This window comes from Ptychodera flava, chromosome 8 (genome assembly GCF_041260155.1).
Source record: "Ptychodera flava strain L36383 chromosome 8, AS_Pfla_20210202, whole genome shotgun sequence".
Classification (NCBI taxonomy): domain Eukaryota; kingdom Metazoa; phylum Hemichordata; class Enteropneusta; family Ptychoderidae; genus Ptychodera; species Ptychodera flava.
In genome coordinates this window covers 7,822,936-7,883,883 of record NC_091935.1, presented here as the reverse complement: position 1 = coordinate 7,883,883, position 60,948 = coordinate 7,822,936, and the positions used below count along the sequence as shown (strand labels likewise).

The window sequence follows — 60,948 nt, the reverse complement described above, 5'->3', positions numbered from 1 at the left end:
TTGAATAAAGACTAATAGGTAATTAAATAAACCAATAAAAATATTTGTGGTGGCTGCCAGAAATGACGTCATTGCCTTCTACTGCTGTTCCTTCTGTAGGCGGAACTGAAAGTTTATCTTATCAGTGCGCTTGAGGGGGAATTTACGGATGCAGAAGAACACAACTGAATTAGTTGTATAATTTGACAGAGTGGTAAAAATTCACAAACACGAATGTTTCTCTACTCCACATGCGTCAGAGACAATGTCATACATTTATGAGACAAGTGTGATATACAATGTAGTTTGCGGAAGTGATAAACCGTGGAAATATCTATGGAATGTTTTTCCTATTTTTATGCATTCAGTGTTTGCAAAATCAAGCTGACAAATCTTGTTGAGATATCCATGAGCGGGCTGTATAACAGTTATTGTCTATGTACTGTATAATTTGTCGTAACTTTGCTCTTGACACTCGGCAGTGTCGATTACTTTCTTGTTTTTAGTTTAAAGCGCCAACATGAATGAACTTGCAGGTTTATGGTGGCATGCCTAGGCGCGGTCCGTCTTGGACAGTGGTGAATTTTAATGTAGGAGAAGTAATTTCCGATGCGAGTTTCATATCGTTGCTCTCAGTAAAAGGACTTCCGTAAATGGTAAGATGTTTCCTCTACAACTCAGAAGTCAGTGAAGCAAACCAATCACGTTGGTCAAGCTGAAGACCGAATACAGTATATGAGGCGTAGGTGCCCAGTAACAGCATACGCCTGGCTGGTATTATATTTAGTCTCTTGGGACACGAGTAACAACCAATTTGAAATGTGAATTTATCGCCATCTCCGCTTCCCTTAAAGGTCAAATAAGCTTTACGATATCATAGAATGTCACATATTCATAAATGAGTCTTGCATCAAGAGGCTTACCTGCATTTAAAGGTAGGTAAAGTATTTCTAAAACCTCCCTGTGTTGTATCGATATCACACGAAGTATTACCAACCAAAATCGACTATTATTTGTAATTCGTAACAGGACCCGAGCTTGAAACATCATCCTTGATGCCAGCGAATAAGGTGTCAGCACAAATCAATTCGTTAAGATCCATTTCCTCCTATGAATGCCTTGGCATGTCTACCATCGCCTGTCTCAGCACAAAATGTACCAGCAGATCCATTAGCCACTTTAGTGAAAGCTAGATGTTGAATGAAGACCTAGTATCATTTAACGATTATTTCAACATGCGAGTAAACTAAGACATGTGTTGTGCAATATCAACAGTAGCATAAAATGTTACTTGGTTTTGACTTTGTTTTCTGTTGTCGGTCGACAGAAGTATTGGAACATGAAAAATTATTGTTGTAGATCTCTCAAATAACCATCAAGTTTGCATGAACATGTTGTACAATATATTTCACGTGCTTCCACTATGGAAAGGCAAGCGTACCCTGTTTCTATAAGGGAGCTACAGGAGCTAGATACTTGGGCATTGCAATGATCGAGGGGAGCACCTTCCCATCGCTATGAACAATGGTCACACAAGCCTATATCATTGGCTATTGATAACCCCTGTATGATAATAAAGTGGTGGAAAAAGCTGGTTTTCCGTAAAGAGTAGGCCCAACGATTGTTCAGTAGACAAAGGGATCATGAGAAAGGTATGATCTAAGGTCATTATTCTATGGAATTGCGCAAAAGGAGACGAACTGAGTGGTGACTGAGTGATCGCAACTTCACAACACTTTTACAGACATGTATACCGTGGAGTAGACTTTTATTATATGTTCATTGAATGCCACGATAATAGAGACACTCGTAAGGAAGTCATCCAACGGAATAGTCTCAGACTATCTTTAGTAATGCTGTGCACTGCATGCTTCTACAAGCCAGCTGCCGAAACGAAGCTCTGCTTATGGCGTTCCCATAGGCTTCGAGTATAGGGAGTAAAAATATTGCCATTCATTTCCTAGTCCATAACTTGTGTGGCGTCAATTTGAAACTCAGAGAGAAACAAACGTCTGTTTATTTCTGTGAAATCGAAACATTTACTAATTTTCTGAGGGGTTGAAACAGCGAAAATTGTACTGCGTATCTCAGGTATTCGGCTAACTCTATGTGCGGCCATGACCAAGTGCTTGCTGTTAAAATACAGAGGTCTCAAAGCTCAGCAGCTTTCGTCTGTAGTTGGAGATAAATTTAGGGAGCGTTCATTTATTATGGCCGGGGATAGGCAGCCAAAACCTTCCTATTCATCAGTCAGAATAAGTGGACCCCGTACCCACAAAATAATTGACGACCCCCCCCCTTTTAAAATGACAAAAATTTCATGACCCCCCTCCTTGAGTAAAGCTGCATTCACAAACACGTCGGGGGATGGGATAGAATAAAAAACATTCTCAGATTTTTTCAAATGCCCCATAACAACCTTACAATGCGTTTAAATCCCCCTTCTGACTTGCTATAGTTTTGAAATCCCCCTCAAAGGAATACATGCCTTTTGAGGAGGGTCTCTAGTTTTTGCGCAACTCTTAGAGGGCAAAATGTGGCTGATACTTTGCTTCATCCTAAAATATCTAATCATTATACATGTATATTTTTACCCATAAATAACAAGCCCTATCTGAACATTAATATGTCTGATAATTCATGCAAATGTACTTTGCTTGAAGTGGCAGGTAAGGTATGTGTACAAAAATTGATTTTTTGATTTCCCAGAAAATGTTAATCCATTTTACATGGAAGTTATGACAATACTGGGAATAATTTTTTTTCCAATTTAAAACTTGCTATATTTGTGCTTATATAGACGTTGGATAATTGACATATTTGTACTTGATTAGAGTGGGGTTGTTTCAAGTGCATAGATGTACAAGGAGTTTGATTTTGGAATTTCACCGAAAATGTTGATTCACTATACATTGGAATCCATGAGAAAGCTATTAATATTTTTTTACAATACTAAAACTAAATAAATCTATGCTTCTATAAGTGTTTGACCATTCAAATAGGGTGTTTGAAAGTTCATATATGGAAAACAATTATGATATTGGAATTTTCCTAAAAGTACTTTTGTACTTTTTGTCACTTATCTAGGTAAACTATAATATTAAACATTTTCCCTGACAAACTTGCTATATCTCCAATATGTAAGTAACAGGAATTGTTCATTGCCCCCAACAAGCTGGATTTACAAGAAGACAAGCCTGTATATGGTTGCCAAGGCAAGATATTCAAGTGACAGATAATTAAACTTTTGTCTGATTTACGGTTAAATGACTTCAGAGAATGTAATTGTGCAGCGAATTATCTTATTTCCCGTAGTCCCAGAATATTTTTGAACACTAAAACTGCTCTTTCACGGAATGGATACTTATGAAAATTAAGTGACCCTCTCTGTGCTGTTTGAAAAATACATGACCCCTCCCTTTGCAGATTTCAAATTCAAGGTGACCCCCCCCCCCGATTTTGCTGGCCTACCCCCAGCCGTAGCAACTGAACGCTCCCTTACGGCAGTTTTGCTATCCTAAAATTCCATTCACTCGTAAAAGATTTGCGCTCAAAGAAATATGATCCTTGATTTATATGCGTAACGATGTCAGACTTCCTACAGTACTTCCACCTGTTCCGCAAAAGTGATACTTTTGGAGATTTCTCGTTTCGTGCTACTCTACAAGTGATCGCGAAGCGAAGGGTCAATGGTAGGTCGGACGATGTGAACGTAGGTTTACCACTCATAATATAGATCACTTGCTGCTATCCTTTAATCTTATCTGTCTCCTCATTTGCGATTTACCTTTTCTGTGGAATATATTTACGGTAAACAAATGTTAGTGTGTGATTTACCTAAAGGTACGTTTTTCTTGTGTTGCTTTGGAATTTCAGTATTCAGTTAACGAAGAAGATGTACCACAGGGTATTGCAGGCATTATCCGTCTCTAAGTTATCAATATGATGAATGAATTTCATGTATGAAACTTTTTTATTATACAAACCATACCTGTGTCGCGTCTGTGCGAATTACTTTACTCTCGCTATCTCTGCACAGTATTTCGAAGAAAACAGTTTAAATCTTTCATTACCTTCCCTAATCCTCTTCAGTAATTTGTCCTACCGATCACCAACGCAGAGGCTTGTCGCCCAGGCCATATAACTCGTCAGCAGCTCATAAGGCAAGGGACGGAGCTTATGAACTGCTAACGGGTTATTTGGTCAGGGCGATAAGCACCCGCGTTGTTGATATCAGCTTTGTTCTCACTTGATGCATCAACAACCACGTTCTGGCACAGACCTTTTGAACGGTGTCGACAACGTTATTTTGATCAAAGCCGACGCAAAAACGTGTCAGAACAGTTGGCAACGGGTCTGCAGAGACGATGCTTATGAGCTGCTAACGGCTAATTTAGTCAGGGCGATGAGCACCCGCGTTGGTAATATACAGGTATATGCCTTTTTCTCACTGGCTCGACAACAACTGCGTTCTGATACAGGCCTTTTGAACGGTGTTGCACCCCTGAGAACAAGGCTAACGTCGCTGAAATATCACGTTTTTGATCGGCAAACTCTTAATCGGTACTTGCTTCCATACGCAGTTTCTTAGCTTTCGGGCGATTCGCAAGATACATTCATGCAAGATATGGCCAGCCACTGGACCCTTGACCGTGAAGTTGCTAGTAAACTAACGCTTTTGGATGTCACAAGAGCAAATGTTTTTGCACTCTGTGAGCAATTGAGTTATCGGGGTAGGCATAAAGGGGAATCGAGTTGATTTCGGCCGAAAATTGTTAGAAAAGGTAGGTTTTCATGCGCGGTCCAAATCGGGACTGCGGTCGCCGTGTTTTCCTATGAGAGTCAGCAGGGCTGTGATAGGAGGCCGTACAACGCCGGGAACACACAACATTGTGCGCAGGGCTTCTTTGATGCCAGTGAGTAGAGCGTTCAGGGACGAGAGAACGTTTAGACATTTGGTGGCAATCAGTAGTGTTGGGAGACTTGGGATAACCATGGCTGTACAAAAATAGCATCCATAGGATAACAGGGATTGGTTATTTACAACCTTATTTAAGAACTGGGAAGTAATAGGAAAAGACCAAACACTAAGGAATGTATTCATGATAAAACCGGCTGACACTAATGTGAGGAACGGAATTAGCGGAACGGAACAGAATAACGACACCAAATAAAAAAATAGTTTCTCTTTATTGGAGTCCATTAGTTTCGCCCACTTGATTTTGGAGCGGAACAGAATTGAATTTCGGATCTTAAACAGAAATTTGGATTTAAATAAAATATCATTATTTCTACAAGCAGGGCACCTTAATTTGTGAAGTTTTCAAGATGAAAATTGTGTCAAATACCACAGGAAACGAAGCTGTGACTTCAATTTGAAGCTACATATGAATTTAAATCTTACCCCGAGAATCGCGCCTAATCGAGGGCACTACCATAGTGTGGAGGAGGCGGTCAGCCCAAAAGAGGGCGTGTCTATGGCCAACATGTAATTATGCACTGTTTTGTACGATCGCAATAGCTCAACTTATAATTAGTTTTCAAACAATAATTGCACAATTAGGGGTGTAAATACAGCCTGCCTTCATAAACTGATCACAGAAGAATGGCGAAAATTGCAAACGACCGTAGTTTCAAGTTACCGCTATGATCGACTGTCGACTGTGTATGTATGAGTGATGTCCGTATGTATGTATGTATGTATGTATGTATGTATGTATGTATGTATGTATGTATGTATGTATGTATGTATGTATGTATGTATCTTTGACCAGATTGGTTTCAGCCCCACATCTGTTACCGAGCATGCTAAGGGGAGAACCATTTGATTTCTGAGGGAGGGGCTGGAGGATCGCGGGAAATATTTTCTGCGTCCCATGAAGATAGAGAATAAAAAATAATTTGCTGCATAAGCCCAAAGAGAGAAAAAAGTTACCAATCCCATAGATGAAGGTAAAATATGTGAGTTGTTTATCTCCATAAATGTAATAATCTCCACAAATGTAATATCAACCACAATTGTAATAAAATCAGCCACAAATGTAATAAAACAGTCAACCATTAATGTAACAACCCGCAACCACAAATGTAATAAACAAATTAACCATAAATGTAATAAAACTCAACCATAAATGTAATAAACTTGAACTTGTATACGTGATCACTCGAATAGGACGCGGTATCGCCCAAACTTCGTGTAATAACCCCTTTATCATACATGCACGCTTCGGTTATGACTGTTTTCCTACAGACGTTCTGAAATTAGTGACGAAATCAACTGAAATCATCCTTGCTTGCTCCTCGCTGTACTTACTGGTATAACAAGTTGGTTGCTAAGGAATGATGACAATGGTATCACTTCTTGATATTATTCCGCTATTGGGCCATTCCACTTCAAGGGAGGGTTTATGGAGCACTTTTAAAGCGAACAATTTAAATATTACGATGTCGACACAGGTTTTCACAATTTGAAGAAGATTTACCTTCACCTTAAAATGACGGTGGATGTAAAACATTGGCTAGAGTGTGTGAAATGAATGTGTTTTGGTGTTTTGAGACATAACCTCATCCCGGCGTGCAAGTTATGAGGCCGCCAAAATCGGGTCAAATACCCGCGTCAAGCCAGCGTTCGATTTCAAACTCGATCGAGTATGAACAGCTGAGAGCATAGAGCAAGCAGTTCTGCGACGTCTATGAATGCACAGTGGATATAATACCCGTACCAGTCAGTTTATCTCGAAGAATTATACATGTCCCCAGACGTCAAATATGCCGAATTTATTATCTTAGAAAGGAATTTGCGAGCGGATTAGGGAAAACATGAAGTGAGTACTCTGTAAGCTGTAGTGTCGTAACTCGTTAGTGATTTTATTGCTGGACGAATAAAACATTTCAAAGGTATTTACGTCGTCTGCTCGTATATTTCCGTTCCTGGCTTGCCTAAACAGAACTAAACTTCCCTTAACAACCTAAAACAAAGTTTGACTTTCCCTAAATCTTACATTGTATCTGAAAACCGCACCGGTGCCACCGGTGCCACCGGATACGATCATAACTGTGAATCTCACTGACTCGGGTACAAATCGGAAATATAACTTGTGCACCTTGTTTGTCGCGAGTATTTTCAGTGCGGTTGGATTTTTGTTGCTCATTTATGGCTGCAAACGATGTAATTCACCACCAAGATACTTAAGCTCCTTAACACTGAGGAAACTTTTCGTAAAGCAGTTCTATCATGATGCACTGTTAACCGGTATCTTAATCTTCAGCAGCGTAGACGACATGAAAACACTGCACCTTATGGGACCGGCCGTGAACGATGACAGGTGTCGGCAAATGATACAAATTTTCAGTGCGTTCGTTTGTATGTTTTTTGTGCGACTGTACTTGTACCGAAGTACAATGCCCATGAACTGACTGCAAACAAGAAAATTTTGACCATAATCACAATGACGTTTCGGATTGTCATTTGTCTTATTCGCTCAACTGTTTTACATATAGGCCTATATGAACATGTATATGAACATACCAACGAAGGTCATGCATACCAGCGACGGTCACGCATACGCGTAGCTGTAAGTAGTTCAGTTACAGTGAAAATATAATTCGTATTTTAACATGTTAAAATAAGGGTTCATATCAGTACCGTCTACACAATAAGAGAATGGCAATACAGGCATAGCATGTATGATAATATACTATACTGTACGTACATCGTTCAACGGCCCGCTAACTCCCCCGATGTTCCTACTCAAATCAATGCACTGTTATGCACTCACATCGAGGCATGTAAGAATTGATTAATTGTACCGTTCTTGCTCTACCACACTTCCTGAAGTGTGTTTTATTATGCAATAAAGTTCTTATTAGTAGTCATATTCACAATATTCATCACGGGGGAAAATTTAGAAAAACAGATGCATTACTTTTAGGGTTGAAAAAAAGGTGAAATTTTATTTAAATCCAAATTTCTGTTTTATATCCGAAATTCTATTCTGTTCCGCGCCAAAATTCAGTAAGTGAAAAAAACATGGACTCTAATTAAGAGACACTAATTTTTTATTTGGTGTGGCTATTCCGATGCGTTCCGTTTGGCAAATTTGTGTAAGCCGATAAAGCCCATCATCAAAACATTAGCGACACACTCATACATGCCAAACTACACAATCTTACAGAATCTACCGAACAAAATCAAACACAACAAACTGACCAAAATATAAATATTCTATCCTCCATACTCGATGAACAAAACACTAACAACATTTAAAACACAAACAGTGAAACAAAAAGCAAAGGAGAGCGAATATCAAAGTCACCGAGGAAGAGACCGCACGCTGGTGCTAAACGTCGGGTAAAAAAGGATCATGCTGTCATTTGATAGACAGAGGAGAATTATTTAATTTCATAATAATTAATAATTTCAAAAACCTACTACGTTGAAAGTTTGTCCTACTCAAAGAGCTTCAAAATAAGCCACCACAAGTGGTAGATCAGAAGAGAATTGAAAATATTTAAGAGTCAAAATATCTGTCCCCGAGGAGCATTCTACCTTATAATTAAGCACGACCCATGTTTGCTTGTATTTCTGTGGAGAGAAACCACCCAAGAATAGTTGGTTATTGCCTTGTTTCATTCAATCGTTGTGGAGTAAAAGAAAAAAATAAGTGGCCAAATGTTTCAGTCTCGTGTCATATTGAAACCTCAAACGATTTAGTTCATTTAAAGATGTCCCAGTAGCTGCTTTCGCTTTGGTGCAATGATTGTTTTTGTTTGCTTATGTTTTTGTTTGTTTGCCCCTCTCCAGATAAAGCAACTTTGTGTACCTGAGAAAGCATGGCAAGTCACTTTCAGAGATGGTTGTCGGGATTTTCGACGTATCGCAGCTACAATCTTGGGGTTCTTTGTGACGATGAAGAGATCAAGCAAACCTACCTGGAAGCTGGAAGACGAGGAAAGTTTCCATTCAACAGAAGCAAAGTCATGTTTTTAGGTGACGCTCGTGTCGGAAAGACAAGCCTCCGACGTGCGTTGACGGGAGAGTGGTTTCAGAAAAACGAAGCAAGCACTGAAGGAGTTGAAACGAGGATGTACGAAGCAGTGGAAGTAGATAAAGCATGGCGTACATGTACAGATAACAACCATATTGATTTTGAATTTGTGTCTGCGTGGTTTGCCGCCCTAATAAGTACCAGTAGCAATAGGCAAAGAGGAGAAAGCCCCGTTGGTAACGAATACTTTAGAGATGTCATGTACGCAATCAGGTTTATCTTTCAATTTCAGCTTTTTTGCATTGTACCACTATGTTATATCTTTAGCTATGGCTTTGCTCCATTCGAGTGGTTTCTGTTCCTAGGAGCGACCATCGCTGGGCTTGATTTTCTTACCGAGGCTTATCGCTTTGGCTCGGATGTTGCTATCTGGTATCTCATAGAAAATTACATCCGCTGTTACTTTACTGTTGACGCAGTTTTTCTATTTTTCAAGACGCTTGCTTCAAATAATAACACTGTTCTAAATTACTTCACCTATTTCATGTTCTTTCTTAGTATCGGGTTTGTCATGGGAATTCTTTGTGGTTGCGGCTTACGAAGTGGACTGGCATTTGGCATATGCTTGCTCCAGCCACCCGAGTGGTCTTCATCGAAAGACGAGACGTTCGAATTAGATTTTACAAAAGTACTGTCATCGTATAGCGCAACAGTAGAAATTTTCCTCAGCTATGTAATAGGACTGATTCTTGTACGATCCTGGACGCTCTTACTTGGACGATTACCATTAAAACCTAAAACTGATTTAACGTTTGTGACGTTAAGTGTACTTACAATGAGTGCCGTGCTCTCAATAACAATCTCTGAACCAAACGTTCCCATCTCTTTACTGGCTAGTATCGTGTTAGTTTTCGGAAAAAGTACAGGCACATTCATTGGAAGAGAAATCGATGCAAAGTTGAATATGGGGTATTTCACTTACAAATGTACTGGAACATTAATAGGTTTACTCATGGGTTATATCATGGGCTGGACATTTCGACTTCCAAGCAACTTCTCACCGGCCTCTCCGGTTTTCCTCATGTCAATTTTAACTCATCCCTTGGTTGAAATGTATGGGTTTTGGAAAGTAAATTCTCAATCATTACCGATTAAGAAAATCAGGGATGCTTTCAAGGCCTTGAGAGGAGGCTCAAAGAGTCTTCCGACGAGACTAAGCCTTTGGGATTTCGCAGGTGATGATCTGTATTACTGTACTCACCATGTGTTTCTCGCTAGCCATGCTATCTATCTTCTAGTGTTTAATCTCGAAGAGGCGGTGCGAAATAGAACTAGACAACTAAACCGGATTCTGTTTTGGTTACACTCGATTTCTATCCACGTAAAAGATAGAGATTCTGTCATATTCCTTGTTGGAACGCACAGAGACAGTGTTGGACTGTCAGATCAAGAAGATATAGATAGGTATCTACGTGAAAACCTCTACAATAACTTTTGTCGCTGTTTGGTAGTGAACTCCGATGCACGTCTGGTGTTCATGGTGGAAAATTCAGCACATAAGGACACTGAAATGCTCAAAATTAAAAAACGCATCAGTTCAAAAGCTCTGGAAGCTGACTATATAACGAGGGAGTTTCCTATTAAATACTTAAACTTCTACAAACAGATACTGAGTAAGAGGAAAGAGAGCATCATCTCATCCTATACTACTGTTGGAGATTTTGTGTCAAGAGAATGCGGAATTATGAATGATGACGATTTTCGAGAGCTTCTCAGTTTCTTCCACTGCGCTGGGGAGATAATATACCAACCAGATGACCCAGTACTCGAACAATACGTTGTCTTTGATCCGCAGCTCCTCGTTGACATTATGAAAGTATTGGTGAATATTCCAGCCCGTGATAAAAGATCGCAAGATGTTGCAGAATACTGGCTGAAGTTGGAACAAGAAGGAATTCTCCACAGTTCTCTTATCGAACACATAGTGAATCATTTCAGTGTGCCAAAGGATGCCATCATTCGATTGCTAACTGCCTATGACCTAATATGCCCCATAGATCAGCAGCCAACAGGAACCACGGATGAACTGTTCAGCGTACCTTGTCTAATGCCACGTTATTCAAGTATGATAAAGGAAGCTTCCGGTAATGCGATGGAAGATTGGTGGATATCCAGTGAAGATGATGAGACTTACTACTTTGACTTCGGCTATTTGCCACCCGACGCTGTCTTCACTCGACTTTTGGCACGGTGTTTGGAGGATCGACTGGACGATCAGTCAAGCACGCGACAGGTATTCTATGACGTTGGCCAGTTCGCTTTCGACTTAGACATACATGTCAAACTCGAACTTCTGAATCACTTACCTGAGCAGAATCTGATAAAAGTCACGGTGCAGAGATCAAGAGACACAGACTCAAAATTGCTCATAACAAGGCTGATAGAGCACGTACAAGCCATCCGACGGAGAGACTTTAAACATCTGGAGTACATATTTGGTGTGTTGTGTCCTGCAAGGTATCACAGAAATCACAGACTCCAAGAGAAACTCCATATAGTGAAATTGGCAAGTCAACTGGATTGCCGTTTGCGTAAAACTGAGCCTTTCAACTTTCTCTGTGAAGGACGATGTCACGTGGTGGAGGTTTTCAAGAGCAGTAATACCGTAAGTGACCATTAAAGGTATATTGTCACCTGTTCCAATTTTGCCACAGTTACCATGGAAAGAGAAATCTAACCAATAACAGATTTAAGCGGGTGGCCGCTTTTTACAAAACAGCGCCCTCACAAGGGCATTTTGAATACCAAGGAACGCCCCTTTGACCATATATGGCATATTTAGATTACAGGTGACTGTATAACTTTAACATACGCCACGTCTTTAAATGCCACCTTCTATACTACCTCATGAGATTTGGAAAAAATTCTCTTGAAACCTATCATGTGCCTGATAAAAATGCAAGTTTCACGGCTCCTTGGGTACTTAAACGTTCAGATCTTATTGGTTTTTAAATTATGATACACTAGGATAGGTATATATCAAAATCGTAAAATGTGTGAGGTTAGATAGGGTATTGATTTTGTCCCGTCTTTAGCCATTATGATGACATTTGTATTACATCTGTCATGAAATAAATAAACCGCAACAAAGGGCGATCAGTCACTCTTGACTGATTCGCTCAGAACGTGCAAAAAATATGCATAGAATGTGTATACTAATGTGGTGGAAAATTTGTGGCGACCCAATCATTTTTAGCCCAGTATTATTGATAAACGTTTTCAGCGATTTCATAAACATGTGTACGTCCCTCTCAACCAATGTATGGAAAATAGTGTTTATGTATCACCAAACAGTGTTAGAACAAATTACAATATTTATAAATTTATGATTCATTTATCTACACTTTTACGCACCGCGACGCTTCTTAGTAAGTCACACATGCATACAAACACATTATATATATATATATATATATATATATATATATATATATATATATATATATATATATATATATATATATATCGAACAGTTATCATTGCATGCCATTTTACTTGTTTGTAATACTCACCTAGGTTGAAAAATCAAGACAATACAGTAAAATAAATACTTCACTTATGGACACATCAAAGGCAGTCCATAATAACATTCTTATTATTTTAGGATTCTTCTTATTTTCATCCGTTTTCAGACTACGAGCAGGACACATCACACGGCTACCCAAATGATGCAACTGGACGGACGGATCACTGACATGCCACCAACGCTTCATAGGAAAATTTGTGATAAATTGAATGTACAAGGTGCGCTTGTTGGTGACTGGAGAGATATAGCATGTAAGACATTTGTAAACACGAATATGATCCTGTAATATGTTCGGCCCATTAAATAATCATGTTGAAAACGAACAGTACAACACAAAACACACTGGGCCGGTTTTCCAGTTTCCTTACTGTTTACGTTTTTCGGATAACGCTTATGTCTGTCATATGAATTAAGACAGCACTACATGCATGCATGCATGCATACATACATACATACATACATACATACATACATACATACATACATACATACATACATACATACATATTTGACGTGGCAATTTACTTGAAATATAGTTTTACATACATACAAACATGCATGCATGCATGCCTGTCTGCATTTATGGATAGATTCACATTTGTGTATATGTAGAGCTATATTTCAAGTAAATTGCCACATGAGATATATAACAGCTTTCCCTTTTTGCCATCTCTGCATTTTGTATGTTATTACCCAATGTATTTTCATAATCTATGCATAATACTGGTGCCATTTCTGCGAGCTCTACAAAGGTCTATGGAACTCAACTCAGTACCCTGCGAAAATCGTTTGTGATCCAGCCTTTCTGCCCTTATTATGATCTGGAATTGATCTGGAATAACGTTTCTCTTTCTTCACCCACTTACCTGATCCAGCTGAAATAGGCTGTTCGATTGAAGATGTTCAAGTGTTCTCCAATAGCGAAAATCCTTGTGGTGAAGTGTTGTACTACTGGTCGACATTATACCCTGTAACCATCAGTGAGTTTGTGCAAGTTCTTCAACGCCCGCCCTTGTCCAGAGCAGACATCGTTTCACTCATAGCGAACCATATCGTTTCATCGTAGGGGAACATTTGACTCATTGCCTCCAGGGGATCATTACTCAGTCGGTGACAACAGTCATAGTTTTTGCTGTATGAAAACTTTAAAGGATAAGTACTATTCGTTCATTTACTGTGTCAATCAGCTGACAAACAACACAAAAAGAAACAAGTGAGGCTTTGAATTTTTAACGTCAACCAACGAGCAACTGTCACAAACTGATCATGACCTGTAAGCAAAGCTGACACTAGTATAGATTATTCCAAAGTGAATCTTTTATTATTCCATAGGACATAAACTCGGATATGGGCATTTTTTTTTGTTTTTGCCCATGATTACAACTTCAAACTCAACCTAGTGCATTATCTGCACGAGCAATAATCGATAAAGATCACAGTACAAAACGTTTCATGTCACAACTCCGAACGATTTACGATCTATCTTCTCGGAGAAGAGGGGTATGTAAACAGGAAGAAGTTTTCGTTATCTGCAATGCTGTATTCATGTTTAATGGGATGTCAATGAAATCAAAACACACAAGATTTGATAATCTACTAAAGGTATAGATTGTGCCACTTTCAGTCGACAATTAATGGCAATATTCTCCCGGAAATGTAATGCCGTAGAAAATGCAGTCTCCGTTGATAAGCTGATATCTGTGTACATTTTGTCAAAAGATGTTAAAAAATTAAAACACCCTGTTAAGTTTGTTAGGGTTGTATGGAGTGATATAATATGAAAAAATCATAGTGTAGTATTAAGTATTGAACTTTCCGACTGATCCTTCACAGAAACAAATATTTTTTAAGAGAAAGAATGGTATAGTCATTGGAATCGAGTTATTTGTAATTTCTATACAAATGCAAGCTTGAGAAAGAACGTTATAGATCCAGATTGTTCAGAATTTATATGTTTATACTACTTCTAAAAATAAGAATCGTTTAAAATGTGAGAGAAACAGCATTATTCAAGAGCAGTTTGGCAAATTAACAAGATTTTTGCTATATCGTTGCCGTTTGCCAATACCTGACACATATAATTTTGTAATTTATGAAGTAATCCAGGAGGTAGATATATGATCTCGAATATTTGTCAGTTGCCTGCATTTATGAGTGTTAGCACGCTTTTCAATGCATTTCTCGCGGGTTTGAATTTTTCCCACGGTCTATATGAGAGGGATAACTTACATTAGGGGTTATTCCGTAACGTATTCAGAACATGTAGCATAATACATTTAGTCCATGTATTCTTTTTATCATTTTTAATTAAAGATAAACAAAACCAGCTTGCAGTCGATTATCGAATATTGCTTCAGTCTGAATCACAAGAGTTACGGAAGTGTGTCAATAAGATATTTCAGAAAAGAATGCTGATCGGAAGAAACGCCATTTTTGTAATTGACATTTAATTGCAGTCAAAACAAAGTTTACAAAACTGAGACTGTTGAAACAATGGGATTACTGTGATACAGCGTCTTCAATCACAACTTGAACAATATTATTCAAAAACAGATGACACCATCTCCATAAGATGCATTTTAGCTCTATATTGTCACACTTTATATCTTTAATATCCACACTAGGAATATTTCAAAGCAATTATAGATAGTAATGGGGTCTCCTCGCCAAACTACCGGTGAACGATCACACTGAGAACGTGTTGCATTGTTCATTACACAACAAGGAAAGTCGGTATACTGACATTTTACCCGATTCCCAAACCTTTGATCAAATTCAAAGTTCATCTGTATCAGTTGTCAAACACTTATAAAAACACAGGTTAAGCAAGTTTTCTATTGTAAAAAATATAGTTTTCTTATAGTTTTCTTATAGGCTCCACTTTATAGTGAGTGATTCAACCTTGTCGATGAGATTCCAAAATCAAATTTCATGCACATGATGAGATTCCAAAATCAAATTTCATGCACACGTATACACCTGTAACCATTCTACTCTAATGTAGGACAATTATGTAAGTTATTAAAGGTCTATATACACACAGATATTGCAGATATTGGGATATATATTGGGACAAATTATTCACAGTTTTCTTTTTCATAGACTCCCGTGTATTGTGTATAACCAATTCGGTGAAATTCCAAAAATCAAATTTCATGCACACGTATGCATTTGTTAACAAGAGCATTTATATCAAAAACTACAAATATTGTTACAGTAATTTTTATAATTAAAAAAAAATATTCACAGTCTTTTCATAGATTTCCATGTATAGTATATAAAATCTTTTTGTGAGCAAAAGACATTTGTGAAATTTCATGACACTTCAAAATGCGTTTTGGACAGGTGACCCACCTGTAATAACTGTCTCATACCTATGAGGGGGATCCAAAATTATAGCAAGGGGGATTTGAACGCATTGTTAGTTCGTTAGGGGGCATTTGAAAAACAAACCTTCGATTGGATTCGTCTGTCTATAGTAAATTTGTTCAATTTTGGCCAAGTCGTCCGGTTTAATTTTACTAATTGGTAGAGGTAAATAAATATGCAAATTAGCCACCAGGTAACACGTAAATGCTTAATGTCTTCCACTACTGTTACCTACTTATATCATCAGCATAGCAAATTCATCAACTTTGGTCATGTCCTTCCAGTCTTATAACCCTAACTTATAGTATATGAAAGTAGGTCAAAGGTAATTCAGGGTCGTCCTCTTTCAAAGGAAAATATGTTCAACACTCGTCATCGTCCAACAAAAAGCAGAAGTGCAGCCCTTGTAGTTGCTTGGATATGCAAAAAGTAAGTCAAAGGTCATCCCTTTTTTTTGGGGGGGGGGATCATTTGGTCTCACACTGGACAAGACAAAACAAAAACCAGAGTAGCAATTACAGTTGCTGAGATATGCAAAAGGTTGGTCAAAGTTTGGGAGCAAACCTTTGTTGCAAAATATTCAAGATGCAAAATAAACAAACACCCAACACCTGTAGTTAATGAGACAGGTGAAAGTAGGTCGAACATCATCCAAGGTCATTTACATTTGGACAAACGAGTCAGGTATAGTACTGATCAACATCAAACAAAAACAAAACCTAACACCTACAGCGCTTGTAGTTACTGAGTTATGTGATACTAGGTCATATGTCATTGAGGGTCATCTCCAAAATTTGGCAAGAAATTTTGATGCCATGCATACTGGTCCATTCGGTCAGTTGGATCTAATGAAGACGAATGTATTTATGGTTTTGCTAAGTTTTTCTAAAAAAAGCTGCCAAACCACTAGACCGATTTGAACACATTTACAAATTTCCTAGCACTACAATTGATAAGACCTGACTGAAATTTCCATTCACATGGTCTATCGGTTCTGTGGAAGAAGATTTGTATGGATTTAACTGAATAGTTTAAAAATCAATATGGCGGCCAAGGTCGCGTGACTGTAACTGACTTAGTAGAAGTGTTTAATATAAGAACATTTTTAAGTGGTTTAACTCTGTATTTTTGAGAATATGCCATTTTGCATCTTTTTGTAAATCTAATATGGCCTTCGTAATCAAATGAAATCCAAGCAAGCGAACAAAGTGTGAAATTTCAAAATTATGTGAGTAGTGGTTTCTTAGATTATGGGTGACAAAAATAATTACGGAAGAAGGAAGGTGGAAGAAGGATTGAAGAAGGAGAAGTACAGTTCATACGAAACCAATAGGGGCCAACGCCAAGTAGGCTTTGGCCCAAATGAATCATTAACTCCCGATATAATGCCTATATTTGAATGAAAATCTCACTCACACGATATCGTTCTGAAAAACTTTGAAGTCAGAAGAGCAGGAAATAAAAGTTCCTGGAGAACACGTTTCTCCTTTATTAAAATGTACAGTTGGGAGTTAAGTGCACTATTGCGGCGAAGAAGTGAAAAAGCTATGCAAATACAAATCTGATTAAAATCAGATGTAGAGTACGGCGACGTCTACTTACGCCGTATTCCCTTGCTCCCGCCTCTCACAACGATAACAAGAGAATGCCGAGTAAGTATAGACGTCGCCATACTCTACATCTGACTTTAATCAGATTGAGCCAATACACGCCTCGTGTTTATTTTACCCATGCTTCCTTGAAAGGTCAGCTAAGGTCTGGTGATATCGAGTACTCGACGCCTGCCAACAAAGTGATTAACAAATATTTCAGGCGACAAACTTAAGCTGGAAGGTAGGTACACTTTTTCTTAAAATACTGCCCGTGTAGACTCGTGTATACCGAGTTTAAGTTTCTAACTCTTACGCACCCATTACACTTGAACTTGCTATCCTTATTGGGAATTCAGCTTGAAACATCGCCCTTTTGATATCACTATTCTGCACAAATGAACAAAGACTCTTCACGAAGCATCTGGTGTAGATCCATTTCCTCGTAGGAAGAATGGGCTAGGGCTGTCAATGTTATCAGATATTGAAAGAGCACCCTACGAAGGTCACAGATAGAGAAAGAATGTTAGAACGGATGACGTGACTTTCGAACCACAACAGATTTTATTTCTTTTGTAAGGTTAGAGAATGGATACGTTGGGCTATGTCTGGTTCGTAAATCATATCTAAGTACTGGGGTTTAACAAGTTTAATAAGTGAAATATTTATAGCTATGAAAAGTTCAGTTATTATGGCCATCTTGGGCAAGCAGTTCCGAATTGACTCATCTGATATTTGAAAAACACAGGGGTTAATTTAATTTTTACATAACACAGAGGGGTAAGTTGGTTTTGAAAACCAATCTCCTCTTGTTTCGATGTACAAAAATTTTTCAGGATACAGAAGTGATTTCCTGCACGCTCATTTTTTTGAATACTTGCATCACAAGAATGTCTGTCTTATTGACACATTGCCTTGGCTATTTGACAAAGTTTATCTTGTCCTGTCAGGCTTCAGCCTAGGTAAAGTTAGCCACTGTTGGCTTTTTTCGTAAACATTCAGTTTATGCTTTCAAGTAGCTTTGCCGTTGATATCTGACCATTATTCCAGCAGCAGATGAATACATACCCTGGGAAATAAGAACAGAAAAATATAAATGAAGGCTGTTTTAAACTTTGCTTTCTATTGTACATACGTATTATACTTTGCCGAATGAAAAGTGACCTATGGAGGACTCGAACTCACATCCCCGATTACATTTCGGTTGCGCTACCAACTGAGGTAATGGATTAGTCGGCTTAATGTGGGCGGTCCTGTCTCTTAGATGGGGCAACTCTTCATTCTGTTGTGCGTGGATGGTGCATGGTGATTAAGACGGCTAAACTCATCACCTAACCTTTCAGCCTAAGGATCCACTACTGAATTCAACAGGGTCTAGCGCACAAGTCACTAACTTAGAAATCGGATTTTAGGTAATGAGGATCAATCATATGAATGATGCAAAGCCAAAGAAGCATTAATTAGAAATGACTCACCATACGAAATTTATAAAATTGACGAATGAAAAGTGACCCATGCGGTACTCGAACCCACACCCATATGTCCTCGTGGGAAATTACAGTGTTAAATGCTAAAAACAGGGTGTTATAATTAATAACACAAATTACTTCAAAGACAAAGTAATAACATCTATATCTGTTACGTAAGTTTCATGCATCCTGCAATCGTTGTTTCGCGCTGTCTCGACGCTTAGAAAGTCTGCCATCGGCTTGCAAGGGGGCTTCACCGCGCTGGCGCATGCGAGATGTTGAGACGTGTTGGTGATGATGTGGGCGGGCGCTAGCGCCTGACAGGCATAGTACTGTAACCAGAGTTATTTAGAATATTTTAAAACATATTTATGAAGGGAAGACAACAAGATCGAAACAGTAGTTCTTATTTTAGGAGGTGTCGCAGCTTTCTTTCAATTGTGATGCAGACTAAGTACGTGGCCAAACGGTCCATCACCACCGGTCTCCGACCGTGTCAACTCGTCAATCCCGAGGGTCAATGTTTATGCCTTACGAACTTTGATGTTTGCAGTGACATATATCTCGCCCGTAGATGCTCTAAATTTTGTCAATTGACGGAAACTGTTCTGTTGTGTGAGTGAATTATCATCGATCATCTTATGACAGTTGAAAAGGGTGAAACCAACAAAATGAAATTCAATGCCACAACATAATATATATGTAAAAGCTCACCCTTTAAACACTATACAACCACATACAGTATTGTTTAATATTGATGGGTATCATGACATGGTCCTCACTAGGATATCTGACGGGACAGACTTTGAAAGTAAGGGGGAAGAACATGCGGGAGGCTGAGGGGTAAAGTGTCAGGGGGCGTTGTCCTCTCTGTTGCCTGGAAAATTTTGAGAAATTGATGTGTGCAAATGGTGCAGTACTGTCTGGTGCAAAGTGAGAGCTGTTTTCAATGTGTCGTTTTACTCAGTAAAACTGTTAGAACACCAGAAGAGGACAGAACGAGAGAGGTTCCCTCCTTTCGCATCGGAAAGTTTGAGAAATTGATGTGTGAAATGATGCAATGTGAGAGGTGTTTCAATTCATTTTGCACCAAAACTTGAGTAACCTCTTCTTTATCTCTACATTTTGAGCAAGCCCCCTTGTGGCTTTCAATTTTTTGAGTGACCTCCACCTCACAGTCCTCCGAACCTAGTCCATAAATAATGACGGCTCACTTATCGTCAGATTAAACGTCCCCATTGAGCCGTCCGTATGACTCCACTGGAGCGCCCTCATTCTAGTCTTTGGAAAAGCTACAAATGCTTTAGGGACTGGTCATTTATTCGGCCGGGGGGGGCAGTGGATTCATGGGAAGTCACCCTGCTATTGACTTTGGTGATGGGCGGGGGAGGGGGTTTCACCATGTTTTTGAAATGCCAAATAGGGGGTAGTGTGTTTTTGAATTTGACTCGGGCTAAAGGGCAAAAGCTAGTCACCGTGAAAGCTATTTTGTTGTTTCTTGTTGAGACCATCCTCATATATATATATATATATATATATATATATATATATATACCACACACACACACACACACACACACACACACACAGACACACACAGACACACCACACACACACACATATATATATATATATATATATATATATATATATATATATATATATATATATATATTATATATATATATATATATATATATATATATATATATATATATATATATATATATATATATATATATATATATATACACACACACACACACGGGAACGCCCTATCTGAAAATAAGGGAAATTGCCTATTTCTCAACCACCTGCAAATCCAAAGTAGGGACCCGTCCGCACCAAAGGGCTCCACGGGCGATTTTTTGTTTTGTTTTTCATGACAGTAAATATCACTTCGTTATTGATTTCTTTTTGATCAAGCATAAAGAATAAACCCTAGGCTTCTTTCTGCTAGTTTCTGTCGTATAATTCAAAATTATACGTATATCACAAACGAAGCATCAAAATTCTATTTCTTCGTTTAATCTTTATATGATAAAAAGAGGTAGTGGTAATGCACGTCTATTACAAAAATGTTTTTAACTTTTAATCACACAAAGTAAACGTGGCTTTATTTTCATTGGGTGAGGTAATTTTATGATGATTCTATTACACGGTTGCAGAACCGTGGGCGCGCAATTGGGGTATTACTAATAACGTAGTCATTTCCATACACTGGGCGGGAGTTTTGAATTCTCGTGTAACATCGTTTGACCGTATGATGAATTTGAATCCTCGTGATGGACACTTTCGTTACATATGCAAATAGGGGTCAAATGGTCGTACATGAGACACATTTTGAAACATATGCGTTCTCCGACAAAAAAGGAACATATTTTCAGTTTATTTTCGACTCAAGTTTAGTAGCTATGTATTCATTGACATCCTATACAAGATTCAATGACAATGAAAGTATGAAACATGACAAAATTATGGGATTCTGGGACCAAACATAGCACATCCGTTCAGTAGCGTGGCATTTACATTTGCACAGATTTAGGGAACGAGCACAATTAATGGCAGGGGGGCTGGAAGAGAAAATATGTGGTGCATATATTTTTTTACAGGCCCCCTGACACCAGCAAAAAATTTAGTGCCCCCCCATCACCGGCAACAAAATTGTTGTGGCCCCCTTCCCAAAAAAAGAAAGATTACATAGGTACAAAGTTGTACACATATATAAAATCCTTATAACTCTTAATATATGCTTTAGTGAAAACAACATTCTTGCATTCTTGAAATAAATAATAAACAAATAAATATATAAATAATAAACAAACAAAATAACATATGTTCAAGCTTTACTACTTGTAACACCTTCAGCTACTTTTCAGTATTGTGTTGTGCTATTTTAATCTCAAAGAATGATGAAATTACCAAATACCTTATAAATAATCTGCAAGTTCATTCAGTGCTGTTATAGTTGTTACAGTGTTCACTGAACATCTCCAAGTTAGTCTAACAAGCTCAATATTGTGCATTTCATCATACTCTGAGTAAAAGTAAGAACTTGAAGTGAAACACACAGAACTCAAAATACTAAAAATTAGCCAAATTATGTACAGCTACTGACCCTCAATACATTTCCAAATGATGCATACTCCAAGGCAGGAGATCAAAATAGAACATAAAAAGAGGAACAATTGTCACTAAAGCAAATATAAACATGAATGGTCTGGAAGAGGTACACAGCATAAAAGCAGATACCAAGTACAGAGGTCTTTTGTTTACTATGACAGAATAACAGTTTTAGTGTGGCTCATACTTGAAATATTGGCTGAAAATGGTCTGCTGTCTCAAAAATAACCTAAAATGTGTTTTCTGGATCAAATTTCATTACAAACTGATAGGAAATACTGGACAGTGCCACATATTTTAGGGAGTTGAACAATAACTGTCAATTTATACCAAGATTAAATACCAGGGAAATTAAGAAATTTAGCTTCTGTACCTTTAACCAGCCCTATATAAGAATGTTCAGTTATTATGCTTTGTGTTGTGTGTTTAGTTTGAATACCCTGAAAACAAAATACATTTGGAGGACATTTTGACAGATTCCTGCACAACCCTAAAGATAAGTGTTTTTATGAGCAAAATTCCATGTAACTTTCTCCCTTCAGTTTAATATAGTTTTAAATTAACCCTTTATTCAAAAGTCATCCGAACAAATGGTCACACAGGGATCATGTACATATAACCCATGGTATATAGAATGAATGCATTGTCTTTTTAATTTCCAAAGTATGATACAGCAAAGAGTAAGAATTTTAGGACAATTTTGTCACTGAGAAGATTAAACTGAACTGCATAATTATTTTTGAGTCTGTTTGCTGGTATGCATGTTTAGCATTTCATATACCGGTATGTCTATGCTTTACTTCAACTGAGTATCTGTATGATGTTTTCAGATGTTGGGGAAAAATGTATAACATGACCATTGTGATTTCAATGCACTTTCCACAACCCAGTGTCTGCCTTTCTATGACTACCCAAGATATTCAATGTTACTCCACTGTAATGACAGTCTGCCATTGGAATAGTCCTTCATGGGCTAACTATAAAAGACCCATTAATGCCATTTTTTTCTCCTTTTTTTCAGTATTTTTTCCTGTGTGTCCACTACGTATTCTAGTTCTTCCTATAGCATGATGAAATAACCAATTTCAACCTAGCCTCTGTATCATTACCAACCATTATTATTGTTGACAAATGAAGGCAATTTTCAATAATAATATTGCTCATTTTACCCATAACAACTGCATTGTGAGGTTTAAGACTTGGTATTTCATCATGCTACAAGACGTTTAACAAGGAACTCCAGCTTCAACAAGGAACAAAAATGCTGAAATATATTCTCTGTCTGTCATGGTGTAAAACATTTTGGTGGCCCACCCCTTGCCTTCCCTGGAATTTTCATGGCCCACCCAAAGAACACTCATTTTTTTTCGTGGCCCCCCATTTTCTCTTCCGGCCCCCTGTCGTTAATTGTGCTTGGTCCCTTAGGATGATCCGGGGTTTACAAGGGAAGTTCCTGTTTAAGGATTACATATTTCTTGACTATCGATAAGCTTCTTAAATGATTTAACTTCATATCAATTGCTGCTGATTTCATACTTGTTTGTTTGTTTGTTTGTTTGTTTGTTTGTTTACTTTAGATAAAGTAACTGCATTCAGATAAAAGCCAATTTGCACGTTAATGTATCTGACGAAGGATGGCAAGTCAATTTCAGAGATGGCTTTCTGGTTTTTCGACGTTTCGCAGCTACAATCTGGGGGTCCTTTGCAACGATGAAGAGATCAAGGAAACGTACGTAGAAGCTGGGAGACATGGAAAACTACCGTTCAACAGAAGCAAAGTCATGTTTTTAGGTGACGCTCGTGTCGGAAAGACAAGTCTCCGACGTGCGTTGATGGGAGAGACGTTTCAAAAGAGTGAGGCAAGTACTGTTGGAATCGAAACGAGAATGTGCGAATCAAGGGAAGTAGACAATGCATGGCATACGTGTGAAGACATCAGCAGTACTGATTTTGAATGTGCTTCTTCTTGGTATACAGCCAAAACAAGTACTGGTGAGAAGAAGAAAAAAGGAAAAGAGAGGTCCATCTCAAATGAAAATAACCGTTCTTCTCAAAGTACGACAACAGCAAAATACCTTAAAGATGTATTTTACATATTTAAGCTTTGCTTTAGTCTTCACCTTTTGTTCATCATACCATTATGTTATATCTTTAGCTACGGGTTTGCTCCATTCGAGTGGTTCCTGTTCCTAGGAATGACCATCGCTAGACTTGATTTTCTCACTGAAGCCTATCGAATTGGCACAGGTGTTGCACTTGCATTTCTCATAGAATATTACATCCGATGTCATGTTACTCTCGACATAGTCTACTTGTTCTTTAGTACAATTGCTTCAAATTACATTAGTCTGAATTACTTCTATTGTTTCCTGTTCTTTGTCAGTATTGGGTTTATCTTCGGGGTTCTTGTTGGTTCCGGCTTCCGAAGTGGTCTTGCATTTGGGCTGTGCTTACTCCAGCCACCCAAGTTGTATTCATTGCAAGACCAGACGTTTGAATTGGAGTTGACAGAAGTTGTCTCATCATACCTACAAACAGCACAGATTTTCCTCAGTTCTGCGATAGGACTGATTCTAGTTCGCTCCTGGACTCTCTTACTTGGACGATTACCATTCAAACCTATTACTGATGTAACTTTTGTAACGTTAAGTGTACTTACAATAAGCGTTGTGCTCTCACTATTACTCCCTGACTCGACAATTCCCATATCATTCCTAAGCCCTATGCTCTTAGTTTTTGGGAAAACAACGAGTGAATTCGTCGGAAGAGAAATCGATGCAAAATGCAATATTGGTTATTTTACTTATAAGGGAGCTGGAACATTACTAGGTTTACTCATGGGATATTTCATGGGCTGGACATTTCAACTACCAAGTATCTTCTCTCCTACTTTTTCGGTTTTTTTCATGTCAATTTTAACTCATCCCTTAGTTGAAATGTATGGGTTTTGGAAAGTTAATTGTCAAACATTACCCATTAAGAAAATAAGGGATGCTTTCAAGGCCTTGAGAGGAGGTTCAAAGAATCTTCCAACAAGACTAAGCCTTTGGGATTTCGCAGGCGATGAACTGTATTACAGTACTCACCATGTGTTTCTTGCTAGTCACGCTGTCTTCCTATTAGTGTTTAATCTCAAAGAAGCTGTTCAAGATAGAAGTAAACAACTCAATCGCATACTGTTTTGGTTACACTCGATTTCCATCCATGCAAAGGATAAAGATTCTGTCATTTTCCTTGTTGGAACGCACAGGCATAGTGTTACACTATCAGATCAAGAGGACATAGATCAGTATCTATTTGGAAACCTCTACGGTATCTTTTGTGACCGTTTGGTAGTTAACTCCGACAGACGTCTGGTGTTCATGGTTGAGAATTCCGTATGTAAGGACACGGAAATGTTGAAAATTAAAGAACTAATTAGTTATAAAGTAATGGAAGCTGAGTATATAATCAGGGAGTTCCCTATTAAATACCTACACTTCTACAAACTGATACTGAGTAAGAGGAAAGAAGGTGAGAACCGACGATTTTCTCAAAGCATCTCATCCTATGCTGATGTGGAAGATTATGTTTCAAATGCATGCGGAATTACTAATGAAGACGATTTTCGAGAGCTTCTTAGTTTCTTCCACCGGGCTGGGGAGATAATATACCAACCAGATGACCCAGTACTCGAACAGTACGTTGTTTTTGATCCGCAGCTGCTCGTAGATATCATGAAAGTACTGATGAATATTCCACCTCGTTATAAAAGATCACAGAAGGTTGCACCATACTGGCTGAAGTTGGAACAACACGGAATCCTCCACAGTTCTCTTGTCGAGCACATGATGAAACCATTAAATGTGCCTACTCACGTCATAATTTCGCTTCTAGCTGCGTATGACCTGATATGCCCCACATTTCAGAAGACAACAAAAACCAAGGATGAACTGTTCAGCGTGCCATGTCTAATGCCATATTATTCAAGCATGCTACAGGGTGATTCGGGTACTGCGATAGAAGATTGGTGGATTTCTAGTGAGGATGAGGAAATATATTACTTTGACTTCGGCTATTGGCGACCAGACGCCGTCTTTTCCCGCCTTTTGGCACGATGTTTGAACGAAGATCAACTAGGAGGTCAGTTAAGAATGCGACAGGTTTTCTACGACGTGGCCAAATTCACTGTAGACTCTGAGATACTCGTCAAACTCGAAATTCTGCATCGCATACCTGAACAGAATCTGATAAAAGTCACAGTTCAGAGACCAAGAGACGCAGACTCAAGAATGTGCATAACCAAAGTTATAAATCACGTAGAAGCCATTCGTCGGCGAGATTTTAAACATCTGGAGTACAAATTTGGCATTTTGTGTCCCGTAACCAATCACCGAGATCCAGAACTACAAGGAAAGCTCCATGTTGTGAAATTGGCAAGTCAGCTAGATTGTCGTTTGCAGGAAGCTGGTCCTTTTAACTTTCTCTGTGAAGGACAAAATCAGATGGTAGAAGTTTTCAGGAGCAGTAATCATGTAAGTGCTATATTTAGATCTTGAATGAACACACTTACAACTTCCTCCAATGCAGCCTGCCATGGTACTTACATTTTGGTAACACGGTGTTCAACACTCCCTTTGCAATGGTATTGGAATAAGTGTTCCCGTGCACCATGCTGACCCTCCTAAATGCCGCTCAGTCTCCACCTATAGCTCTAACTGACTCGTTAGAAATTGCACAAATGAGAACTTCCACAGAGAAGCACAATCATTTAATTGTTCTTCACGAGAAACAGAAATGGAGTTGTGACTTTTGCTTTGTTTCCGCTGTATTTTCCACAGCCCTGATGTGCTGTATACTTTGAATTACAGTTTACGCAAGATTGGAAGTAATTTGGGATTATTGGATAGTGTAGGAGGGCTGCGTTCACAAAAATTGGTAGAGGGAGCTAGAGGAATTCAGGATGGATTCAAAACATTTTGGGGTAATAGAGGGGGACTTGAACTTTTTGCTCTGCCTATAGGGGGACCTGAAAATGTTTTGGTTCCCTTTTACTTTTTACATTTTCCGATTAAAAGGTTTGATAGATAATGAAAAATGAATAATTGTTTTTATGACATCCAATTTTGTAATGTTAGTAATAATAGAGCAAACTCTAGAGCCATTTTGTCAGTCAGTTTCCTGACTTTTATCTCGAAAAAATCAAAACGTGTACGATTTTTCGTGAAGAAACAAGTGAGCATAGTAATAGAGCAGAAGCTGGAACTATTGATAAGTTTTTCAATACCTATATGCAATATCTCACATACAGTTTCTTGCTGCCTCGCCACAGCATGCTAAAACACACAATATAGCCTGTACATGCACATATTGGGTGATAATTGAGTTAGAGTCAAGACTGAAAGTCATTTGTCATTGATACAAATTCACGGTACACATACACACGCTGTATTTGCAAGCTGTATACGGGGCAGTTAAACATGCTGTAGGGACGAGAACGAGAATTTAGATGTATAAACCGAATAAAAACACTGTCAAATAATCAAAGTTAATACAGCTATAGCTCTGCATTGCAGTGTCACTGTTCGCATACTCTCTCATGATGATAATTTTGTGTGTTCTTCAGCAGGTGTCATTGACCCGGTCTGAGCTGGATTACGTCCAGTCAACTTAGATTGATAATTCAAAAAAGTGCACTGATGCGTTTCAAAATGAATCAATTTAAGCCATTATCATAGAAATATGGCTCTACACACTGCTAATAACAGATTGCGTCGAAATCGTGGGGTAGAACTGCCCATATATATTTATTATTTCTTTGCCTGCATCCCTTATACAACCATTTGCAGTAATAGAGCGCGAAGCCACTGCAGTGAACTGCAATAAAACTGCTTACACTAATTAGTTTCAGCTGTAGCCGTGGCCACTTTGGTGTTGAACAAGGCTACTTGATAAAGACCAAAAAGTCTGCTTGTACAAAGGCAAAACTAGCTCTGTCTGAGGCTCGAGTTGTGAATGAGAGTTTACGATTGGCACCCTGTGTTCAAGATTAAGATACAATGTAACATTACCATGCACTGGTCCATGTACAAATCTTTTTTATTTCAACTTCCCCAGACAAACTGTCTGCATGGGACATACAATGTTGTCGACTTTGCCAGCTGGCTACAGCTGAAACTAATTAGTGTGAGCAGTTTTATTGCAGTTCACTGCAGTGGCTTCGCGCTCTATCACTGAAAAGGGTAGTAAATATGCGCCTCCATGATAATGGGGGACTTGAAAAATAATGATCATGTAGACGGAAGGATTTGAAAAAATTGTGAGGGTATGAGGGGGATCTGAAAAAAGGTTTCAATCGCGATTCCTCCAGCCACCCCCATCGTAATTTTTGAACACAACCCATTCTCGGCTTAATCTGTCAATATAAGCTCATCTGCATCTATACCATACACTTGTTGTTATGAATAATTTGTAATTATGCAACTTTCAGATATTTGACACCTAACACTTTTGATAAATTTGAACAATTAAACGGTAACATTATCCCAAATGAATTATAATCGTTCCAATAATATATATATATATATATATATATATATATATATATATATATATATATATATATATATATATATCAATCACAGACTTGCTCGTTAGAAAGCGTATCGGAGGCAAATATTCAGAGTCTCGAATGTGTTTCAATATTCTTCTGTTCTTCCGCTTTTTTGGGGATTGCTCATTTTATAGCTGTTGGTATAAGAAAAACTTCACCTTGTTAGTATTTCGTAAAAAGGAAGAATTTTATTTTTCCTAACTTAGTTATCATAGGCAGGGCGACCATTTTAAATTTCGGATATTGACCAATGTTTGGTTATTTACTTCCCTTGTACCTACATTTGCACTGTGACCCCTGACTTGAGAAGAGCATGGTTGAAAGTTTTATTTAGGAAAATCTAAGCAAAAGTTGAAGCATTAACTTTCGAGGCGCATAGTATCTTAAAAGAACATTTATCGAGGCGCATAGTACCTCAGAAGAACATGTCAAAAGTTGTCAGGTGAGGAGGTGACATATATTGAAAGTTGAACGCCCACGTCCTCTCATAATTATAGTCAACAAGCAACTCGACGAGAACTTCACATTGACCTGTTAAAACAGGATTCAAGATTACCGTAATGACACATTTATCTACTTGCAATAAGTACATCTACCAAAAGAAAAGTCACCGAGTCGCATAATTTCATTTAAGAATATGCTAAAGGCAGTCAGTAAAAAATAATTGTTTTTATTAGAGGATTGTTCCTTATTTGCATTCTTCGGCAGATTGCGACAATACATAAGACGGCTACAGCAAAGATGCATCGGGACGGAAAGATCATTGACATGCCACCAACGCTGCATAAGCAAATATGTAATAGATTGAACGTAGAAAATGTGATTGCTGGTGACTGGCGAGATTTAGCAGGTAAACTGTTTGCAAATTTAAGATAATATACAGGTTTGGCTACACTTTTTACGTGAACGTGAACGAATAACGTCATGAATTTCTGAGATGATGATGTCGACTTGTGCTTACATTCTTCACGTACACAGAGCCAGCGTCGCGTATTTACGTGGAGACAGCTGTTTTCACGTAATTTGTGAACGTGTAAATTTATTCTCATTTTTAGGGAGCAAAACATGATATAAACTGTGAATCGTTCATGCACATTGTAAGTTGGAAGTATGGTAGTGACACCCTCAAAGATATTTATGTATTTTTGTCATTTTTTACGTGAAATTTCTTCGTCGATTCGCGACATACCGCATAACCATTGACCTATCCCTGTGATGCGGAAACAGACTACGCGGACCCAAGCCGAGCCGAACCATTTCTTGGGCATGCCACACGAACGGCCGACGTAACGCGTAGCCAAACGGATTTTTGAACGTGAACATGTATGCCAACACCAACGTGAATTCTACGCTTTCACGTTCACGTAAAAACAAACCTGTCTAATATTGGCATTTCATACATTTGTGACCCAAATCACAAACGTATTTATTTACCGATTTCTTCAGTTTGTAACTGTTAAGGTTGACGGATGATGACGCCTTACATGTTACATATAGAAAGAACTTTACACTTTGGAGAAAATGATATGTTAATATGCCTTCCTACTTGTACGTTTACGCGCATGCACGCATGCCCTCAAACCAAATATATATATACATGTGTATATATATATATATATATATATATATATATATATATATATATATATATATATATATATATATATATGTATATATATCTATCTATCTATATATGTATCTATATATATATATATATATATATATATATATATATATATATATATATATATACATGTGTGTGTGGCTATTTTAGCTCTTGATAATCACATAAACTAGGACAGATCACATAGTTAATAATAGGTATCAGCTCTTGCAGGGGCAAGCCTTTCACAATAACGTTGGAGTGGAGCTATATTTCATGTAAATTTCCACATCGTAATATAAGGTATATGGATGTCTTACTTTTCCTCTATAACATCATGTGATTTTAACTTAAATTTGTGATATTTCATTCATTTATTTCGAGCTCATTTTGTAATCTTTCAAACTTACAACTGGCATTGCTTTTTTGTTCTCTACAACTTCAACTTTATTTTTCGTTGATTTTACTGGCCTACTTTCAACAAGAAAGCTTAACAAGAACTGAGGTCTATTGAAGCTTAGTGCTTGATCGTAAATTGTTGTGGTGTAACTCTTTCGTCCTTAAATTTGTTTAGGGTGTTACTTTTTATTTTCTACCTTCTTACCTGATACAGATCAAGTTGGCTGTTCGATTGAAGATGTTCAAGTGTTCTCCAATAGCGAAAATCCTTGTGGTGAAGTGCTGTACTACTGGACTACAAAATACCCTGTTACCATCAAGGAGCTTATGGATGTTCTTCAAGATCCGCCCTTGTCCAGGGCAGACATCATTTCACTCATAGAGAACCATATCGTTTCACCGTAGGCTAAACATTTGACTCCTTGCTCCAGTGGATACCCAGTCGATTACAACAGTCATTCATATTTGCTGTGTATAAACTACAAAGGAGACTGAAGAACTATTCATTCATTTGCCGTGTCAATCATTTGAAAAACTGCACATAAACACTTGACTCGCTTTGAATTTTCTACAAAAGCGACGATCAACGAGCGATTGTCAAATACTGATCTTTAAACAAACTTGACATTGGTACAGATTATTTCAAAGGTGAATGGTTTATTTACCCAATATGTAAATTATGATTTTTGTTTTTGGCTGAGATTTATGCTACAAGGTCGACCTGATGCATTATCTACCCGAGCACCAACCGATAAGGATCACAGTACAAAAAGTCTTAATGTCATGACTTAAGAAGATGAACGATCTGTCTTCTCAGATAGTGATAGATAAACAGGCAGGAGTTTTCGTTATCTGCAATGTTAAAAAGTCATATTGGATGGGATGTCAAGGAAGTAAAACACACAAATTTGGTTAAGCTAGGGAAGGTACAGATTGTGATACTTTCAGTTGAAAACTAAACGCAGTATTCTCATAAAAATGTAATGCTGTGTAAAAAAAGTTTCACTTGGTAAGCTAATATCTCTTTTTTGTCGAAAGATGTAAAAAATATTAAAACATCTTTTTGTCGCCTGTTTTGTTTGGGAAGGTTGTATGGGTGATATAATATGAATAATGTACGGTATGAAGTCTCGAACTTTCCTACTGATCCTTCATAGAAACAAATATTTTTTGAGGAATAGAATGGTACAGTCCTTGAAATTGTGTTCTTCTTTGTGATGTATCTACACGGTAACACAACAGTCACCCCTGGACATCGGCCATCTACCATTTACCCCCCGGCTATTTACCACAGGACAATTACAACTTGGACACATACCACACGAGACATTTATCACCCGGACAATTACCCTCTCTCTTAAAAATTAATTTTAAAGGATGTCTGATTCATTATCTTTATTTTCAAACAATTTCAACTTTGTTTGACATAGCATAGACGGTGTTTATATGATTCAAGTAGCCTTATGGAGAGTATTTTATATGTTGGTGATGAAGGAATTGGTAAATATTTTATGAAACACCTAACACACATTCTACCCGTAAAATTGAAACTGAAGTTGTGTGTAACTTTCGATGCAACCCGGTTTTGACTGAAAAAAGATACAACTGGAAAAAGAGACAAATATTATTAGTTGCCTGGTATAGGGTCAAGGTTAGGTTTAGGGTAAGGCAATAAAATAATTCGTATAGAGACATCATTTTAGTCCGTTAACACCATATAGTTGTTATGTTAATGTCATTCATAAGCGGGATTTTAAGACTCACCTTTTAAAATCTCTATTCTAATGTATAGAAAGGTTCACCATTTTTCAGTAACCGTTGATGCGTGATTTATTTTTAACATTTACTGATGCTTACTTCGTAGAATTTTTATCGTTTATTTTACATTGACTGGTTTTACTCTGCAGAAATTTTCATCATTTTAACTAATTACCTAAGTTGATGGTTTTTACACTTTACGTTTCTTGTCTTGCTCTGCTGGTATTTTTATCGATTTAAATGTGCAAAGCGCACTGAGACGTATGTTTAGTGCGTTTTTAACGATATAAACATTATTATATTATTATTATTATTCATTTATAGTATCCATTTATTATATAATGCATGATTAAAGATTAATATTTCAACTGACAGCCGCAGACAACTCCGCCTGTCTGTCCGTGTGTGTGTATGTGTGTGTGTGTGTGAGTGTGTGTGTGTGTGTGTGTGTGTGTCTGTCTGTCTGTCTGTCTGTCTGTCTGTCTGTCTGTTTACGCGATAACTCAAAAACGCCTGAACAGATTCAAGTCTCATTTGGTAGACAGGTACCATATGCTACTTGCAAGAACTGACTATTAAGGGAGCCGTCATTATTTATGGCCTGGGGGGTCGGAGGAATCTGAGGAGGGGTCACTCAAAAAATCGAAAGCTACAAGGGGGGTTGCTCAAAAGTGGAGAACAAGAAAGGGGGGGGGGCTACTCAATTTTGTTGACATGTATTGAAGCATTTAGTGGAGTTACGAATTAATACAACAATAATAGTAAAGATATGTATATTCATACCCGGTATTTGTGTACACACACACACACACACACACACACACACACACACAATATATATATTATATATATATATATATATATATATATATATATATATATATATATATAAGATATAGATATAGATATAGATATAGATATATATAAATCATAATACAGGTTGTTTCAAGTAGAAACTAAAATCTCATTTCACTATGTGTTTCACGTTATTGTGATCTTCAGAGGAGAATGATCAGCTATTCGACGTGGCAAGCCTTATGTTAGAGGCTAGTACTGAGTACATTTTTCAGTTTTTCCTGATTAAAGATTGATATACTTGCCTGATCATTAATGAGAAACGTCTGATTTCTATATTCTACATTGTATAGGTTACCGATAGGGGAAAATGTGTAAAGCAAGCTTATTCTGATGCTATAAAGTTTAAAACCAGTTGAATGCTTTGACAACAAACCCATCTTTTATTGCAGGAAAATAATAATAAATAATAAATGTGAATAATGTATGTCTGTCGCTATATTTTCGGTTTCAAAAAATATAGTTGAAATCAGTGAACTGAAATATAAGTTTTGGAATACTGTCTCAGATTTATTTTCCTTTGAGTTTTTTATACGAAAAAAATACTCCCCAAGTGCCACCAAATAACACCATTTTAATCTCTATTTTTCAAAAGCTCCAATGGCCCCCTCCTGACCTCCCCCCGCGACCGCTTATGCGGTCTCTTGTGGTGCTTTCGCACCACATCTTCCCCCTCTTGAAAAAAAATCCTACAGAATAACTGCATGTCACCAGAGCACTGGATACAGACCTGTACATCAGCCCCTGCCACAGCAATTGGAACCTCCTTCCGACAAAGACCTATACCACAGGGTTTAATCAGGGTCTGTACAGGGCCTGTCGCAGCAGCAATCCATTTTACTGTATAGATATTTAACTGTCCCAATTTTTTTTTTGGGGGGGGGTAGGGGGGGACCACTCAAATTTTCTGTAGCAGAGAGGGGGGTTACTCAAACACGTCATGGTTGGCAGGGTGGTTACTCGAAATTTTGGAGTTTCGAAAGCAATTCCTCCGACCCCCCCAGGCCGTAAATAATGACGGCTCCCTAATGAACCTGTTGTAAAACACGTGAGCATATTCAGTTCATATCTGGTAATGTGAAAGAAACAGCACAGTACAATAGGATTTTGGCAAATAAGATTTTGCTGCATTGTTGTCTTTGTAGAATTTAGCATTAACTTGACATATGTTATTTTGACGCACATTATATTGTAAATTTTTAAGTGATAACGATGCTAGATTTATGATGTAGAATATTTGTCAGTTGCCTGCGTTTATAAGTGTTTGTATGCATTTCAGTGTATTTTTCGTAGGCTTCAATTTTAATCACGGTCTATACAAGAGGGGAAACCGGCGTACGAATGTAGACTCTGTAGTGACAGCTATTATACAATAAAGAATTCAGGGCGTGGAACATAATATGTTTAGTCCCATTTATTCTCTTCATCATTTATGAATTTCAAAAGCCAAAAAAGTGCAGTCCGTGATCAAAGATTGCTTCAGCCTGAAGAACGAGGGGTTAAGGAAATGTACCATTGACTGGTTTAAAAAAAGAAGTTAGGCACATTTGCAACGCTATTGTGTTTTTTTTTTTAAATTAAAATTTTTAATCGCAGTTAAAACAAACTTTTACAAACTGAGATAGCTTGTACAATGTACGAATATTACTGTGAGACAGCGAATATTTTAAATTTGTGTAAACACCCGTGGAAAGTCTCACCGTTTATTTTTATCAAGTTTACTTTCACATATGGCAATAAGACGGTCTACTTTCATTTAGATAAGAGTAATACAACCTACACTCTTTCCACCTTTTCTGATGGAGACATGTTTTCAAACCACTAATCTGTGTTAAATGAATTTGGCATTCCTTTTAAACACAAGGAAAAACTGCCTATCTTGTATTGGATACCAAACTGCACAACAACCCTTACAAACAACGACTTATCGCAGGATCAAGCAAATACAATACTAAACAGCTGTTATTGACTACAATTTTAACAACTATAATTTTAATTTTGTATGAAAATGATTATTGGACCAGTTTAATGTAATATTTACTATGTTACAAATAAAATCCTTGAAGAAAAGTTGAATTTTTTTCACAACTACTTAAATAAATGAATCTGTTGGCGACCAAAAACGAAAACATTACAAATTCAAGAAAAGAAAGATCCCGCAACAACATTTGGTTGGGTGATACAGCAGTTTTGTATTGAAAAATATGCGTACAAGGTCTCACAAATATGGGACCAAACTCCATTTATCACGTAGCATTCATAAAACAAGTCTATGGCACTTTTAATCTAACTATGGCAAAACCTACAATATGAGTTAGGAACCTTTGATGACATTGTTTATTTAAGGTTCCAAGACAAGAAATTGACCTTTTTAAGCCAACAATTTTCTAGTGGTTAATTAAGGTTCCAAGACAAGAAATTGACCTTTTTAAGCCAACAATTTTCTAGTGGTTAATCAGCTCAGAACCCCCGTAAATTATATTTTTTCGGAAATTTTGGTAGCCATAGTGTCACCATTGTTAACATAACTATCGCTTGACAGGTAATTTTCATAACCTTTCAAAAAGTGGTTTTCCCTATCTTTTGTTACAATGCTTTGAGATATATAGCTGAAATTTGTGTGAGTGCAAGCTGTCCTAAGGATCTTTCAAAGTATGTCTCAGAATTTTTTTAGACCTTCTTAAACAATTTTTATGCCTGAAAAACATCCAGAGCGGTGAATTTAACCCTAGTTGATTTCTTTAAAATTGTGCTCAAATAAAAACTAAGCAAGATATAAAAAATCTGAGACACGCTTTTGAAGAGGGTTGTGACAGCTTGCATTCCAGCAAGTTTGAGTCAGATATTTTGAAGTATTGAGACAAAACATTCACTCAGTCCCAGGGATATATCCTTTTGTGCAGAATTTTACAATGTTAGAAAAACACACACCAGAAAAAGAATGATCGAAGATACAATTGCTTTCTCCAAAACCTGAATAATCTATCTAATGAACAGATTACACCAAGTAATAGATTTGATGACTTTTCAAACCTACACTTAAAATTGTACAAAAGACGCCTCATAACTTCTCCTAGAGACATGAATGGTTTGTCGCAAACATAGCTGATGCACTACAAAATGGAGGAAGACCGAGAAGCTTTCTCCAGACGTCTCAGAAAGAGCAGAACAGGCGATATTGGATAATATCCTCTAATAATCCTTACATTATATTAGTGTACTTCCGAAGACAGTCTGCAAAAATTACGCTTCGAAAGTCATTACCTCTAACCAAAATTCGCATTTTAGTGAACTCATCATCATCATCTTCATCATCATGATCATCATCATCGCCATCATCATCATCTTCATCACAATTAACTTTGTATCAATTTTATCACTTGTTCGGCAGACTTTTAATCAACATCAAGTCGTGAAAAGTGTTATCAGGGCCATTTTACTATATATGCTATAATAACAAATGTTCCTGCACATTTGTAAACGGGAAAATGACTAGTACGCTGACTAAGGTCTTATCTCAACTGTGTAGTTGATAGAATAAACTGTAAAGAAATCTCCAGATAGAACGGTTGCGATGGAAGAGCCTCTGTCAGATTTAATTTATGCGACTTACCGATAGCAATATGTGAATCAATGGAAACTCAATCAAAATTAAATACCATAAATCATATTATTTTCTGTTAAGAACATGTCAAATACTTAAATGAGCATTGTCATTAAGAAGTTGTGTGTGAAATGATTCTATTTGTAGGTTTCCAGTCCAGAACCGGGACACATGATACGATTGTCACAATGATGCACCCAGATGGAAAGGTCATTGATATGCCACCAACGCTGCATAAAAAAATATGTAACAATTTGAATGTTGAGAGTGTTGCCGCTGGTGATTGGAGAGATTTAGCCGGTAAGCGCTTAGCAAATATATTGAAATGTCAATATTAGCATGTCATACATTTATTGGTGATTTTTATTATCAAATAGAGCCCTGAATAGCAATACCCCTTCACAGGTGGATAAACACGAGATTTCGGTATTATGGTATATAGAACTCACCCAGCTGCTTGTTCTCCATGTCGCACATTGTACCTAATATCGTGTGCATCTGCCTGGGGCTGGGTTGATGCTTAATAAATCAAATGAGGGCCCTGTTGCGGATGCTTGACAAAGGCTTTCAATATGAAAGAGTAGCGTTTCCATTTCCTCCCGCCCTCTGAATTTTCGTCGTAGATTCAACTGGCCCTTAGTTCTATAAATGTTACTAGCGACAAGACGTATTTGGCTTACCTGAAGGTGACGATGTTTTAAAGGCGGACTTGATTTCTTACATTGTTATCTAGAATGACACTTCTCGTCTTTTTTATTTTCTTGTGTAATTCAGCTGAAATTGGCTGTTCGATGGAAGAAGTTCGAGTGTTCTCGAGCAGCAGAAATCCTTGCGGTGAAGTGCTGCACTACTGGTCGACAAGATGCCCTGTGACAATCAAAGAGCTGATTGAAGTACTCAACGACCGTCCCTATACCGAAAAGACCTTGCTTCGCTCATAGAGAAGCACATTGTTTACCCGTGAGAGAGGCGATTTTGTAAGTAACAAGCTCCATGCATCTAAAGGACACGAGATGAAGTTGAAGAAAAGGCATGAAATGCTATTCAACGTAATATTTCTAGAAAGCAGAGACAATGAAAATAGTCAGTTACTCTTCGGAATCGTTTTTGATCGTTTTTGATATTTTTCATGAAGTTTTTTTTATTTGGTTTTCCTTTACCGTTAAAAAAAGTTGACAGGGCTATAGGTCCATTGAACCGAGTTTTATACGCTGAATATGAAAAAGGTGTTACCATTTTGTACTTCTAGATTTAATAATTATACGAAGTCCATTTGACTAGCATGCTTTGCTCTACGTAGAAAATAATGGATATATTATGGATGGCATAATTACATATCAAATATCATCAAATTCATTAAATTCTTTATTTTGGAAAAAGCTGTACCTTTCCTTTTCTATAATAAAGCTTAGAAAGATAGGTCTTTGTCAAAGAAATATGATACCTAGAAAGATGCCCTTTGAAGCACCATTTTGTCATCATACAGTAGACACTTATAGGAAGTTTTTGTGAGCCTAATTGTGATCCATTTAAGAATTTCTGTGGTTAATCCTGTAATTCAGATTGTAAACAATTCTTTGAATAAATTGTGCGTTCTGTTGATAATGAGCCTTCTCCATCGTGTTATTTGTTTGCCTTGTTCATATTGTGGAGAATATGAATTGCAGCTCGTAGTCAGTGCTAAGGCTAAAAGAAATATATGTCTGGTTACCCGCTACATTCTGATATATATATATATATATATATATATATATATATATATATATATATATATATATATATATATATATATATATATATATATATTATATATATACACTGTATATATACAATGTATATATACATGTATGTGTGTATGTGTGTGTCTGTCTGTCTGTATCTATCTTTGTTTGTGTCTGCGTCTGTGTCTGCGTCCTCTTGGCAAATTAATGTGTCTGATTGTAAAATCAGAGCGTTATTATAAATTGTAACATAAATTGCTTCAAGTACAAAGTAATTAAATCTATTACTTTAGTTTCTTGCATCCTTAAATCTTCAGACGCAAGCCATTCAGAACAATACGTGAATCCAGCCAAACAATATATGTGTATGATTTTACCTGAGGCCATTTTCAAGTGTCGACTATATAAAACTTAGTATGGAATAGGAATATGGGGACGACTGTGAAAGTCGTGCTGTAAATTGCTCACTCGCTGGATTAAGTTTTATCAGTCATAACACGTTGGCTACATATTTTTGCCAAACAAGTTAATAAGCCGTGGATGCCATGCGTCGGGCGCACTTCTCTCCCTAAACCTCTGAGCGTACACTGACCATTTTGAAATCGTCTTTGCTCGTGAAAGTAGCACGGTCCCTAGCAAACGGCATCAATCAAGGCAGATGACATGATGGCAGAGATGCGAAGAGAGACTTGCACAAGTTGAAGTAACACGTGTGACGATATCGTCATCGGAATATGATGTGGCCAACATGTGTACAATTCATCTACGGAGGGTTTCCGACATGGAAATGATAATGAAAACATCATTAGTCTTTATCTATTTTAGATAACATTGCCCGCAGTCACGCTTTTTGGAACCTAAAGTTTCGCAGTAGTCGTTCTTTTTCTCTGGAAACTCTGATTACACTATCGAACATTCGATTAATAGCAAAGTTTGAATCGAACATTCCTCAACATGTGACAGGAAATCACATTCGCGGGTTACTTCACATAAACATTATAAGTTCACATCCCAATATTAAATGTAATAGAATAAGTTACAACTTGCAGTTTTTGTTCATGATGCTCTTCATGCCAGACTTCCATGTACCTTTCAGGACCTTTTACCCCATTGCTCATTCATATAGCACTTGACAAAAAAGATCGGAATGACCTTGATATACCCAAAGAAAATCATAGAGTAGGCCAATTTACAGTAAATTATGCAGCGACAAATATTTTGGATAGCATACTGGACATCATAAGGAACATAACAAGTAGAGCCCATTCCAAACATGAATATGCAAAATACCTGCCTTCTTTTTATCACTTTGTACTGTATATTTCTAATTCTCTTCTTCATGTCTTTTTATATAAGGTTTTGAAACTCGGCTCCGTAATTTTTTACTCTATCGTTACATGTATGTTACCCAAGAACAGCTTGCCCAGAATTTTAAAAAAGATATATTATATACGTGTTTGAAGGCGGATTCGATTGGTTGCTGGACAACTATTTTCCGCACTCCTTTTCCTTTTTCATCTGCTCAAATCAATGTACGAATTCCTGTTTCTTTAAAAATGTTTTTGGAATAAAATACATTATTATTAATATTAATCTTTCGTTCCTCAACTGAAGTCAGCATTCGGTTGAAAATATCACTTACTCAACATAGTTTTCAAAACTTCTGAATTCAGGGAAGCAAGAAATAATAAATTGCTAGGGAACACATGTCCCTTTAAAACATGTCAAACTGTACTCCAAAAAGAGCTGTCAGAAGTGACGTGCACTATGGCAGGTGTTGAATAAGAAAAGCTGAGCATGATACAGCTTAGTCAGTCTCATGTGATATGTGCCTACATGCTTTTAATGTGCATTTAATGTAAATTCTGTTTCCTTGAAAGGTCACTTAAGGTACTGTGATATCGGGTGCTCAACCGCTGCTAAAAAGTGAAAAGACGAGTCTTTCAGGACGTGAACTGCCATTTAAAGGTACGTACAGTATTTCTAAAACTGCTTTACGTGCAGGCTTGTGTATGGAATATTCAAAACTCTTACAAGCTGATTCATTTCTGCTTGCCGTTATGATTCGGAATTGAGCTGGATACACTACCCTTTGATAGATCTATTTTGAAAAGGGGTTAACACAAAGCAGCTGGTCTAGATCGATTTCTTGATAGGAAGAGAAGGGTAGGGCTGGTGGCCGTCTTCATACAAATGCATGTAATCGTGATCGGCCGTAAGAGCAGCTCCCCTTTGAGGGTAATAGATCGCCAAAGGAGGTTTGAACGGATCACGTGACTTTCGAACAACAACAAACTTTAATGTCTAGTTTCTGAATTATGTCGAAGTACCTGGATTTAACTTGTCATCACGGCTTGTATATGTGTAATATTTATTGCTATTAAGCGATATTTTATAGCCGGGTTGGGTAGAAGTCATCAGTTTCAGGGAGAAGTCTTCTGAAAATATGAAAAACGGAAGGAGGTTTATGTTTTTTTACATTACACAGAGGGTTAAAAAAACATCAACTGTAGTTTCGCTGTACAAAAGTATAATTTTGATACTGATCTAATAATTTATAAAATAAATGGCAGAGGTGCGGCTACGTAGTAATACGGCGACAACAGGTGTACGGTGTGGAACTTGGACAGGTTTATTGACTGTTGTGCCATGCGGGAACGGCCTATCTCGGCCGACCGTAGGCCTAGGTGAAAGTGTCTCTCTCGAGACCGTAGGCATTCGTGAGAGATGTGTCTCTGTGTAGATCTGAATCTGGTGTAAATCGCCACTTAATATCACGAAAGTAACCTCAATTTATACATTTACAGTTCTTTGTAGGCTCAATTGTCTTAGAAAGTACAATAAATATAATTTTGAGTTCTACTGACGCTTGAAAAGAAACAATGTACACGTTATCAGTTTGCCCACATTACACTATTGTTTAGATCCAAGCAGTGAAAGCATGAAAAGCACCCTACCAGCGTCTTTCTATTGTCCAACTTTGTACACAAGGGCATCTATGAATAATCAGAAGAATTCACACTATACGGGTTCCTGAATGGCGCCAACATTTAATTAGAACAAAGAATTTTGAAAATGCATCTTCGCGCCAATTTTGAAAGATATGCGGAACATAATCTCACGTCCATGCGATTTTTAAGAAGGTAAATTTACAGCAAATGAAAAATTTATAGAAATATGACACTGGATTGATTTCCTGCAAGTGTTTATTCACTTGAATAATAGGCATAATAGTATTGTCTGGCTTAAGGACACAAGTCTATAAAGCTTGTCTTGCCGTACAGTGTGCCATGGCATGGTTTGACTTAGTAAATTCAGCCACTGATGGGCGCTAGATATAATTTAAAGACCTGTCATATTTGTAAAAGTTCGGTTTATTCTTTCAAATAGCTTTGTTGCTAACATCTCACTGGTTTTCTAGGAGCAGAGAAATAAAGTTTATCTAAAAATTTAAAAAGATGAATATGAAAATATAAACTTATATGAGCAGAGAATTTTTGAATTTTTCCTATTGTAAATTTGTATATTGGAACCTGACGAATAAGAAATTGTGTTTGCTTATAATTTTTCTAATTCTAAGGTGCATGTTTGCGTAACTGTGTCTTTTGATAAGATGCATTTCCTTAATTATGCAGGGGAGGCAGATGCATAGGCTATAAACTGGTGGTAGGGCAAAATATAAGGCGTAGCTTTTTTCCGCTGAAAATGTATTTTCTCTGAAAATACAAAACTGTATTAAGACAGTTACATGTGAAGTACAAAGCATAGATCTGGATAACAAAGAGAAAGGCTTTAAACTCAATGGTATTGACATATTAGAGAAAGACATATACTCCGAAGAAGATGATGATGACGATACCGTAATTGAAATTGAAAGCGGTTCAAAGGTTTGGAACTTTGGTTGGGAACCTTCCGAGACACATTACACTGAGCCAGCTGTTATCGGTTTTAGATGATTTACTCCATCTAGTTGAAACCAATTTCTACAGGTTCAAATTTGCAGTGGAGTTTATGTCTCTATTTCTTGTAACGTAAACTCTCAGTTCTAACAGTTAGGTGACAAATAGCATTCGTGAGTCTTGATCAGTCTTTCTCTTTGTCTATATGTTTATATGTCTGTATGCATGCGTGCATGAATGGATGCAGATGGATGGGTGGGTTTTAGAAGGTAGGTACGTGAGTAGGTAGGTGGTAAGCAGGCAGGTAGGTAGTTAAGTAGGTAGCTGGATAGACAGCATCTGAGAATATTGTGTAGCTAGGTAGCCAACTTGGCAGCCCGTTTGTGTTTGTGTGTTAAAGGTCTGTTTGTGTGTGTACTGCTATGTCTGTCTATCTGTACATGTATGTTATAATGGGGAAGTTAATATTGCACAGACTTACTCCTCGCAGACACTGGCAGGTCAAAGAATAGTGATGTTAGGTCCAAATGCTTTCCGTTTTGAGGGGAAAGCGTATCATTGAAACATAAACTTCTGAAATATGTAGTGCAACATATATAACAAAAGTTCCTACTATACATTTGAAGCGGAATGATTGGTTTTCAACAGTAGCATTTCATGCCAAATGCTTGCTCGCAAAAGTTCAGTTATGTGGAAAGGTTAAACGAGTGGCATCTGTGCAAACTTGTAGCAATCTATAAAGTTAGTCTGGGCATGTTTATTGATTGATAAACATGAAGTATACTTAGGGGACGTTGAACGGTACACGGCGTTCTTCTTTTTTTGCCCAATATCACTTTTTTGCAAAGTTTCTTTACATTTTTACGATTAATATTTAAGATCAAGCATTGCTTTGGTTTACTTTTTGTTATGAAACAGAAGTCGTAAGTTGGGTTAGGATAAAGTATACCTTGATACACATGAGTGCGAATCACCCGATTTCCTGGCTTTCTCTTCCTTTCATTTTCACCATTCCAAAAGAATGTAACTCTACTCTTTCTGTGCCAAATTTTGTTCACCCGATTTCCTGGCTTTCTCTTCCTTTCATTTTCACCATTCCAAAAGAATGTAACTCTACTCTTTCTGTGCAAAATTTTGTTAAATTTTCACTCTTTGTTCTGAAAATTATTTACACCTAATGACGATATTTTGACAATAAAGTTCTCACATTCTGAATTAGATTTATTTCAATTGTGGTTATCATGATATCATGAGTTTAAACAATGTTTGAATTGCAATCTTTGTTTGTCTGATTCTTGTCATGTAAAAATGTGAGTAGATGATGCAAAACATTGCCTTTTTCACAAACATAAACTGCAATTTCAAATATGATATTAAATTTCACAAAGTAGTATCACGTTTTTGACTCAAATTGATTTAAATAATCACTTTCAAAATAACATTGCAGTTTTTTCACAACTATGCTGATCGATTTTTATTCTTAAATCCTAACCGAAGAAGAACATCACAAGTTTGCACAGCCAAGAATACGACTAAAAGTGTTTGTATGTACTCCTAATATTATTATTATTATTATTATTATGATTATTATTATTTATTTATTTATTTATTTATTTATAGTGAGGTCGAATAGACAAAAGAGAATCATATTACAGCACCAACTTCAAAACACAAAAACACAGAAGTACAAATATCAAAAACAAACTACGAAGAGGCATCAGACAAGTAAATAGAATACACAAAGTTATTACAAGATTTCTTAAAACTAGTCAGTGACTCAGAGTCCCTGATTGATTTGGGGAGATTGTTATATTCATCCACACCCGCAACAGACAAGGTGTTTTGATAAAGAAGTGTACGTGCTTTGGGAACTTTAAGGAGGTTCTGATTGGAAGAACGAAGTGATCTGGAAGGGATATAATTATTGAACATACTGGTTATATAGTCAGGGGTTAGATTGTGAGTTGCTCTGTAAATTTGGGCCATACGGTTAAAACGGAGTTTCAAGTTAATCGGCAGCCAATGAAGCTGAGTATGCATTTGATAAGTGGAAAGAGGCAGAACAGTGTCAAGAATAAGTCTCATTACACGTCTCTGTAGACGCTCCAATGCATAGGTATTGCTATTGGAAGTAAAGCTCCAAACATTAGAACAGTAATTGATGTGTGGTGAGATGAAACAGTAACAGAATAGCTTGAGTGGGTGGAGAGGAAGAAATTTTTTATTGCGTACCAAAAGAAACAATTTTGAATTGATTTGCTTCCAATGGTTGAAATGTGTTCACACCAATCTAGGTTATTAGGAATAGTGACCCCTAGTAACCTCTCTGATGAGACGCGGTCAATAGTTTTACCAGCCAAAGTGAGGTTGAAGTTTTCACTGTCAATGTGCCGTCTCTTCTGAGAAGTTGTGATGATCATTGATTTTGTCTTACTGGGATTGATACAAAGTTTGTTAGTAAGACACCAATTGTCAACTATTTTTAGATCAGCATTCAGGTAAGTAGATATGGTGTTTAAGGACTTGTTTGAAACATGAAGTGTTGTGTCGTCTGCAAAGGAAGTACAGGATGAATTTTCAAGGTGAAGGGGCAAATCGTTAACATAAATAATAAAGAGCAATGGCCCCAGTATGGAACCTTGCGGCACACCGACACTGACATCAATTACATCTGAGTTTGTACGTTTAAACTGAACAAATTGTTTACGTGTGAGTAAGTATGATTTAAAAAAAGACAGGGCATGATCAGAATACCTATAGATTTGTAGTTTTGACAACAAGATTGTGTGATCAACGAGATCAAAAGCTTTGCTCAGGTCTAAAAATGCTGAGCCAACGATTTTTCACGGTCGATTTCTTTAGTCCATGAGTTGACTAGACCAACAAGAGTACTTTCACAAGAGTGTGTGGCGCGAAATCCAGATTGGTCAGAGAAGAAGAGATTGTTTGTTTCCGTGAATTTTACAAGATGATTGTGAATATGGCGTTCAAGAAATTTGGAAAGTACAGGAAGTACAGTTATTGGCCTGTAGTTACAAAGTTCATCTATTCATCTATTCATCTTCATGGAAATTGGCTCGTGCTAGTCCAATCTATAAAAAAGGTCCAATAGATGAACGCTTTTTTCCGGATTTTTTGTACCCAACGAGACCCCTAGCATTCGATGACATTATTTTAATTTCGGACGTTCTGATTTTGATTTTGTTTCTTTCATGATTTCCCAGATTTTAGTACTCATAACTCCTTTTTTGTCATAAAAACAGAAACACAAAACAGGACTGAAAGAACAGATGTAACTCAGACAAAAAACACTGAATAGACAAAAACATAAGAATAACTGTTCAGTACAACAAACACATTGTGTCTTTGGTCAAAGGTGCCACATACGTGACCTATAAACAGTTTTTGGTCTATATATCATGTCTCCAACACTGAAGCTCCTACCCAGATCATCAAAATAAACAACGATTAATACTGGATACACTTTCAAGAGCAGTTTTACCTAGAAACGCAGAGCGCTTCATTTCAATGATTGATACGACCGTACGGCGTCGATAAAAAAAGGACAGCCTCCCCCCACCAAAAAACAACATAACGAAAAGTGTTCGATGCAGTTGCCACATGCTTTTCAACAGATTCGATACAGTTGCCAGATACTTTTCAACAGTTACATAATCTGTTTCTCAGTGACCACCCAAGAAACGTAATACTTTCCTGGAGTTTCTGGCGAACGTTCACCCGTCAGACTCTAACATTTTCAGTTTTTGTTCTAACCATAGACTCTCGAGAAAAACGGGACAGGCAACTCCGATAGAGAACAAAGTGTCTATGGGATTAGCAGCGTCTGATCTATCTTGGAATAATTAAGAGGTGTTAATGGGTCGGGGAAGGAATGAAGCTGGGCCCGATCGATTGCACAACGTCCGGTTCATAGACACGTGCATGCCGGTATACGGTAATGTTTTCGGATTACAAGTTATTCCGGATCACCCGCAAGTCCATTTTTAGAAATAAAAGTGTTACAACTATTTTGAGAAGAATTCGTCAAAATGGTTTTAAAGTACTTTTTACATATTGGTAGCGAGATTCGATACAACTAGAAGTCTGCAGGGAGTCAGTATGTTGCTGTAAAGTGTCAAAGTTTCGAATAGAATCCGAAAAACATACTGCTGCAGTTCCAGACTTAACAGCAGTTGACATCACAGAGTTGTTTACATTCCGCAATCGTCCGTGTATCTCCGAATTTTCCCTCGTTTTTGCAGTTTTTTAACCGTCGGAATATTTTCTGTACGAGGAGTGCTCCATGATTCGGTAAAGTATGTATGTTATCTACTGAAATGTTGTTGTTTGAAAACTGTGAACGGCCAAATTTACGAGTACAGCGTTCAGCTTTGTGTAAATGCATGTCTACCTTACCGCTTCTGACTCCATCAACCGATGGATAGTCCCGATTTATCGCGAAGTTTCTCCTGACAGCGAAAGTCAGTGTTACAAATGTATTTTCTAGTACTTTGCGGATGTAAACATGTGTAGCTTATCCGAACTTTGGTGTTTCTTTAGGCTAAAACAGTACCAAAATGTTAGAGGTCGTTTTTGAGCTCCGATGGAGTAGTCATTTTTTGTGTTCCCTGATTTTCGTCAAATGTTGCGTGACAGATGAAATAAAGGTCAGATTTTCGTTTCGCAGGACTGGGGAAGTGTAAATCTGTCTAACTTATAAATGTTTGTTGTTATCGGAGATTTTTATGGTAGGGAATGTAAACTTATATTGTCGATATCTAGCAAGAGTTTTCTGTAGCGTCTATGGCTAAATGTACACTGTTTTTATCGTCTGGTTTTTTCCCGTTGGCTTCGGCTTGAATCCAAAATGTGATCTTCATCGTTACCGGAACATTCACCATGACTAATATCAAAAAAACCTCAAAATTCTCTGTGTCATTACTCGGAACGTGCCATGCAAGAGCAAAGTGTACATATTCAGAACGTCAGTTTGATCGTTAATGAGATTCAGTGTTAAGTACGAAGTATTGTTGTCGGGGACCGCTTGGCAAATAAACTTTAATGTATTCAAAGATAGATCGCACAAAGAAACCTCAGCAGTTGCCTGTCCCGTTTTTCTCGAGAGTCTATGTTCTAACTCAGATGCAAACATTCGGTTCCGCAGGCCTGTTCCGCTGGTTCAAGGTCAGATCCTTCGAGGGCTCGTTTTGCTTTCATCAAAACCTTTAGTCGCTCTGGGCGCTTCATGAACTTTACGATGATATGGCTCGGCTGACCATAGACTCTCGAGAAAAACGGGACAGGCAACTGCTGAGGTTTCTTTGTGCGATCTATCTTTGAATACATTAAAGTTTATTTGCCAAGCGGTCCCCGACAACAATACTTCGTACTTAACACTGAATCTCATTAACGATCAAACTGACGTTCTGAATATGTACACTTTGCTCTTGCATGGCACGTTCCGAGTAATGACACAGAGAATTTTGAGGTTTTTTTGATATTAGTCATGGTGAATGTTCTGGTAACGATGAAGATCACATTTTGGATTCAAGCCGAAGCCAACGGGAAAAACCAGACGATAAAAACAGTGTACATTTAGCCATAGACGCTACAGAAAACTCTTGCTAGATATCGACAATATAAGTTTACATTCCCTACCATAAAAATCTCCGATAACAACAAACATTTATAAGTTAGACAGGTTTACACTTCCCCAGTCCTGCGAAACGAAAATCTGACCTTTATTTCATCTGTCACGCAACATTTGACGAAAATCAGGAACACAAAAAATGACTACTCCATCGGAGCTCAAAACGACCCCTAACATTTTGGTACTGTTTTAGCCTAAAGAAACACCAAAGTTCGGATAAGCTACACATGTTTACATCCGCAAAGTACTAGAAAATACATTTGTAACACTGACTTTCGCTGTCAGGAGAAACTTCGCGATAAATCGGGACTATCCATCGGTTGATGGAGTCAGAAGCGGTAAGGTAGACATGCATTTACACAAAGCTGAACGCTGTACTCGTAAATTTGGCCGTTCACAGTTTTCAAACAACAACATTTCAGTAGATAACATACATACTTTACCGAATCATGGAGCACTCCTCGCACAGAAAATATTCCGACGGTTAAAAAACTGCAAAACGAGGGAAAATTCGGAGATACACGGACGATTGCGGAATGTAAACAACTCTGTGATGTCAACTGCTGTTAAGTCTGGAACTGCAGCAGTATGTTTTTCGGATTTCTATTCGAAACTTTGACACTTTACAGCAACATACTGACTCCCTGCAGACTTCTAGTTGTATCGAATCTCGCTACCAATATGTAAAAAGTACTTTAAAACCATTTTGACGAATTCTTCTCAAAATAGTTGTAACACTTTTATTTCTAAAAATGGACTTGCGGGTGATCCGGAATAACTTGTAATCCGAAAACATTACCGTATACCGGCATGCACGTGTCTATGAACCGGACGTTGTGCAATCGATCGGGCCCAGCTTCATTCCTTCCCCGACCCATTAACACCTCTTAATTATTCCAAGATAGATCAGACGCTGCTAATCCCATAGACACTTTGTTCTCTATCGGAGTTGCCTGTCCCGTTTTTCTCGAGAGTCTATGGGCTGACCAGCACCTCCTCCCTTTCCCTTTGATTTTGCCTTCCCTGTGGTTGTGACTGTGCGGTGTGCGTTCTCCAACATAGCGGCGGCATTTTCGAATCCAAGTTTATCCTCAGGTATACCTACCAGTATTTGTGGACAGTTCTCTCCCTCTCTCTCTTGTATCCCACCAAAGCGAGATTGAAACTTCTGGAATACCGCTGCAAACGCATATTCTCTAAGTGGTTGTTTGGAGCTTGGATTTGAGGGAGCGAATTGTGAGTTCGAGGTCTTTGATGCGTTTCTCTGTGACCACGTAGTCGTTCTTTAATTCGTCGATGTCCATGGTCGAGTGCTCTGGTGACTTTTCAAATTCATCTTGTTTTTTCCTCAATACTTACAAGTCTTTCTCTGAAGTGTTTCTGTTCATTTGCGGCTTTATCTATCCTTTCCTCCATTCTTTGGAGGGTGGCCTTGACGAACTGTTATAAGTCTCCTTTGCTGTGGCCGTGCATGTTGTAGGTCGTCATCGACTGCTCTCCATCTTCCGCCTGGGTCAGAACATTCCAGTCGGTGGTCACGTGCTCTGGCGGTGGCATGGCTGTTGAAATCGAGAGGTGTTTGTGTGGTCTTTGCTCTTTCTTTGCGTTGCATGTTTTTCGCTCCTTCAGTCGTAGTTTGTTACTTTTAAACGTCCGTGAGTGGCAAAACTGTTGTGGATGATAATTACTGTACTGTAGAATTTACTGGGTATTTCGGAGCAATCCGAGCAGTGGTGTATTCTCATGACAGTGACCCCTGACCCCAACATTTTTAGACTTTGTTAAATCTGTCTTTGCATTCTGTAATTGTTCACACTTAATGAGAGTGAAGAATTGTAAATTGTCTACAGATATTAGGAGAGTAAAATATTCCATGAAAGCAAAGTATGTTGATGTCTTAAAGAAAGCCATAGAAAGTAATGAGAAACTAAATTTTAATTGTAAGATTAAAATTGTTTTCAAATATAAGAAGTATCTGTGTCTTGTTCAAAATCCTTTTGATAGAATGGCATTTACAAAAACAAGAATTTCAAATCATATTTTCCCGGTTGAAGTCGGTCGTTATAAGAATTTCCTTCGACATCTTAGACTTTGTACTTTATGGAAAAGTGATGTTGGAGATGAATTTGATTTGTCAAGTGCACCTACACAACATTTAAGACATACTTACTGTAATTCTTGTTTTGATATTCAGGCTCAGCTGAAACATTTTGACAAGATGTCCTTCTTCAAATACATAATTTCTTGTTCTGATGATTCCTTTGTGCATATTACTGCAAAGTTCTTTAATGAGCCGATGAAACCTTATAACATGTAATTTGAGATGGCTTTTTTCATCTCTTTCTTGCAAAATTTTTCAATTTTGTAATTATTTTGTTTTGTATTTCATTTTGTGCCAATGTCACGTATGTGTACACGGCTAAATAAATAAATAAGAGGAGGCAAGAGGAACGTCCCAGAGCGATAGATTTTCCAATCTACATTTTGACAGACTGTCCAATAAAGATCGTGGCATGTAAACGCGATGGCCTTTGTCAGCAAGTAAGGAAACCGTCAGTATTTACGGGCTTTGGGTCATTCAAAAAATTTAAGCTACAAGACGGTGCTCAAAATATGAAGAGGAAGGGAGGCTAATCAATTTTTAGCAATGAACTGAAGCATTTAGTGACGTTATGAAGAGATATAAAAATAATAGAAAAATAAAAATAGATTAAAACTGTACAATTTTATACAAACTACAATTTGATATATGTAATTTAAATTTTTTGAGAATCATTATCAAGTGAATAATTTTCAGTATTTCTTTATCAAGCATGAGAAACATGTACTCTCTATTCTGTAGCTACTGGGTATTTGAGAGAATGTGCAAAGAAAGCTAATTCCAAAGTATACGAAACAGTGGACTACCTCAATAACAAATCCATCTTTCATTGCAAAAGGGGAATTTGTCATTGTCCAAAAATGATTGAGAAATAGAGATTCCTTGTATCTTTCAACCAAATGTAAATTGAATCTCTACATTAAATTTTTTGTTTCCTTTGTCTTATTTTGTTCGTTCTCTTTGACATTATTATTTGATAAATGTATATTTTACTCTTATAAATGTTAAATATAAAGCAAATAAATGCTTTAACAGAACAATACATATTGACTATATGAAATATAGTTTTTACTATATGAAATTAGGCAACAAACTGCAAGTAGGTGCCACTACCAGCAATACTAATTATGAAACAGAAGACAGTGATAATGGGAATGACATTGTTGTTTATGTGCGCAATGGCGACAGTGAAGATGAGGATCGACAGTGGTGATGATGATGTCACACAATAGTTTCAACAGTTGTGACCAGAGGTGGTAGGAGAGCTGGGTCATTGAGAAATACTCTAAGATACCAGGATTAGTGCACAGGATCAAGGATAGACTCTTCACAGTTGCTGTGCCTTGTTTTGTGCGCGCCCACGATGGGCCTGCATTCAAAGGCTACGCTGTGCTAGTTGTGAGCATGCGCTGCCAGACACATTCGCATGGGACATGGGATTCGCGTCCCGTCTCTGAAGGGCGCGCGCGTGTTCCAACAGGGAAGAACGCGAATCGCAGGGTCTCTGCCAGACTAGATCTAGGACAAAACTACACTGTTATGAATTCATCCTTTATATTATCACAGAAATGTACATTTCAATTGACTTAAGTTCAATAACCATTTGGACATTTGACCATATCATAATAACATGATACCCATCCAAATTAAACAATACTATATGGTTGGATACTGATTATTGTCTGAGCTACATTTTGTAATGACTTTGAATTTTAATTTATTGGTTTCACCTTTTTCATCCGTCCAGAGGCAACTGATGATAATCTAGCTGGGTAAACCGGGATTAGAAAGACTTTGACTATAGCTGTATTTTGTAAAGTTTACAAATGCATGACTTGTATTGGGGTAAGCCAAACTTTCTGTGTTAGAGAAGGGGTTACTCAATTTATCATCGGTGGCTTGGGTGTTACTCAAAATGTCTGAGATTCTAATATGATAAAATTCCTCAGACCATAAATGATGACGGCTCCCTAAATAGCTGTGTACGCCCGAGCAGAACGATCAGTGCCAGTATACTCAGGGCTGATAATTCAGCGAAAATTAAGGAACAAACATGAAGTTACTGCTAAGAAATTTACAGACTCTTGGCCTTTGGTGCATCAATTTTTGAGCTTTTAAACCAGTATAAGGGACTGGTCAGTTACTCCGGCCTTCGGAAATTCCTATCTACAACTGACATGATAACAATTCCATTTAAGACAGAATGACTGAATGCTTAAAATATAAATATATATATATATATATATATATATATATATATATATATATATATATATATACATGTATATATTCCAACTTTTGTTTTACCTTTGTAGTGCAGGGAGGAGGTCAAAAATGTCAAACTGAACATCGACAGCAGCTTACAAGAGTTAAGTGCACTATTGCGGGCGTAGAAGTGAAAAGGCTAAGCAAATACCAATCTGATTAAAATCAAATGTAGAGTACGGCGACGTCTATACTTACGCCATATTCCCTTGCTGTCGCCTCTCACTACGATAGCAAGAGAATAACGCGCAAGTATAGACGTCGCCGTACTCTACATCTGATTTTAATCAGATTGAGCAAATACACGGTTCGTGTTAATTTTACCCATGCTTCCTTGAAAGGTCAGATAAGGTCTGCTGATTCGAGTACTCGTCGCCTGCCAGCAAAAGCATAGACAAATACTTCAGGCGGCAAACTTGCGCTGGAAGGTAGGTGCACTATTTCTTAAAAATGCTGCCTGTGAAGGCTTCTGTGTACCGAGTCTTTCAAACTCTTATACACCCAATACACTTGGACTTGCTATCCTTATTTGGAATTCAGCTTAAAACATCGCCCTTTTGATATAACTATTCTGCAAAATTGAACAAAGACTCTTCACAAAGCAACTCGTCTAGATCCATTTCCTCGTAGGAAGAATAGGCAGGGCTATCAATGTTATCAGATATTGAAAAAGCAATCTAAGAAGGTAACAGATCGCGAAAGAATGTTAGAACGGATGATGTGACTTTCGAACCACAACAGATTTTATCTCTGTGGGGAATGCTAGACTGGATACGTTAGGCTATGTCTGGTTCCTAAATCATGTCGATGTAACGGGGTTTAACATGTCAACACATCCTTTGTGTGTAATATTTATTGCTATGAAACGTTCAGTTATTAAAGCGTTAGTGGTGGAGAATCAATGAGAAATGAGAATCAAACGCTTGTATAAACTCTGTTTGCAGGATTAGCAAAAATTGACAAAAGGTTGAGATCAGTTTGTGTAATTAATGTCATAGAAATCAAACATCGTACTGGCCAAGTGTTTGACTGGAAGGAGAACTCCACTTATGCGAGAACCTGGGATTGAAAATTGCGGCTTTAAGATTGGCCATGTTGGGCAAGCAGTTCCAGATTGACTCATCTGATATTTGAAAACCAGAGGGGTTAATGCATTTTTATGCAGAGCAACTTATCCAAAAATACGTACCACTCTAAGGCTTTTGAAGACCTTTCTTACCAAACAAAAAATGTCATTTATAGCATTGATTTTACTTTGTGTGGGTTGATATATGTCGGAGGATGTGTGGCCATAGGTCAGGTATAAATAAAAACTTGCCAACATGTCTATACACCCATTTTAACGGTCCTCGACATTCTATACTAAACATGAAAGTACTAATATTGAAAAAAACCTATCATCCTTCCAATAGTTCCAAACTCAGCAGGAGCTAACGCAAGCAACGTTCATAAAGCGAACTTTATTACGTTTTCAAAAGAAATACGATGCCATCAGAATAACAAGCGTGATAAGTAAACTTTTTGTAAGAAAGGTGATCACAACAGAAGTCTCCGGCGATACAGAAAAATCATAAATATTTTTAACTATACACCTCTGTTAAGTTACGGAGAGTGTCTCTCTAAATCGTCCTTGATGTCATCCTTTTCACCGATGCATCTGCTTTCCAGTGTAGTTTTGTGGTACAGCATCATCTTCAAGTATTTTGCTAATCCCTATTTGATTATGGATCATCAAGCTGCTGACGAAGTCCTTGCATACGCAAAAACTTGTACCATAGCCTACTTATAGTTCTGAAAACTTATGTCAGTGCCAACCTTTGCCGGTAACAATTTTTTGAGGCTTTTTTCACCTAGGGTTTCGAATCATACATAATGCCTAATCGAAATCTCGCTCACGATTATTGGTACATCCGTAATGCTTACATGTGTATGTTTATATAGAGGGGACTCCCTACATCGGACCCCTGGCCAATTCACCAAAACTCGAAAACTTTACGTCATCATCCGGGCATTTCTCCCGGCATGCTTTGCGGAGGAAGTAGACCATATGGCCGCGTACAGTCAGCTAGAAAAGTCTCCATATTGCGTGATTTTGATATTTATTTTCGTGTATAACTCCAAAAAATCGCTCTTTCTATGCAAAAAGTAATGATAAGTGCTTTTGTGACATAAATGTACACCTGTATACAGCTGATGAAATTTTGGGTGGACTATCCCTTTAAGACTAGCTCAGTCTCATTATGGACGTAACACCTTAACTTATTTGTCTTTCATGAGCAACCTCCCTGTCAAGAATAAATTTTGAAGTAGAAGGATGCTGTGTATCCTTTGAAACTAAAAACCACAAATACATATTTGAGGTCTAAATACGGCCCAATCAGAGTGCTTGACTGGTATTTCCAAATGATCCTTCTCTGTCCGATGTTCTCGCCAACCTATGTTGAGGCCGCGGCTCGAGTTGAACAGTCAACTGACATACTCGCGTCAGTGTATGTAGCATCAGTGAACTCCCTTTCTATACCTCCACAGTTGATAAAGCCTCCTCCTGAAGTTCAACATCAGTTAAGGTAGAATGCGCCTCGAAACTGAAAGACTTAAATTTTCTCTCAAACGTTCCTAAATGAAACTGTCCACCATTCTCTTACTAAATCAACAATAACCAGATATGAACTGAAAGTGCTCACGTGTTTCATTCTATATTGCAGTTGTGTGCATATTTAAACTTTGCCATATGTTTGCAACTTCATTGAAAGTGTTATGATCAACATCATGAACAATATATACCACAGATTAATTCTACTGATATGTAATTAGCTGAAATAAAAATACTAAATGAATGCTGTCATTGTATCACCACTTTATATAGTAAGTGTAATTGCCTTCAGTCAAGTCCTTTAAGCTTTATATGCTAAACTGTGAAATGCAAATTAGCAATAATCTTTCATGTCACGCCTTAATACCTTTTCACGGCTGATATATCTTGATGTGATCAACATTTGTAGAAACTCTCATCAAATCGTTTGCAGCCGTTCTCCATGTATATCCGTCTTTTCTTAAATCATTAATTATGCAAATAAGCAAAAAGTAAGCAAGTCACACCCACCAAAAACTAAAAAGTTCTTGCCATTTGCAAACTGAATCTATGTACCATATTTGATTCAGATCTGAAAAGCTGTTTTTGAGATATCAAACGCATAGACAGACTGAAACACACAACAGACAAACAGATAGACAGACATCGCTGTGACATTAGCTCACGTGTGTGAACACATGAGCTAAACATAGGGGTCACCGTGCAAAGTTTGTAACTAGAAAAAAACAAATAAAACAACATTTTGCGATATTTGAAATTCAAAATGGCCGTCATTCCTGTGTTAACAGAATGAGGGACAAATCAAATGTTAAATTTTGAAAAAAAACTAAGACACTGAAAGATTTTCTTTCTTCAAAAGCTTCAAAATGGGCCCCTACAAGTGCTAGGTCAGAAAAGAATTGTATAAATTTTAGAGTCCGCCTGTTTGTGCCAGAGGCGCGCTCAACCTTAAACCCATTGTCAAAGGTTGAAATTTTACCAGTTGCTTGACAGCTTTTTTTGGTGGATTTTAGTGTGTTCGATTCTAAAATTTTACTATTTTACAGTGATAAGTACTTCGATTTCTGCAGGTGACTCAGCGATATATGGCTCCGTTGATAAGCTGGGACATGCACATCTCGTAGTACACGACATCGTAAAAGTGAACGCTGTCATTTTATTACGAAATTGTCTGCTACTTTTATTTTTATCGATACATTTAGATTTAAATTATATGTTTATTGAACATAATTTCGCCAATACTGATATTGTAATCCCACTAGGGCTAACACACAGATACATTTGTAGAGACACACAGACAGAGACACACAGGCACACACAGACATGCAGAGACACACAGAGCACAAAGAGACACACAGACACACAGACACACAGACACACACACACACACATATATATATATATATATATATATATATATATATATATATATATATATATATATATACATACTTGAAGTAATTTGTATTATTATTTATAACTCTCTGCTTCAGCATCGATATATATATATATATATATATATATATATATATATGTGTGTGTGTGTGTGTGTGTGTGTGTGTGTGTGTGTGTGTGTGTGTGTGTGTGTGTGTGTGTGTGTGTGTGTGTGTGTGTGTGTGTGTGTGTGTGAAGGTCGCCAACAAGCATTCAGGTTGAGGGTGCAAGCTGGGAATTGCGTTGAGATGGGCGTCTTAAAAAACACACTAAGAGTTCGTAAATTGTGGTTGTCAGCTGTCACACATTTATTACAGACGGCCGCCAAAACACTACAAGACACAAAATGGTTGGCAAGGCTCACAGTTTAAGTATCACAAACTAGTAAAGAAACTGAGGTGTGGCACGGTGAAAGCACACTGTCCAAGTAATACACATGCACATGGCTGACATTGCCACACATTTGCAAATAACTCAGAAACACAGAAATTACTTATCAAAATGAAATAAAACTACATAGTCCTAAAGATGAATGTTCAATGTACAAATGTTCAGTGTCAAAATCTTCGGATGGCAAAGATTACATATCTGACAAAGTCGGATTACAAGAGTACAAAAGTGACTCACCTACGAGACACAAAATGGTGGGCAAGGCTAAGGGTTGACACGTGGAAACCCTATATATATATATATATATATATATATATATATATATATATATATATATATATATATATATATATATATATATATATATATATATATTCATATATATATATATATATATATATATATATATATATATATATATTATATATATATATATATATATATACGAATAAGGCGCCGCCAACGTCGGAATGTTTGGCACTTTTTATTTATTACGTAAATGAGTATCTGGAAATCTTTAAACAGAAATTATTCCAAATCAAATATGCATTTTAATTAACATTCCACAAAACCCTGTCACATATATTTACTGCACGTTTCTCTCATTTAATTCAAAATTATAAGTATTTCACAGATGAGGGATTAGAAAGATGAAGATTGTATTACTTCATTTCTTCTTTGCATGATAAAAAAGAGGAAAGTACGTTTACAAAAATGTTTTTATTTTGTTCATCCCACAAATATACGTAGTTCTATTTTCATTTTGATGAGGTAATGTCATCTCAACGAAGTTGATTTCATTAAAGATTACACATTCCTCCCGATTGCGAAGTCTCCTTAAATGATTCAATTTCAAGGATAAGATATCAATTGCTGCTGATTTCATTACTGTTTGTTTGTTTACTTCAGAAAAAGTAACTGCACTCAGATAAAAGCCAATTTGCACGTGACTGTATCTGACTAAGGATGGCAAGTCAATTTCAGAGATGGCTTTCGAGATTTTCAACGTATCGCAGCTTCAATCTTGGGGTCCTTTGCAACGATGAAGAGATCAAGGAAACGTATTTAGAAGCTGGGAGACAAGGAAAACTTCCATTCAACAGAAGCAAAGTCATGTTTTTGGGTGACACTCGTGTCGGAAAGACAAGTCTCCGACGAGTGTTGATGGGAGAGACGTTCCAAGAGAGTGAGGCCAGTACTGAGGGAATCGAAACGAGAATGTGCGAATCAAGGGAAGTGGATAGTGCATGGCATTCGTGTGAAGACAACAGGAATACTGACTTTGAATGTGCGTCTGCCTGGTATATAGCCAAAACAAGTACTGGTGACAAGAAGAAAAAAGGAAACGAAAGGCCCGTCTCAAATGAAAATAATCGTTCATCACAAAATACGACAACAGTAAGATACCTTAAAGATGCCATTTACATATTTAAGCTTTGCTTTAGTGCTCAACTTTTGTTCATCATACCACTATGTTATATCTTTACATACGGCTTTGCTCCATTTGAGTGGTTCATGTTCCTAGGAGCGATCATTGCAGGGCTTGATTTTCTCACGGAAGCCTATCGAGTTGGCACAGGTGCTGCTCTTTTGTTTCTCATGGAATATTACATCCGATGTCATCTTACTCTCGACGCAGTCTACTTGTTCTTTAGCACGATTACTTCAAATAACACTCTTCTGAATTACTTCTCTTGTTCCCTGTTCTTTCTCAGCATTGGGTTTATCTCAGGGGTTCTTGTTGGTTCCGGTTTTCGAAGTGGTCTTGCTTTTGGCATGTGCTTACTCCAACCACACAAGTTGAATTCATTGCAAGACTTGACCTTTGAATTGGAGTTAACAAAAGTTGTCTCATCATACCTACAAACAGCACAAATTTTCCTCAGCTGTGCAATAGGTCTGATTCTAGTTCGCTCCTGGACTCTCTTACTTGGACGATTACCGTTCAAACCTATTACTGATGTACCTTTTGTAACGTTAAGTGTACTTGCAATGAGTGTTGTGCTCTCAATATTACTCCCTGACTCGACAATTACCATATCATTCCTAAGCACTGTACTTTTAGTTTTTGGGAAAATAACGGGTATATTCGTCGGAAGAGAAATCGATGCGAAATGCAATGTTGGTTATTTTACTTATAAGGCAACTGGAACACTAATAGGTTTATTCATGGGATATTTCATGGGCTGGACATTTCAACTACCAAGCATCTTCTCTCCAACTTTTCCAATTTTTTTCATGTCAATTTTACCTCATCCCTTAGTTGAAATGTATGGGTTTTGGAAAGTAAATTGTCACAAATTACCAATTAAGAAAATCAGGGATGCTTTCAAAGCCGTGAAAGGAGGCTTAAAGAATCTTCCGACGAGATTTAGCCTTTGGGATTTCGCAGGCGATGAACTGTATTACTGTACTCACCATGTGTTTCTCGCTAGCCATGCTGTCTTCCTATTAGTGTTTAATCTCAAAGAAGCTGTTAAAAATAGAAATAAACAACTCGATCGCATACTATTTTGGTTACACTCGATTTCCATCCACGCAAAAGATAAAGATTCTGTCATTTTCCTTGTTGGAACGCACAGAGACAGTGTTACACTGTCAGATGAAGAGGATATAGATAGGTATCTATTTGAAAAACTCTACGGTACCTTTTGTGACCGTTTGGTAGTTAACTCCGACAGACGTCTGGTGTTCATGGTTGAGAATTCCGCATACAAGGACACCGAAATGTTGAAAATTAAAGAACTAATAAGTTATAAAGTTCTTGAAGCTGAGTATATAACAAGGGAGTTTCCTATTAAATACCTAAATTTCTACAAACTGATACTGAGTAAGAGGAAAGAAGGTGAGAACCGGCGATTTTCTCAAAGCATCTCATCCTATGCTGATGTGGAAGATTATGTGTCAAATGCATGCGGAATTACTAATGAAGACGATTTTCGAGAGCTTCTTAGTTTCTTCCACCGGGCTGGAGAGATAATATACCAAGCAGATGACCCAGTACTCGAACGATACGTTGTTTTTGATCCGCAGCTCCTCGTAGACATCATGAAAGTACTGATGAATATTCCACCTCGTTATAAAAGATCGCAGAAGGTTGCACCATACTGGCTGAAGTTGGAACAACACGGAATTCTCCACAGTTCTCTTGTCGAGCACATGATGAAACCATTTAATGCGCCTACACACGTCATAATTTCGCTTCTAGCAGCGTACGACCTCATATGCCCCACATTTCAGAAGACAACAAAAACCAATGATGAGTTGTTCAGCGTGCCATGTCTAATGCCATATTTTTCTAGCATGCAAGAGGGTGATTCAGGTACTGCGACAGAAGATTGGTGGATTTCTAGTGAGGATGAAGAAATATATTACTTTGAATTCGGCTATTGGCGACCAGACGCTGTCTTTTCCCGACTTTTGACACGATGTTTGAACGAAGATCAACTAGGAGGTCGGCTAAGAATGCGGCAGATTTTCTACGACTTGGGCAAGCTCACATTAGACTCTGAGATACTTGTCAAACTCGAACTTCTGCATCACATACCTGAACAGAATCTGATAAAAGTCACAATTCAAAGACCAAGAGACGCAGACTCAAGAATGTGCATAACCAAACTTCTAGATCACGTAGAAGCCATTCGTCGGCGAGATTTTAAACATCTGGAGTACAAATTTGGCATTTTGTGTCCCGTAACCAATCACCGAGATCCAGAACTAAAAGGAAAGCTCCATGTCGTGAAATTGGCAAGTCAACTAGATTGTCGTTTGCGGGAAGCTGGTCCTTTCAACTTTCTCTGTGAAGGACAAAATCAGATGGTAGAGGTTTTCGGGAGCAGTAATCATGTAAGTACTATATTTAGATCGTGTATGAAAACACAACTTCCTCCTATGCAACCTGCCATGCTACTTACATTTTGGTAACACTGTGTTCCACTTTCCGTTTATAATGGTATGGAATTAGTGTTCTCGTGCTACTTAC

General features: G+C 37.5%; 2 protein-coding genes across 3 annotated transcripts; both read left to right on the top strand.

Moving 5' to 3' along the window:
• The first annotated feature begins 783 nt into the window (after positions 1-783).
• Positions 784-14,861, top strand: LOC139138366 (uncharacterized). Its single transcript, XM_070706706.1, has 4 exons — positions 784-914; positions 8,783-11,631; positions 12,659-12,803; positions 13,428-14,861. Exons 2-4 carry the CDS (start codon positions 8,812-8,814, stop codon positions 13,616-13,618), a joined length of 3,156 nt encoding a protein of 1,051 aa, XP_070562807.1. The 5' UTR covers positions 784-914; positions 8,783-8,811; the 3' UTR covers positions 13,619-14,861.
• A 2,812-nt stretch (positions 14,862-17,673) lies between these two features.
• Positions 17,674-33,278, top strand: LOC139138365 (uncharacterized). 2 transcript variants are annotated; one of them, XM_070706705.1, is made up of 4 exons: positions 17,674-17,754; positions 23,680-26,616; positions 29,403-29,544; positions 30,911-33,278. In XM_070706705.1, exons 2-4 carry the CDS (start codon positions 23,737-23,739, stop codon positions 31,099-31,101), a joined length of 3,213 nt encoding a protein of 1,070 aa, XP_070562806.1. In that variant the 5' UTR covers positions 17,674-17,754; positions 23,680-23,736; the 3' UTR covers positions 31,102-33,278. The 2 variants fall into 2 exon arrangements, with proteins under 2 accessions (XP_070562806.1, XP_070562805.1); XM_070706704.1 differs by having other exon boundaries at positions 17,700-17,754; positions 23,787-26,616.
• The last annotated feature ends 27,670 nt before the right edge of the window (positions 33,279-60,948 follow it).

Bases quoted from the DNA above. Each gene is read 5' to 3' on its own strand.
- LOC139138365 (XM_070706705.1), top strand. From the start codon at position 23,737: ATGGCAAGTCAATTTCAGAGATGGCTTTCTGGTTTTTCGACGTTTCGC. The intron at 26,617-29,402 runs GTAAGTGCTATA...ATTCTTCGGCAG, and splicing joins TTTTCAGGAGCAGTAATCAT to ATTGCGACAATACATAAGAC. The intron at 29,545-30,910 runs GTAAACTGTTTG...TACCTGATACAG, and splicing joins TGACTGGCGAGATTTAGCAG to ATCAAGTTGGCTGTTCGATT.
- LOC139138366 (XM_070706706.1), top strand. From the start codon at position 8,812: ATGGCAAGTCACTTTCAGAGATGGTTGTCGGGATTTTCGACGTATCGC. The intron at 11,632-12,658 runs GTAAGTGACCAT...ATCCGTTTTCAG, and splicing joins TTTTCAAGAGCAGTAATACC to ACTACGAGCAGGACACATCA. The intron at 12,804-13,427 runs GTAAGACATTTG...TACCTGATCCAG, and splicing joins TGACTGGAGAGATATAGCAT to CTGAAATAGGCTGTTCGATT.